The sequence below is a fragment of the Lottia gigantea genome (assembly GCF_000327385.1).
Source record: "Lottia gigantea unplaced genomic scaffold LOTGIsca_62, whole genome shotgun sequence".
In the NCBI taxonomy this organism is placed as follows: Eukaryota; Metazoa; Mollusca; class Gastropoda; family Lottiidae; genus Lottia; species Lottia gigantea.
Window position 1 is genome coordinate 49,161 of NW_008710115.1, and position 72,089 is coordinate 121,249.

Consider the following 72,089-nt stretch of genomic DNA (forward strand, 5'->3'; position numbering starts at 1 on the left):
TATTAATAGGCTTACATATTATATTGTATTTATTGAAATTGAAATTGTAAACATTATTCTAAGAAATTTCAGACTACTTTAATACTTAGGGAATAACATGAAAATTTTTCAGTTTATCAATGTATAAACAGAAAAAACATTTCTAATCAACAAATTACAAACGATGCATCCCTTTGGACTGAATATTCAGTTAGATTTTCAAATTGTTCCCTTCGTTTTCAATTCAACAGCACAGCCCCACAAACTCCTAGATTGTCTCAGGATTACTACAAGGATCTACATGAAAACTTTCTTACTGTTTTCAAGAATGATTTAGTCATTGCCTACAACAGAAATAAGAATTTGAATGACCTCCTTGTCCATGGTAGATTGCCTCTTCGTCTTATTTCCCATTGTTTTCTTTCTTTTTTCAAACATTTTTTTCATTGTTTTTCATTTTTTTTTATTTTTACCTAAAGATCCTACGGGTATTTCAGGGTATCTTAGTGTACAGAACCCGGTTTTACGAATTTTGAATTTTGCCACACATTTTGTTTATTCAAGTTAAAGAACTTAAAACTATAATAAGTCTTGTGTCCGCGCTTTCGTAACTTTGTATTAGTACAAAGTTACAACCTTTACTCCCTAATTTTAAGCGGCAATAGGTTAAATTTTGGTTTGGGAAAAAAACAAAAGTGCTGTGGAAGGCAGAGTTTGTAAGGTAGGAGCTTGAAATTTTGAACATAACAACTCCAGGCTGTTCAAATTGCAACTTCACATCACCGTAAGCCTTCAAACTGCAGCCTGTCAAAGTTTTGACTGTCTAGGCTGATTGTCGACCCACTATTATTCTCATCTTGAAATGGCCGAGAGATACAATTTTGTGTGACTAATGAAATTTAACATGTCCTGCGTCTGTTTCAGTTGAAATCAGAAAATCTTAACTTTTTGAGAAAAACCTCCTGCATCATTTCTAAATGTCCTTTTATGTCTTGATTCCATTTTCAGCCCATAATCTATCAACTACTCAGGAAAGAGGAACAATAGAAATAAAAAAATCCTGGCTGTAGATTTGGAATTTATTGATGATTCAAGGTCTCATTTCTTATAAAGAGGATCTTAAACGAGTGCTTATGTAAAATGAAATTAATGAAATGATTTGCCAGAACTATTTAATCCGGGAATGATAATCATAAATTAAATAATACATAGGCACGGGTGAAAGATTATTAATATCTAACAACTATCAATAATACACATTAGTACTCCTTGTACTTCTATATATATTCTTCTATATAGGGTCTTCATTTTGAGGTCAGCTTTTTATACACCTTTCTTCAAAATTCCATGCCCTTTACCTTCCATTTTATGAGTCTTCAACTTCAAAGAATGCCTTGTCGTTCTGTTTACATGGATACTCAACCTAATCTGCTTAGTTATCAACCTGTGGTAGGAGTTCATATCGTTTTCATGAACCTGTCTTATGTACCAGAGAATAGAACTGTTGTGTGATAATACAAAATACAACATTACAGAGATAAAAATTTATTTTAGCACATAAATTCAAAACTAAAGTGAATTAAGTGATAATAAATAAAATAAAGACTTTACAAAAACTTACCTAGCAATAAATTTTAATACCAAAAGTTAAAAAGATAATTTGCAGCGAACGTCTCAAATGGGAAAAGTCATCCGAAAAACTCAATCTGATTAAAATTAGATCACAATTTCGTATCATTATTGTTTTTTTTTAGTCTACATTGTAATCAAAATAGATTTCTACCAGGCCAGTCCCAATTATGTTATTCTTATCCAATCAAACCCGTATCTTGATAAAATAAGGAATTGTAGGATAGCGAAAATCAAACCCAAGAAATGTGAACGGACGGACAGGGACGACGGCAATATACGTCCACATTTACAGGTGGGCGTATAAAACTGTAGTCCTTATTGCGAACACACCAAAGGTTGACGAACCCCATGATACAAAATATATTTTACACCAATTTCAATAATAAATATTTTCCATGTTAAAATACACCAATTATATTGATTTGAAAATAACAATAAAAGCGATTATATCATATTAAAAGGATATGGTCCACTATAATAAAAAAAGATATAAACCAATATAATATAAAAAAAAAAACAATACGATCATTAACAATATATTATAAGGAATATAGTTACAGCTTAATTACTTTTTTGCCGATTTATATCGACCAATAATAGGAATTGCCGCACGAGGCGGAGCAGACGAAGGAATGTTATTTGCGTCTTGAATACAGCCTTGCTTCTCATAATGTAGTAACAAGGCTCGCCAAGTTGTATCACATTTCAACACATTCTTATTACCTGCAAAATAAAACATTGGGTGTATAATGATAATTGCTTATTAGCTCTCAAAAAAGCTTGGCTCAATGATCATAGTCTTCTAGGGTGGGTTAACCGGAAAACATCTTCTTCGGGTCCCTAAAAACCTGATGTCAAACCTTATATTTGCCTCACTCAGATGTTGAGCTCAAAACTGTAGCTTCAAGGTAACGTCCAAAAAGCTACATAATGTGAATATTAAGAACGTGACAAGATTCACGGATGGAAATAACAGATATGTTGATATAATATCACCATTTCATCAGAGCCTTACCTATAATCAATAATCCCTTCCTCGCTCTTGTAAGAGCAACATTGGTCTGATTTTCATCAGCTAAAAATCCGAGATTTTCTGTTCTCCATCCTCGAGTAGGAAAAGGTTCAATTTTATACAAAGGTAGAGAACGTACGGTACTTAAAATAACATAATCCCATTCACCACCTGGAATAAAGATAGGTAGATAGAGAAGTTCAGACTAATCTATTTCTGATAATAATTAGGTTCTGGGGACTAGAAAATCTAAATTCGGTTTGGACTGCGATGATCTAACTAGTAACATATAACCATATCGGTAATATCGACCAAGTTTGAAAATTTGGAGTGTTCAATCTTTCGCTGGTTAAAGCAACTCTTTTGTAGACAAACCAGACATTGACTTTGTACAATAAGAGTGAACAGAATAAGTTTCATCGACTGAAAAATTAATTGAGTACTATGTTCCTCTGATATTTTGAGTTTGGTTGATATTATGGAAGTCAATTTGACCAAATGTAGGTTGTAGAAATATATGCATGTACAAATGTATCTGTTATCAGGGAGCCACACAATAAGCAATTTCATACATATTTACAAGAAATTAATAAAATAATTGATAACAATTCTACATGAAGTATTCTAAAGCAGCAAAAACATCTTCTAACCTTGGCTGGCTACAACTGTATTTACAGTGTTGTCGAAGTTATATTCCTTTATTTTCTTCTGAATCAAAGACATCTGTGATTTGTATTGTGTCATGATATTGATACTTCTTGGATTGATATCTTCATTCCTTACCATGTGTCGAAATAAATCCACCTAAAATACAATGGAAAGCAAAACTGACGATTATCACCATGAAGATATGCATTAATCATTTCCAATAGAGTTGACTATAGTAAGAAAAAAGTCATGGAAACATCATGAGAGATAGAACGTTAACGATGAAAGACTCCTGAATTTTGGGATCAATCTGAAGATCTTACAGATTCGCAAAGCCGTTAGTCCGTGCAGCACACACCAGAAATGAAATGAAATGAATGGAGTTTGACGTCCTACTTTTCTGCACCATGTGGGCTAATGAAGACGAGCAACGCCATGCTGGGTGCAATGAGCGAACTTTTTCTAGGACAGCAACATTAGCCTCCTCTTTTTCGATTTCCAACTGTCGAGGAATCTTTAACGTGCACAGTCTGTAGCACATGGGGCTTCAGTTTATTGTCCCATCTGAACGACTAGACGCTTTATCCATGTCAACCCCTCTTTCTAGTACCTCTAATTTGCATCACTGACAGGGGAAAAATCCGAAGGTATAATCTCTACCTATGCCAGATTGAACCATGGACATTCAGGGTAGCACATGGGGCTTCGGTTTATTGTCCCATCTGAACGACTAGACGCTTTATCCATGTCAACCCCTCTTTCTAGTACCTCTTATCTGCATCACTGAGAGGGGAAAAATCCGAAGGTATAATCTCTACCTATGCCAGATTGAACCATGGACTTTCAGGTTAGCGAGCAAGCGTCTAACTTACTGAGCCGCCGCGACTGAGCCGCCGCGGCTCCCAGCACTCACCAGAGGTAATGCTTGATAATCATATAGCTTCCTCTGAGATAACATCTAAAATTGACATCATCATAGGCCCTTCGTTAGTCAAATGAGTTTCGATGGACATAGATGTGGGCAACTGCTAAAAAAGGTTTGTGATGATTAACGGCATTTAACAGACGTAGCGTACAATCAAACACAAAAAAACACAATGTAAATTCAAGTTTGTGTCAAACTAAAAGACTGCTGTCGATCTTAACAGAATTGTAAAATAGAGGTAGATTAAACAAATATTCAAAGGTGATCATTAAACAAAGGTTCTGAGCAATGTAAGTTAATTCTAATATTGACTGACATGTTTTTAAAAAATGATTAAATAAAAAAACGAAACCAAAATGGCCATACAATTGTTTGTCTAATAAAACCAAAATTATATTTCGATTGTAATTGTGAAAATATTATAACAGTGTTGAGTCTTCGATGTCAGGAAAGAGTTAAACTAAATATTTGTCAAGTGAAGGCTAATTATGTACATAACTTGTCCCAGCAGCAAAAAAACATAAGGGTTAATTGAGAAGAATCTCAATGAAAGCACTGGCCTAGGTCACATTGACAGTGTTAATGTTACTTACAACTTTATCAACTTCCTGAATATTGGACTTTGATCGTTCGTGACCATCATCAGTGTGTACTGTTAGTGCTTCTTCTTCTCCTTCTATATGGAAAAACATAATCTTTTTTCCACCAATTATCCTTAAAGGCTGTTTAATCTCCCATAATGTAGATGGTCCTGTTTCTAGTTTACCTTCATAAAATTGCTTGGATGGAAATGCACATATATCAGGGTGCTGAAAAAGGTTCAACTGAAGTCTTAACTTATAAATAATTAATAAGATCAAATTATTATGTAAAGGAGAAATGTTCCAAATTTTATGAAGAGAGTTAATCAAATGCGCGAACTTCAGGACGAAAATATATTTTTAAGACATTGACCAATTTAACCGATTGAATCAGCGACTTCTACATAAATAATATGATAAAAACAACCCTTACGTACCATTCTGTATTGGATATTAAGAAAAATGGCCTTTTCAGCATATCTCTCAAACAATGACTTTTCTAGACCAAGTTTAGCGGCTTTAGAGCACATCAATATTGGTCGAAGTTGTTTATGGTCACCAATTAAAACAAGCTGGTTGGGTTTGGCAACAAGAATTGGTAATAAAGTCTCTGGTTCAGTACACATGCCACATTCATCAATTATACATTGGAATACTTTAAGATTTTTCATCGTTCTCTTGTTACCCCCAACACCAGTTGTACACAAAATTGCTTCATATAATGGCAACTCTTCTTCCTCAGCTTGACGGACAAGTTTATGGTATGTCTTTATCATCATTTTGGTTATTCCCTGTGATTCTGGGAATTGAATTTCCTTTTTAAACTTCTTGTCAAATTCACAAATTTTATCTGCATACGGTTTACCTTTCTGTCTAATGATATGGTGAAGAGCAACATTATGTAAGTCTTCAGGGCATTGTCCTTCTCTCCTTGCAGCTCTTGATGGTGAAGCTCTGCCAGGCACAGGGAAATCGCAAAAAACTACAGTCCTGCCATAAACTCGAACTATTTTTGGGCATCTATTTCCCAACTTCTTTATAAGATTACCTGAAAAGAATATTTGACAACTTCGTAATCACTCAGGAGACAACTTTTTACATATTATCGCATAATATACTAATCTAAATTTGTATAATTTCGCCATGGCTGATAACCATTTATCCGAGATTTTATGTCACAAATAATCCTTGGATTTTCTTATTTTCATGAACCCCGAAGACATTATCTTAATACATGATTCATATTTGGATAATTTTTGGATAATCTACTACTTGAGTAATGGCATTTCAGATTTATAACTTAAAACTGTACGCAATATTGCTTCCTTTTTTACGTCCATAATTACAAAACGATTTAAATGAGCCTTGCTTATAAATGTCATAGAATGAGTTGGATAATCTTGAGCTGTATTTAATTCAGATTACTTTAACACATTTACTAGAAATTTTTCACCATTGTTATTATAGTTTTTATTATTATTTACTATTACTAAACTTACGTGCTACAACGTCAACTGATTTGTTAGAAGGACCACAATACAAAACTTGGTTTTTACCATCGATTGTTTTGTCTCCCTTTTTGGCTGGTTCTTCTAGCTTAATGATCTTATTAATCTTAGTGAAGAGATATACTAATTTAATACCAGTATACGTTTTCCCAGTTCCTGTTTATAAAATCATTCACATCAATTTATATAATAGGTAAAACACGAATCAGAGTTTAGATTAAATATGTCATGCCTTTGCAAAGGATAAAAGGCATGGTTCGCCACTTTCTGGATTTGATTTGGTTCGTGAATACATGTATGTATACGTTATTAGTCTTCAAAATTACTAGAACTGCACGGAAATCTCTTCAAATATGCCTCAAACTAGAATTTTACTGTTTATTTCTATATCTTTTCTATATAGATGGAGTCTCAAGAAAGGACGAGTAGTCATTTTAACTTTCAAACGCAGATAATTCTGGACCGATTCTTTAAAGGTTCGAATTTCGCTGGTAAGCTGTGAACACTATCACTGATTCCTGTTTCTGAGATTAAGGTACGATTGGTCAAACGGTGATGTGCAATTCTGGAAACTTTGCACAAACTGGATCAGAGAGGTGGACTAAAATCAGTATAAAAATGAAGTTATGAATTATGAATTACCAACCTGGAGGACCTTGTATCAATGTGAATGCTGATGTTAATGATTTCTCGATAGCCTCGTGTTGTTTTATATTGTTACCAGGTAATTTGAGGATCTGCAGTTCCTCTTTAGGTAAATCTTTTTCGATCTTCTTTCCCAAATCAAGGTGATCACGGTCTATGAAAATACATAATATACATGTACAAATTTTTTTTCTTTTAGATCCCAACAAACACATGGATGTCCGTCCGTCGATCTGTCCCTAAATGCTCGTAAACACTATCGAAGTCACAATTCCTGACAGATTTTTGACGAAACTAGTGTTTATAATCACTCAAGGTAGAATCCTAATGAAAAATCAAAAAATATTTGCTCTTGTTCTTGAAAACGCATTCAATTTTTAGCTCGTAAACACTCAAGCGGGCACAATTTTCACTGATTTTGACAAAACTTGGTGTGAGTGTTTAAAATTCCAAAGGAATTGAACGGTATTGAAAATCAGAAAAAAAGAAAAATATTTGATATAACATATTGCTCTTGTTCTTGAAAACGCGTTTAATTTTTTTAGCTTTAAACACTCTAAAAGGCACAATTCTTGCTGGATTTTGGCAAAACGTAGTAATATTGTTCATTATCACCCCAACCTGGATGTAATAAAAGTTTACCTAACACTGGTATTGAGCTGTTTAAAACTATTGCTTTCACTAAAGGGTTACTCTCGATGACTTTCTTTTTTAGAACATCTTTAAGTCTCCTGGAAAAGAAACTTCAATGTCATTACATAGTCAGGGCCCTGCTTTTAATTGTTCATCTACATGCTATTTTTATTGGTGTTATTACTTTTAAATATCACACGATGGCTAAATCACTTCTTTTAATACTGAAATATACAAAATAAAAATATAACCAACGAACCTGTCTGTTTCTGATCTTGGTATTATCTCGAGAGTGAAAACATCCTGTGTTCCTATATTTATTACATCTCTCATTTTTGAACTAGATGTTTCTGTGCCATGAAGTTCGAAATAAACCTCCAATTCATTTGATTCCATGTAATCTTCGCTTTTACAACAATATACCATTTGCCCATGACCTACCCAGATAAAGGGATTGTCAGAGTCTTGAGCTACTTCTTTACGGATACAGACAAAATCAGTTATAGGCTTTTCTTTTTCATCTTTACTAATGTGAATACTACCTAATACGTCCCTGTCTGAACAAAATGAATGGTTAAAAGTGAAGCTACCAGAATCTTGTGTTGTAAAACGCACTGGGACGTGTTCAATGAAAAATGTGTCACCGCCTTGAACACTTTGAACTGCGGCTTCCATTTCCACTAGGGCTGACCATGCCTTCACATATTCTGATATTTGTATCCACTTTCTTCCTTTTGTCGACTCAAAAGACTCCTTAGTAAGGCAGGTCACAGGATCATCTTTATGTTCCAAACAAAATATCAAATTATCAGCTAGTTTGACCATAGTAAACTTAGGTTTTGGAAGTCCCTTTTCGAAAACAGTTGATAGCTGAGTGCACAGAACTCGACCAGGAGCAAACTTGAAACTGAACCTGAAAAACAAGAAAGAAAATACTGAAATTACAACGTACACTAATTGGGTTCTTACGAAGTTGTGTCTCTGAAGATAAGATAAGATCAATCTTTATTACCAATTTGGGTAAAAAAAATCGAGAAAGTAGTTAATCAACCAGTTAATTTTGAATTAAAAAACTGGAATATTAATTTTCACCAGGCTGAAAATACAAGTTTTTAATTCAAAATTATGTTTTATAATTGTATTCCAGTTTTTTAATTCAAAATTAAACAAAATAAATAATGTCGTATATGAACCATCGTAGAAATAAGATTAAATAATAAATGATAAATGATGGAATTTGACCAACTTGACATGAGTAAAACTCGATGAAAACTTACCTACACATATCCGTTAGTGATGAAATATTACTTCGACCACCTTCACAGGTAACTTTATCTACAGTTCCATATAATGTCCCTATGGGATTTATTCCCTCCATACCAATTTGATCAATTATTTTTTCGACTTCCTTTTTACACCGCTTACTGCGTTGTTTGTCCTCAGATTCAGTCGATGATATAAGATTGGTGAGAAGGTCCGCCCACATTTTTAACGGTATGTTTAGGCAATGTTTGATAGGGTTCAGTTGTAGTTTTTCTCGCCTTTTCATTTCAGGGCGGACATGGCCAACTGCTCCTAGAGTGTGGAAGCTTCTCTTTCTCCAAGAGGTTTCTGTAAGTGTATCTTTTACAGTTGGTCTTTCGCAAACGTCCAGTAAATGAAATGGTATATCATTATTCGCTTTCAAAAATGGCCATTGAGGTATTTCAATTTCCACCCCGTCATTATCTGCTTGACTGATAAATCCCATAATCTGGGCCGGTTGTTTTGTTAACTCATATGCTAATTTTAGAGTTTTACTGTGCTTTCCATACAATTTCTGTTGTTTTGCTCGTCTACCAAGATGTAGGCTTATCATCTGCAGCTCGTGGGTAGTATATGGTGCTTTCTTTTTATCCAAATAGGCGTGGATAAAGCGATGATTGATTAAATCAACAAACCGTCTCAGCGGCGAAGTGAAATGTGTGTAAAGATTGAAGTTTAATGTAAAATGATGGGAACCTGTTGCCCGTGCTCCAGAGCATAACTTATACTCCGCTGATTCCATTATCCCATTCCAACGTGTCCGAGCAATAAAATGGCTTGGGTGTATATCATCCATACAGAGAATACTTTGCAACTTTTTCCAATCTTTTGCTTCCTTTGCTCTCAGGACTTCTGTCCAAACTGATTTCTGAACTGTCAGATGTCCGTCGGAATGATTATTGTCCAGGGATAGTGATAAATTTCCATTGCTGCTTTGACAAGAATAACCTTGTAAGTAAAGAATCAAATTACCAACCGGTTGATTTTGACCAAACCATTGAACAAGTTTTTTGTCGTCTGGTGGTTGTTGAACTCTTAGCAGTATTCCTCTTGGGAATTGTTCTGTAATTATTTGGCCAATATGACAATTTGTCATTATCATATATTCTTCCACTAAATCGTGAGCTTCTGTTTCATTCGTTTCATTTTCACCACGAAGAAAGCCATCACTATACTGAACATGATAGAGTCTTTTCTTTAAACGAGAACGTCTGATAGATTTAGACAGCCTGTACAAATCAGTTATCATACCATTAATCGTATCGGAAAATCCATCTCGGTGGCCATTGATAATTAGTTGTGCTTCATGATATGTCAACTGTTGCATGGAGCGAACAAAAGATCGTTGAATTACTGGTTCGTTAAGCTGTTCACCGTTGGCATCCAGTTTAAATATCACAGAAATCGTACGACGAACCTCTCTCTCTCGAAGGCTACACCTATCTTCGCTCAATGGTTCAGGGAGCATATGAATGGATCTGGAATCTTCTGGATAAAAGCTTGTCGCTCTTCTTTCAGCCTCCTTATCAATCTCAGAGCCTTTTACTACAAAATGGGCAACGTCTGCAATATGAACGCCGACCTCGAAAATGTTTTCAGATAGCCTTGTTATATGAAGTGCGTCATCTAGATCCTTTGATCCCTTTGGGTCAATGGTCAATACATCAAAGTCATAGCTCGGTACAGAGTCATCTTTCTTCATACCCACAATTTCCTGGATTACTTCTGATGGGTAAATAGGGTCAATAGCAAATTGATTTCCAAGTATCTTAAGACTTGCTTGATAATCCTTATAGTTTTGAATTACGTCTATAACCATTCCTTTAGGATAGGCAAATTTGGGACTCCAGTTCAAATACACAACAACAAAAATATATTGTTGTCTTTTAGCAGGATTTATGGTAAAGAAATGAGAAAATTTGAATGATTTTTTCTTATCCATCTTGTATACTTCTATCTTGGAATTGGGAATGTTGGAAAATCTCTTTAATACTTGATTATGGAAAATGCTTATTTTGGGGACAGTCTTGCAGATAGGTCCCATCAAATGGGCTTCTTCTCCAGTTATTGTACATAAAAAGACAGGATTTTTTGTATCAGACCTATTTCTTTTGAAAATCCCAACAACTTTACCACAGTCTTTATCGTTTGCTTTACCAATAATTTCTACACAGACCTCATCACCAGAAAATGTTTGTCCGCATTTAGATCTACCATTTATCACTATCTGCTCACCAATTGGATTTTCTGTCGTAGTACATGTAGCTGATTGTGATGAATCCACATTAATGATACATTTCTTATATTTCACAGGATTTGCTTGAATATTCTGTTCCATTTCAACTCTGGTCATCATTGCAGGATAAAATATTTCCCACTTTGGCAAATTTTCTTGAAAATCGAAGCGTTCCCTTAAATCTACATCATACTGAAGACAATGTTCTGTTTTCTTTTCATGTCCTTCCATTACCTTGATACTAGTTTCATACCAGGTTTCTTGTGGAACAGAAACTTCCTCATCTGATATTGATTCATCCTGATCCACGTCTGACTGAGAATAAGAGAACAGTGATAGATTATCTGTGCTGGGGGCTGTGGTTAAACTGTAAGTTTCACTATCAATATAATCATCCGACAAATCACTTTCTGTATCTACAATAAATAAACACATGTGCTATCAATCGGGATCAAAATTTAAAATACTTCTATATCTTATATATTCAAGATACAGGGGAATATAGCATAAATTGACACAGAAATATTGCAATCTCCATGCAGTCACTCTGAGTAAAGGAGAGAATATATTTTCTTCATCTACTAAGATATCGTCAATTTCGATTCAATTGGATAAAATATATTATTACCACTTATCGGTGTGACTGTTGACAATTCTACATTTTGTACTTTATTTTCAGATTTGTTTTGGAAATTCGCGTCATCTTCTGGTGTCACCATTTCTTGTTTCTTATCTATTAATATACATACAAAAAAAACAACAAACAATATCGTGATGTTCTTTTTCATATTAGCAGTACCTAATAAGATATAAATAAGTTGATTCTTATACAAGATCTTGTCAAATTGAAACTCCGGGCGATTAATCTTCTCTGATCTGCCGCAGTTGACAGAAGCGAAAAGCACATAACCTAAAATTCTAAAATCCTAGACTCACACAGTTCCGGTCGACAAAAAATAAAAATGATGCATCTGGAGGCAAATGCTATTTTTACATCAACGGTGCGCATGGGTGTACTAATTTCTATGAATCTATAACTTGACCAACTAGTATAAGTTGCGATGAATCATTAGTGATCTGTGATTAGGGTTAGGTCTATTAGAGGGAAGTCGGCAATATGATCAATGGTTGGGCATGGGAATAAATGGTACTCTCAGACACACAATAAAAAAAATCTTACATCTTCTTCTTTTCTTCTTGTGATGACGGGACTGAATTTTATTTTGACGTTCTCTGTCTTTCCTTATGTTATCATCAACTAAGTAAGAAGCCCCAACTGACTCTCGAGTTTGGATAGTTCGTTGAAATTTTGTCTTTAAGCTCTGAAGCTCTGATTTCTTGTCTGTATTCTGTGGGAAGTAACATGTATTACATACAAGATAAAACATTTCTTAAGGCTTGAAAACGAGTTATGGAAATACATTTATTGAAATGACGTGTGCACAAAAAATTCGAAAACAGTAAAGCTATGTATGGTAATATACGGTTTAACGGTTCCCGACAATGGGATCAAATATTCGGTTTTCACTTCCACTTTTATGCTAATGTGTTTCTTCGAAGGTCTAAAGCTGCGATTATGCCTACATGGGTACGCAAACTCAAACGCAAGCTGAATAAAAGATAGCTTGTCAGGCCACTACAAACAAAGTCTTTAGTGGCTTCATAATGATTTAATAATAATCTTTAAAATGTTTAAAAGTCAAAGCAAAATCTCAAACACAGTTCATCAAATTATCATCAAATTCAAACATGAACAAGGTCTCAACGAACACACAAGGGCAAAAACACTCAACTCATCAGTATATGCACAAAAACGAAGTTTCATCAAAATCAAATAAAAGATGTAGTCAGTCAAATATGGTACGTTTTTAATAAGTCGGTGGCGATAACTCCGAAACCGTTCATCCGATTGGTTCCGCTTTCGTAATCGATTGAGATCTCATCAGTATATATGCATACCAAGTTTCATCAAGATTGTATAAAAACTGTAGTCTATATCTGCCTACAAACCAGTTTTGAAGTGTTTAACTAAGTCAAAGACGATAACTCTGAAACCGTTCATCTCATTGTTACCAAATTCAAACTTGACTTAGAACTTAAGTTGCGGGCTCACGAACAGTATTGGTCGGAGATTGTTATCGCCGATTACAGTCTTGAGTATCTCGCGTGTGCCCCCGCTTCCTCGACAGGATTATTGCGTCCCAAGTTTGATAATAGTCTCCGATAGTTTTATCGTCTGCAAGACAAACCGTCATTATCCAATCAGATTCACTTTCCTTTCAATTGCATGCTCCGCACTTAATTATCGACGGGGTGATAAACGACCTACGGGAGATTTTTGTCTCCCTCGTGTGCCCGTGCCAGTCGGACTCGAGTCAATCTATACATGCATGCCAAGATCCATCAAGATCGGATAAAAACTGTAGCCTCTGTCTTGGATACAAGTCAAATTTGACGCGATTGTACTAAGGGCAATGACCCCAACACCGTTCTTCCGATAATTTCGAATTTCACCGAGATCTCATCAATCTATATATATATACCAAGTGTCATCAAGATCGGATATAAACTGTAGCCTGTATTGTGGCTACAAGCCAAATTTGACGCGCTTTTCTTACGTCAAGGGCAATAATTCAAAACCCGTTCGGCCGATTATTATTAAATTCGAACATGACCAAGATCTCGTCAATAGATACATGCATGTAACAGAAGTGCGGACAGGGGCGATGGCAATATACGTCCACATTTCCATTTGAGTTTGAGCTTGAGTTACGCTTACGTACACATGTAATCAACCTGTAGCGTGTTTATAGCTTAAGTTCAACAATTTTCATTGGTTAGTAGTGCTCGTGTCTTGCAAGTTGCAACACGTTCAGTTCTAGAAGGGATTCTGAAATCTTATTTAACATTAATCTAACAATAAATTGAATGAAAACATTTGTAGTCTGTACCTGGCATATTTCAATAGCTTCATCAATCCTAGCTATAGCAGCTTCTCTTCTGTTTAATTTTTCAAAAGCCCTAGCCATTGTTTCTAGTGCTTTAATCTTCTGATCTGTATGTTCCATATCAAATTCAGTAGCTAATTTTAAAACTGTAGAGAAGAGAAATAAATAAGCCTTACTGAATTTTTCCGTCTTTTAATCGAGTAAACTCTGTTATTTACGAAATTCTTCTTTTCAGATTTATATCTTGTTAGCTGAATGGCATATATATATAGTAGGATCACAATATTTTGCTCTATTAAACAGACGGGACTGATGAATTTGATTTATTAAGCATACAAACCTGCTTTGCAACCAGCAACTGCTCTGTCATAATCACCCTTAAATTCAAAGATAGCCTGCCAGGCAAGGTAATATACGCCTACTGGCAGCTTTGATTTTAAATAAAAATATTTGGCAGTACTGTAACAATTACCAGTATGAAATATTCAACCTTCAGCCATACACTTCTTTTGAACTTTATATTGAATAATATTACTAAGTTTCATCACAAGCTGTCAAGAATTGGGCCTTCTAAAGTGTTTACAGACTAAAACTTGAATGCGGTTTTAAGAACAAGAGCAATAACTCATACTAAATATTTTTCGTTTTTTCTCATTTTCGATAGGGTTCATCCTTGGGTGTTTACGAACACTCACACCAAGTTTCGTCAAAATCTATCAAGAATTGTGCCTTCTAGAATGTTTACGTGCTAAAAATTGAATACATTTTCAAGAACACGGACAATAACTCATACTAATTATTTTTCGATTTTTCTGATTCTTAATAGGGTTCATCCTTGGGTGATAACAAACACTCACACAAGTTTCATCAAACTTTTTTTCTGCGCCTTTTAGAGTGTTTACGAGCGTTTCAAGCAATAACTCATCATAAATATTTTTCAATTTTTCTGATTTTCAATAGGCTTGATATTCGGGTTATAACAAGCAACCATACCAAATTTCGTCGAAATCAGTCAAAAATGTAAAGTGTAGACGGACCGACAGATGGGTGGCGGCGATATACACCCCCTATTTCATGTAGCGTATAAATAAGGTAATTGGAGGTATATAATTACATGTATATTATGATGGCATAGCGTCAATGCTAAGATATGCATGCGTCAATGAACATAACGCCCTTATTTTGAAAAGTGATCCGAATAGTTGTTGATATTTCGAAGCATTGGACAGGATTGTAGTAGACAAATATATATGGGTAAAGCAACATCTTGATTGATATAACCAACCCAAATGATTTGATGCAAAAAATATAAAATTCATGTCCTATATTCACGCAATTTTGAGAAATGTTGAGGGTGCACTACTTACAAATTTGAACATAGATTGTCCCATATTGTTATATATTTGACCGAACATCTTGGATAGAACAAAAGGGTGAATATTATATACTCCAGTTACATGAAGTGCTTCTAGTATAGTCTTTAATTCGTTACTTATACCAATACAGGTTGCGACATCGTCATCGTCGTGAGATTCTAACAAAACGTTGGTTATAGAAAGCATTTCTTGGCAGAACTTTATCGTACTCTTAATTAGTAAATAAAAAAAGAAACATTTTGACTAGCTAATTGTATAAAGATAAATGCTTGTATCTACTTATCGTTATCATGAACCTATCTAAGAAGTAACTTACTACATCTGATTGCATATAGCCTGATCGGAATATCCTGAGGATCTTGATATAGTTTTCAAAGAAAGTTATATAGAAATAGTGGATTCAAGAATAAACTTGGACATAACTCTCAACACATAAAAAATAGAGTGTCTGATGCATTTTGGTCGAAGGTAGCTTTACTACATAGACAGGGCGATTGTCCATGCTAACAATATTTGTTAAGTCATACCTTTGCTAGTGTCTTAGAACTTTGTATTTCATCCTGAAAGAAAACAACATTCAAGTCTAACTTGTTTGTCAAACGTTAGAGGTTTCAATATTAATTTGTTTTCTGTCAGAAGTCTAAAATAAAAGTATGTGACAGATCTGATTTTCAAAAAGTGAACATAAAGGATATTGGAATGCATCTCCATGTAATTAATGTTATATATTATTTTTCAATTCTTGGTGTATTTGAAATTTTCTTGACCACTTTAAGAAATAAACTCACGTGCTTTACTTTCTGAACCAGGAGGCCATTAACTGCAAATTGAAATAACTCATAAGCATGAGCGCTCACTTGAGCAGTTTTCCCTTCTTTTGGGTTCGAAAAGAATACACCTATTCCATTCATCCCTGAAATTTACAACATCTTTTTTCCCTTGACTTTTAGCCGTGTAACACATTCCTGTGGCCATATAATACTCCAAAGTAAAATTTCAATTTGCCCGTGGCTGTGCCAAGTTCATTTCACTAAAATTTAAATTTGGGATTCCTTACTTGGGTGCACAAGAAAAATTATTGCAGACATTACATAATATCTTATTCAGCTCTGAAGAATAGCCATCTTACCCTCCGGTCAGCCTTCAAAGCAATTATGACAAATGACAGCCTACTTTCACTTAACATTCTGTTTTGGAGGGTTGTGTTTTTTGGCGGCCATATATGGTTTCGTTTGATAATATATTGCCTCATTGAAGATCGATTATACTCACCATAGAATAAATATCTTAAACAAGATATGAAAACATTGTCACTGAACTCACACTGAAATTCATAAAACAAAGATTGCCAAACAAGGTCACTTACACAATACAGAATTGTAATGAAACATGAGCCATTTTCAAGTTCTGTAAAAGAACTACGTCAACACAGTAGAAAATAGTTGTATATTGTATTGGAATGCTACATACCTTTTCTATGACATCTCCTATACCATTTGTTATCCTCAACATGCAATGAACTTGTTCTGTTCTTTTGTTAATGTAGCCTATAAATCCACTTGCAGCCTGTCTACGGAATTCTTCGGCATATTTTTCATCAAATTCACCACAAATAATTTTATTTTCAGCCATATTGAACATATCGCAATCGTCACCATCGACCACTTCATCGTCCTCCACAAAAAAATCCTACAAGAAATCAAAGACATTGTCCGTATGCATCAAATAGAATCATATTAAGAAGATTAGAATTTATATTATATTCAGGCCCCTAAATCAAATCTTGCTTTTTATTTTTGCAAAATACCATGCAGGGTAATGTCATGAAATTCATCTTAATCGACAAAAAAGTGGTCCATTTTTAACCCTTAAGACCGATAAGGGTAACTTTAAGTTGAGCATTAAATTGGCCAATTTTTAAATATATATAATTCTATGTGGTGCATACAGCACATGAAATTAAATCAAAAGTTAATGATATTCGGGCAGAATAGTATTATATTAGGCTTAATTTTGTTAGGTACATACGGGCTGATGAAATGAAATCTTCACCCAACTACCTGTCACTGTTACAAATACAATCATGACAGTGACTCCGTGACTTATACATAACCGTGATTTTGTGACAAATATATGACATTGACTCCGTGACGTATACATGACAGTCACTTTGTCACTACTACGTGCTAGTGAATCTGTAACAAATACGTGACGGTGTAAGTGTGACAACTGCATGGAAGAAGTTTAATTAGCAATGGTTTTGATGAAAAAAATGCATACAGTCAAGTCATCTAGTTTCGTGCTAACCTATTTTTGGGCATCTCCGAAAATGATTAATAATTGACATGTGCGATCTCGCGTGACCTCCGCATTTGCTTGTTTTGATAAACATGGGTTATGTCTACAATGTCAACAGGTAGAATGAATCCAGTAGTTTCAAGCAAGGTAAAATATATTAACGTATACTTTGACAAATACAAAATGGCGGATTTCAGTTATTACCAAATGTCACAATTTTTTATCGGCCGAATTTCCTTATAATCCACAGCTGTAATCGGAATTCCAAGTGTCGTCTGCTAGAATGTAGTCTAATGAACGAAGTCACGTGATAAAATGCGGATTCCGTGTCAGCAGAAAAATTCTATGGGTGGGCCATATTCTTATCTTGTTTCAGTGACTTATAGCAATAAATCACTCTTACGTTTTACATATTATCTTATTTTGTCAGTCACTATTTTTTTTTAAATCGTGGTTCTTTGAAGGAATTGTCATTAGTTATGATAACTTGACATTAAAGATAAATACTAAGAGAAGACAATTATACCAATGGGTATGCATACAACGTGTTCTTCTCGACTTATTTATAGATCAAACATTGTACACGAAAATGCAGTGACGCATTTAGATGCCATCGTCGAGTTGGTTACTCATGAAATATGGGTCAAGGTGGGGGGATTCATAAAGAAAATCGAAACAAACCAATTTTAATTATTGTGTAGTATATCTGGGGAAACTTCTAAGACATTTTTGACGAAATGCGATGTTGAATCCTTATATGCACGAGTATAGGTTACACCATTATAATATTAGCACCGATTATATATACAAGATTATACAAGTCAAGTAACCTAATTTCGTGGAAACCTTTATTCGTGGATTTCCGGAAAGGATTAATAATTTACATGAGCGACCTTGCGCGACCTCCGCAATAGTTTGTTTTGATAAACATGGGTTTTCTCTACAATATCAGCTAGTAAAATGAATCCAGTAGTTTCAAGCAAGGTAAAATGTATTAATGTATACTTTGACAAATACAAAATGGCGGATTTCATTTATTACCAAACGTCACCATTTTTTATCGGCCGAATTTCCTTATAATCCCAAGCGGTAATCGGAATTCCAAGTGTCGTCTGCTAGAATGTAGTCCAACGAATGAAGTCACGTGATCAACTAGCGGATTCCGTGTCAGCAGAAAATTTCTATGGAACAAAAAGTGGACCATATTCTTATGTTATTTCAGTGACTTTTAGCAATAAATCACTCTACGTATCTTATTTTGTCAGTCACTATTTTTTTTTAAAATCGTGGCTCTTTCAAGGAATTGTCACTAGTTATAATGAATTGATATCAAAGATAAATACTAAGAGAAGTTAATTATACCACCCGGTATCCACACAGACTTATTTATAGATCAAACATTGTACACGAAAATAGGTGACGCATTCTGCTGCCGTTACCGAGTTGGTTGCTCATGAAATATGGGTCAAAGTGAAGGATTAATAAAGAAAATCGAAACAAACCAGTTTTAATTATTTTGTAGAATATCAGAGGAAACATCTAAGACATAAAAAAAAAATTTCGTTTTTGTAACTTTGACGAAATTCGGTGTTGAATCCTTATATCCACGAAAATAGGTTACACCACTGTATATACATGTATGCCTACATAAAATGTAATTAATATATCTGGGATCACAACGATAGGCAAAGGTATTGACTTACCTAATTGATTTTTATTTTTTATCTTAATATATGTTTTAAAAACGTATGTAATAACACTTTAATCTTTTTTTTTATAGATTGCAAACAATAGATTACTAAAAAATTTTTGTTGGGGAAGTCAAACCCCACCGGAGATAAGATATTTTGAAAATTTAACCATAAAATGATGTTTTCTGAAGTATATTTGAAACGGTATGTAACGGTTATTTTGTTAAGAATTTTAAGTATTCAGAAAACCCAATTGAGAAATAGTGCGGACGCCCACCATCGCACATTTCATAGTATGAATTCATGAATTTCAATCCGTAGTTTCTTTCTTTGATTTAACGGAGCATTCTGTCATTTTTGTAGGCCGGAAATTGTTTTGCTAAAATTTATGAAAAATATACACCAGAACCTAGAGAAATACTTCCCTGAACTTATCTGAAAGTTTTAACTCAAAAGGTCTCTCGCCGTTGATTTTATAACATCAAAACTATTTAAAACGTTTATGTAAACTTTTTAAGTTCGTTATGCTTTTTTGTAGGGGTAAGAAAACTACCGAGATGATTTAAGCAAATTAAACGCTTAGTATATCTCCTTCGTATTCTGAAGGTTTCAACTAAATATCGAGTCTTTACGAAGCCAATCACCAAAACTAGTTCAAGTTGCTTACATAAAACGTATATTATATATATATATATATATGGTTCTGCATACTACCCCATTAAATATCAGTATAGTATATTAAGTATAAACATGTATAAGCAATTACCAGAGAATCAAAATACTCCTCTTCAGCTTCTTCATTGTAAGGTATTCTCGATTCTTCTAACCTCAACAGTTCTTGCCTTCTCTCTTTTTCCCTTTGTAGTGATTGCAAGTAATCAATGTGTTGTAATAATCGTTTCTTATCTTCCTCATCCTGAACAAGTTTTGATTAGAGTTAAATTTAGATTGAAATATTTGATCAGAAATTTAGAACACGGAATTTCAATTTTGTATTATCAAGTTAAATTTTTGATTATCATTTCAAAAAATAACTTGGGAGCAATTCAAAATGTTTAAGTTGCAGACATCATATTGATCTTGATCTGTTCAGAGTTGCCGTATATTTCTAGATTTGGTTTTATACAAAAATCATTCTACATAACAGTATGTTGTCTTGGGTGATAGTAATGTTATGTGTTGATACAGATCTTAAACTAAGTTACCATAAGATGTGGTCTGTTTCAATTTGACACACATTAAGAGCGAACTGAATAAATTTGTAAATAAATTATTGCAGCCTTACCGTATAAGCTTCTTGAGCTTCTTTAGCGTTTTTTATAGCTAGACTGTATATCTCTTTATATTGATATGCTTTGGATTTTAGTTCTAATAACACTGCTCTGTGTGTCTCCTTTCGACAACATGATAAAGCTACATTTAATAAAAATACAAAATATATATATATGAATACAACAGTTAAAAAACTTTCAAATCCAAAGCACGGGAGATAAAATTGTGCATGAAAGGGATTGTGGTGAACTTTATTTGCACTAATCCAATTTACAATTAGACGTATGTGGTTAATATACGCGTTTTATGACATCACTAAAGGGCCTAACACGCATACTTTTAATGGAATTGCAAGAGCAACAGACGTATGACTGAAAATTTGAATGGTGCAAGTTGGTGTTATCAGTGTCCCCGATACACATAAAAAGTTTTAAAAACCTCTTTATAATCTCTTTAAATGATGACAATTCATTGACTTGTTTATCTTCCCACTTGGGTTCTAATGTTTTGAAACTTCCAAAATATATCTCAGGCGTGGATAAACAGGTATCATTATTCTATACTTATAGTGTGATATCCTGAAGAAATTAACTTACAATCTTTAGTTAGTTCCAGTATTTGGTCATGATATTTCTGAAACAGAACAGCAAAGCTGACACATCAGACAATACCGCTTAAGTAAATACGTCATGTACTACTTAATTTTTGTAGGTCGACAATTTCTTTTTTCAAATTTGTGAAAACTATACACCAAAACCTAGATAATTGTGTATCTGAAGGTCTGAACTTAAAAAATCCACCTGTTAATTTTTTAACGCCAAAACTTTTTAAAAAGTTAACTTAAGTTTACGTAAACTTTTAAAGTTCATTATGCTTTTTGGAAGCTGTTAGAAAACTACTATACGGATTTGAGTAAAGTAATCTAATTGTAGAGAAATATGTCACCTACATATTCTAACCAAATATTTCGACTTTTTTGGATATGATTGATACTATTTATAGCAACTTTCAAAACTTTATTTATGAAATAATTTGGTATATTTCAGGATAGATAAATCCCAATTTCTAACAGACAGAAAACTCACTAATGAAATCTAGAAGGTAGTTTGCCAGGCAAGGTGATAATGAACAACATTACAAAGTTTTGTCAAAAATCTGGCAAGAATTGTGCCTTTTAGAGTGTTTACTAGTTAAAAATTGAAAGCGTTTTCAAGAACGAGTACAATTGCTCATATAAAATATTTTTTGATTTTCAATGGCGTTCATCTATGGTCATGTCACAGTCACAGTCACGTCCGGACATGGTTGACGCCGATATACGACCCGCATTTCATGTGGGCGTATGAAAATTAAGTTTCGAAAAGGCGGGGTATGACAAAGAAAAGGCTGATTTCAGCTATGCTCCTTTTGTTTTCAGGAAGCATGCAAATTTTCATTTTCAAAAACGTCGTAAATTATACCTGAAATATTTTTGCTATTTGCATTTATGTATCTACTTGGTCAAACTGAATTTGTCTAAACGGATAGTACTAAATTGTAGTTAGATCTAGTTTTGGTGTTGGATTTATAAGTTGAAACCTTTAGAATACATAGGAGGCATATTTCTCTATCATCAGGCCGCTTTTTTTTTTACTTAAATCCGTACAGTAGTTTCCAAAAAGCATAACCTAAAATGTTTACGAAATTGTTTTAAATAGTTTTGGCGTTATAAAGATACATTAAAAAATTCTTCCGCCTATAAACCACTCGTCCTACAATAAAATGTGTGTTTGATTGTGATCACTGGTTAAATAAACATGCATTCTACACTTAATTATTTTTGAAAGAGTTGCAATAGAAGTATATTTTGATTTTGAAAAACTGTGAGCCACCATAAAATATGTATATAAACTACACAAATAAATACTACCTGAATATCAATACACTTCATCATATCAATTGAATTTTCAACTGCCTGATCTATATTATCGTCATTGACAGGCAATTTTTGAAGAGGCGTGTTAATCCATTTAGCTATGATATAACATGCTGGGAAATGATTTATTTGATATGCTCTGCTCCTAAACTTTGCGATATCTTTAATCATCTGAAATATAAGAACTATACTTACGAAAGATAGCTTGCAATCATCTCTTTACTGAAGACCTTATCAATTCCAATGAAGTTTCAAATCAAATGAAAAATGGATTTTTTTGAGCTCATGAAGAAATTTGATATGTTTTAAGTCAAGGACAATAAGTCAATTTCCGTTCATCGAAAGAGCGTCAAATTAGAGATCAGGGGCGACGACAATAAAAAGGGCAATAATTGTGCATTTTTCATAATCTGAGAAACATCAATGTCAGGAAGATGTTTAGCCTATTACCAGCTGGTAGACAGGATTTTCTAGTAAACCTTAGCTGTTGTTTTTATTTATTTCAAACCGCCCAAATTCCAACATAGACTTCAATTTTGGATTTCCCCTATGAACATAGGTATATATTTCAAGCTTGGGTATTCCTGTTTACCACTAAATCAATGTTACTTTGTTGTATGACAGTAATGTTCAAGTTATCAACAATTATCATTTACCTGAGATGAGATATTACTTCTACCGAATAGTCCGTAGAACTTTTCGAGAATATTAAACAAATTAGTTAAAACATTGACATATGGCTTCTCATAGTCTTCAACATCCATTACACATGATGTATCAATCACAACCAACACTGAAATAATTATCAAAGTCGTTTACAGGTGCATCGCTTTATTTAGAAAACAATTGAATTGAATTCGTAAACGTCTATAAAACAAAGGTCAAAAATCGATCTATCTGCATTTTAGCAAAGTGGACTTGCTGAATTTAAATAAAGCAAGCGAAACGTTATTTCTTTGATGTCAGCAATGTTAGGATTCTTGGACCGTCTTCATGTTGTACCAAGGGATAAATAACAGCTTTCACTTTATTTATAAATCAAGATGAACCAACTGAAACAGTAGCGTAAGTTAGATAAATATTTTATATCTATAGTATTTTATAGTTTACCTACCATTAGTATAAAATCTGATAACACTCATTATATATTCAATATCATCTTCAGGTATATTCTGAAAGTGAATGATAAACATAGTATGGAAGGGTAAAAATCGAAATTGAAATCCGTCAGCAAATATACCGTATGAGCTGAGGATCCACTACAACTATAATAGGCCTATTATATCAGAAATATGCTGTTACTCAGAGTTTTAACCTGTACAATCTCAAGACAACCTACTATACAATTTGGAATTTCAGTTAACAATGGTGTCATTAATATCATTGAGATTAACTTACCTTTAAGTTGATAAACATACATAGCCTATGGTTCAATTGAAGTTTTAGTTCGTTAAAATTCTCATTTTCTTTTCTTTTATCAAGATAGTCATTTAAGTCTGTGGTCATTTGATTGACTTCTGACATCTGAAAATTCCCGGATTGCAATTGAGCTTCCAACCTCATCAGCAAAGGCTCAATGTAATCATCAAATACCACAAGATATTCCTATAAGAATATGAGAAAGCTTAACAAAAATATTGCAACCTCTGTGTATTCCAAGATTTTCCTGTCTTTCTCTAATCTATAATTCCAGAAGATCAAGCCAAAACTTATCTATATAGTCAGTTCTTTTTCAGAAGTACATGAACAATAGACATTGTATTGAGAATAATAGTGTGCAAATCATTGATCGGGGCTGATGGTGTCTTAAATAATACACAAATAAATCACAAACATAGACTAAAACCACTTTTGTATCTCATCACTTGTGAGGAATTCTCTGGTAGGCCTATTCATTTAAACAGATCCACCTTTTAGTATGCATTGTCATTTTTGATGGTACACATAAACAAAACTTTGCCTCTATATAAAATATACTAATCTAACGTCTGAATCATCAAAAATATTGGGCAACTCTGAAGACTTGAAAGGGATTGAAAAAAATATATGAGTATCGGGGACACTGATAGCATTAATTTGCACCATTCCAATTTTTAGTCAGACGTCTGCGGTTCCTGTAATTCCACCAGAAATAAGTGTTTGATGACGTAAGTAATCGCAAAATATGGTTTATCACATAAGACTCTTAGCGATTGGTGACATCAAACAGTTAGTTTTATTGGAATTGCAGGAACCACAAACGTGTGATTGAAAATTTGATTGTTGTAAATTGATGTTATTAGTGTCCCCGATATAAAGATAAAAGAAAACTTTTTTGCAATCAATTTAATTTATCTCAAATTTCATAAAGAAAATGTCTCAAAAAGATGATCCAATAAAGCTGATTACTGTCACTTCCTATGCCTATGTAAAACATTTAAGGTTTTTTTTAACTAAGTACAAAGTAAAACAATGAAACCATTTATCTTGCCAATAATATATTCGATTTCTAAATGTATACCTTGTTATGCTTTACGATATCTTGGTCTATGTCTGTGTTTTTTTCTACCACAGTTGCGTTATTGCTGGTATTTGATGGTGGCTTCTGAACTGTTTTGGTATTTTTATCCTCCAGATATTTAATATAATCACTCATTTCTTCTTTGTTCTTTTCGCTCTTAAAATCAATTACGAAAAAAATTGAAATGATAGAGTATTTTTGCAAAATATTAATTTTTCCCAATATATCGGGGTTTCGCAGTTAAAAACTACAACAATTGTCAAAATTGCTATCCGAGACTGGAATAGAGAGAGGTATTTAGGTCTATCTTACTTAACAAAAAGGAATGAGAGTACGCCGACCAATATACACTCGCACATCAAAAAATCAATTTTTGCTGAAACCTTAACCTTGTTATTTCTAGGGCGTATAAAATCAAAGTATACCGAATAACATTCTTTTGCGTTTTTCGCCTTTTCAATGGCCAAGGTTAGTATCTTTTTCTCTTCATAAGCTCTGGCTAGTAGTTCAAATACTTCTCCTTTCTTGTCATTACTTAGAATTCCCATATCTAAAATATAATACAGAAGAGATGGTGCGAACTCAAAGTTGTTAGTAGTGAATATGTGAATAAATGGTCAGTGGAGTTCTGAATTGTGTAATAAATTGTTCTTCGAAGCTAACGAGATGACTCGTCGAAATCTGGCAGATCTAAAGTCGTGGAATTTTTAGACAATGAAATTTAAGGAGCTCTTAGTCTTATCTGCCTGTAACGGAAAAATCTAGATAATAACATCTCTTTAATTTTACTAGGTTCATACGTAACTTCAGCATCACCAGTTTTTACAAAATCGTGTTTATATCTCTATCTGTACAGGCCAGATGATATTCCGAAACATTTGCCTCTATAGCTATTTTGACAGTCGTTGGCTAGAGTCAGAAAATAGTCCTGTTTTATGGAGATATTCAAAATATCCGAAGGAACATTTTAAACCACCTTTGTAATGAGTGTCGTTACTTTCGTTTTGTTCGTATCAGGTGGCCCTGGAACCACAGATGGGACATTGGTGTAGGGGGGATAATCATGGTATGACTGAACAACAAAAATATCCATCTCTCCGAAAATCTTTGGTGGATTGTATTTAATTATTAGGTTTAAAACCTCCACACCTTCGGCGGTGCGAAAAAAATTCCCATTTAACAGGGCTTTCTCTTTCTGTCTCGTCAGCCGACAACTGTCAAAATATCTATCAGAGTCTGAAATAAAGGCAGATGTTTTCGGTCTAGCCAGAGGAATTTACTATCGTCAAACTAGTTCATTGTTTTAACTCACCAATTTGTACACCTTCAGCAACAATGTCACCACAGTTATTCTACAAAAGAAAATACATTTAATAATGAAGCTGGAATCAAATGGATATAGTTTAGTCGTCCACATAAATTGAGCAATCTGTAGGAATTTCTCTTCTATGGGTCAACATTAGGAAATAATTGAGTCTTGTCACATAAACATTGCTTTTCCGGAAAAACTCACTTTAAGGAAAAGCGGCTAAACTGCTAAAAGCGAACAATAATAGTTGAATTTCTGTGTACATTATTGAATGTACCGCGGGATGTCATTACCTTTTTAACTAGAATCTTTCTGGATATCAACCAAAAATCCAAATTGAGTGCACAATAGTATTCTGTTTTGCTTGTATTTGGTAAATCTGGTATTAAATCTGGTATTAAATCTGTACATGTATCAGCGATGAAAAAACTTGATGCCTCGTTTTCACTAAGATTGAGTTCAGCCATTCCATAAAATTCTTGAAAAATCTATCAAATAAATTCTAATCTTACATATTATATCATATGACTTCAACATAGAGCAGATATATGAAGGAGTCCAGGTCGGAGCAAATCCTAAGAAAACACCTCTATATCTGCATTTACTGTAGTTATGTGATAAATTAACTCACAAACCCACGACTAAATGCATTTGATTACGGAAATAATACCTACCCTATCGTATTGAGTCTCTGGAGTAAAGCCAGCTTTTATTTTCTTAATCGCATTGGTATGGTAATTTAAGTCAAAATGAACCACCAACTCTCCATTTTGAAATTCACAAAGTGTTGATGGCGTTGAAACAACTGAAATATTTACTTTAATAAGAATTAAAAGCATTAAATTCATTGCAGAAGTCATTACGATGAATCGAAATGGGTTGCCAAGATATGTAAGATTTCTGTGATTCTTGAAATCCTTACCCATATATGATAATTATCGACAAAGTTGATAATAGTAACTATGAAAGGGCCTTTACTTAGTTGTAGTGGAATTACAATCATTTGACGACGTTTGACTGAATATTTGAATGACGCAAATCTACGCTATCAGTCTCCCAAATCTGATTAAAAATCCATTGAAGAATAATATTCATATCTGGGTAAGCCCATTTAGATCTATGGTTCTATGTCCTATACTGTGTATTCGTTTATGCCAATGTAATTCTCATTTTCCACATCCACGTCACTTACTCAACATTATGCTTTGGTGGCGTGAATATGACTATAATCGACACCTTCAAGCAGCGATTTTGCAAAATATTAATCTGAATAACGTTGCTGGACAAAAGAAATCCTTACCATAAAAAATAAAACGAAGAAATCCAAATTGGGCTTGTAATGATTCTTTAATGTCTTCAGGTTTAATCTGAAAAATTAAATACTTATATGTGGATTTTTTGTTTAATTCAAATGTAGCATATAGGCGTTCAATTATTACCGTCATAGAATGTGTGAATACGGAACTATACAGGTGTCGTTCTTACATAGAAATGACATTAGCCCCTTGCTATGCTGAATTCATTTACCATCTCACCAATCTACAAAAGCGTTGACCAGCCTTGCGAGTATAGAGATTTATCAAGCCAAAACTCCAGCGCAAGTCGAGTTGATAAGCTGATGCTATGAAACGATGGTTTAGCTACCAACCTCAATACTTTTACGCAAGCGGTATAGTAATTCTGGTTTAGGATCCAATTCATTGGAAACATTGGTGCTGAAGATCTTTTTTATCAAACCCTTAATATTACCAAACCACTTTCTCCCATACTCTGCAGTAAATTCGCCATCTTTGACTCTCTTTTCTGCTTTATATAATGAATCTTCAATACATATTCGACAAAATTGTAGGCTGATAATATCCATGTTGAACCTTTAAAGACAAATAATATTCAATTGAAAATTTTAGGATGATGTCTTACATAAATGACTGCAAACCGTGACATAGCAAGTTTATTCTTTAAAAAAAGTAGATATATACGGATCTAAGGGGTCGACGTTGTTAATTCTTTAGATTCCGGGGACGCTTTCCGGTTCGGATGGTTAGTACATGGTTTATTTATTCAATACCATCGGGACACAATTATTGTTTTTCCCTCCCTACCTTTAGCAGGTAGGAAGAACATGTCAGCCCCTCCAGTCCAAGGGCATGTGGACCAATGGCATTGTCTTTTCTTCACACCGCTGAAATTTATTGTCAGCGTTTTAATGTTGGAACGCTCCGAAGCTATTCCATTTTGGATCAATGATAGCGCAAATTGTGTTCATTCAAATCGTCTCAAATTGGTGATATATTATTTTAAACCCATAGCAAACATCAAACGTGGTATATAAATTCCCAGCCAATCTACCGCAAGTTAATAATTGGGGTACATATGGTTTTGGCCAATATTTTGGATCAAAGACTTCCATGTACATCACCAAAATTAGAATAGGAATTTTTGCAGAATCAATATATACAGGTCAGAAGACCCAGAATAATATATGGTATATTTTGCTTCTTTCTATTCTTAAAATTTCAGATCCATACTTGCGATATCACCAATTAATTTATTATACGGAAGAGAGTTTTATGATGTTTAATATCCCGCATCCCCAGGGTTTTTCATTTGGAAAAACAATAAATAATATTGAATAAGTGACACAACTTTTGCCTTCAGGACTCATGAACGAGTGAGCTAGACTTACTATATGTTAGACTAGGAAACGTTGGTCCCTATCTGAGTATCAATGAAACTCTCCCCATTAATTCAGGAAACACTACGTCACGTGCTAGTAAGTTCTAAGAGTCAGAAAAATTAAGTATTCAGTAGACAATAGGTTATGTATGTCCCAAGAAATCAAATTTACGGTACATCATAGAATGTAAAACGAAATGAGATTGGTTGAACTCATCTTGGACATGATGATGCGGCATCAGGGAAGAGACGTTTTCTGGCAAAGGGGTGCAACTCTACAAACGTGATCAATTCAGTCCACGACCATTTAGCTAGACTACATATTATTTGATAAGGCCTTTTGGAATCAAACAATGATTAGATAATTACCCACAGAATTACAATAAAATATTCCCGAGATTTTAAATATTATGTTAAAAATCTTGAATTTTAAATATACAATCCCAGAATATTAAATGAAAAGGATTTTGTGAAAAAATAAAATTACACCTGAACAGTGTGATACGTAAAGGGTTTTAAGAAATGTAGTTATCCCCCTTGCCCTGGGAAACCCCCTTCAATGCCTTAAGTGCACTTAAGTATAATTATTGAAATTTTTTTATTAGATAACAGTGTCTATATTGGATTTAGTGCAGAATTTATCTCAACATACATCTTAACAATATTATGTTAAATAACGGACCAATGACGGATAGGCCTATATAATAACATTGAGCAACTTGTTACTATATTTATCTCCGACTAGACCAAAACAAAGACATTTGTAAGTCTATCATAATACGTAACAAGTCTTCAGCTATTAGTTCTAGCATGAATTAAAATCAAAATAAATCGATAAAGCTAACTGAATTCTTAAATCAAAACGTTAATACTTTACCTACCATATTATGTAATACTCAAGTAAAATGTAAAGCCAAAGGGCTGTCGTTTCAGCTTGGTTGACTGATTTAATAATTGATAGCTTATATCCCGTTTCTATTTGTGAATATTGTATCGGTGAATATAGCTGCACGAAGTTGTTGATTATTTCTAGGAAACGTTATTAGAAATCTTATGAATACGACACGAGTCTAACCTAGTTTCGGTTTCCATATGACAATAATTGATTTTCTGAGCAGGCTAATGCCGCTGTCCTGGCAAAATGTCCCTCATTGCACCCTGTATAGCGTTGCCCGTCTTAATTAGCTCACATGGTGCAGAAAAGTAGGAAGTAAAAGTCCATTCATTTCATTTCATTTCCCAGTCAAACTAATGTTACAACCTAGTCATTTCTTTCCTCAACAGTATCTAAATATTTTATTAAGTACCTCACTTAATTTTTAAGAATTTCACTATCACGTGAAATTTTGACTGACAGTTTACCGTTAGGTTTTTAGTGAGATCATAGGCCTACTAAGTAGAATAAAGATATATCGTTACGCATCATGCATTACACTTTTTAAATGAAACGCCTTCTTTACAGGAATAGACTTCGGGTCTTCGGGATTCTTTAAGGACCCAGTAAATTACAATCAAGTTACACATGTATTGAGCAAATAGGTCTGTCATTCCATAAACCTGCGAACATAGATCTGCAGTCATGTTTGAAGTTTGAAGATTATTTACGTATATTTAAGACCCAAATCAACCCAAATGGTGAACTTGTCCCTTTAAAACTTCGAATCACATGAATGATAATAACAACCACAATCAACATGATATGATATGTATTCTCATATTCTTCGTACTGTCCTACCAATGTTATTTCAACAGGGAAATTTAGAAAAACGATGTTTCACACTATTTATCCTCAATTTTCTTTGAAATTGTTATTTGAAGTTATATGGAGGCATGGTTACTATATAGTTGCGTTATATATAGGCTATTGCATGTACATATCCTATACAATCATGTATTATTGTTTTTGATATGAAAGTTTGAAATGTGTTAAAGAGACAGATGTGCCATCTTGGGGAGTTGATTTATGTCTAGAATATACATGTATGAAAATCGCATAATTCCTTCAGAAATATCACAAACTAGGAAATTCTATTCCTTTATTTATATATTTTTTTTCTATATATGGCAATGTCTCAAGAAAAGTCGAAAAGTCTTTTTAACTTTCAAATGCGGATAATTCTGGGACACATATGGATAGAAGGCTCAAATTGTAGCCTATCTATTAACCCTTTATACAATTACCTATCAAACAGTCGGATTTATCGATTTTAAATATATATCTTATGTCATTTATTATGTCTATGTAATACATATTATTATTGTATGTATTGAATTTGAAAGTAAAAGCATGATTCCAGGCAGATTGCCGAATTTCTAACTATATTTAAATCTTCCCTTATATATAGCAATTAAAATATATAAAAGGAATACATTAACCTATACTTTTAATACATAATATACACTCAGATATAGTCTTAAAGGTGTTATTACAATTATTAATAGGAATATATCATACATCATTGGTCTGCATTTAATTTCGTTTTATACAGTTAACACCTTTAAAATTTTAATTTTTCTCAATTTTATATTTGTCTGAAATATATTTACAGTATCTAGAGTTGCCTCCCATTACTTGTATTATTTATGACTGGGATTTAACTCTGTGTAGCATATTACGCAATAAACACCTCCATTTTCCATTGGTCCGATGCCGGTTTGAAGGGGTTTCGAAGTAGTTATCTTGGATTTAAACCATACTCTATGACTAGTTAACAAGATCTCGATAACAATATATAATATTCAAATTTCCAGCGAATTAGGTGAAGATTTAGAGAAAAAACGCCTTTAGGACCTTAAAAATTATGTAAATTGAAGAAAAAAAATCCGCTAAAATAACATTTTATGTCAAAATAATTCGAAATAGAGCGGGCAATGGTTGAGTTGACAAATTTTAGTCGACTGTTCAAATTCTACTTTACTAATGATAAAATACAAGCCACTTGGTATAAAGAGATCAATTTGAGCAGAGAACAGAATCTAGGTGTTAACCTATATTATAATGAATTACAGTGAATTATATTTAAACCTGAATTAAAGTATCGTTTTGATTATGTTTAAAAGGACTCGTGATTTTAATTTAAATGTGTAAAGCTTACCTGATTTTGAGTTCACAAACTGTAATGTAACAAATAGGTAGCCTATAGACTATCTACAAACACTGTAGGTCCTACGCAGCCATTTATATTTTATCAAACAATTCGATTTTAAAATAAATCTTAGCTCACTTATTATAAATTTATTAATAGGCCCTATACCTATTATATTATACTGTATTTATTGAAATTGAAATTAAAAACATAATTCTAAGAAATCTTCTGACTACCTTCTAAAGAAATAAATGTTATACATAATACACACGAAAAGTCTTAAAGAGATTACATGTATTTCAATTGATTTTCAATGTAATTTCGTTTCACACGTTTAACAGTTAATTATTGTCTGAAAATATATACACTTTCTAGAGTTGCCTCCCGTTACTTGTGTTTGTAGGCTACTTTTCGTGAAATAAAACCAAGGACCATAAAACCATGTTCTGTGACTTATTCACAGGTCAAAATGCATACTGAAAGAATTCTGTGAGGACCTTGGAGAAAAACTCTTATAGGATAATATGAAAAGATTAAATAGATCCGTGATTAGAGAAAATTGAAAATAACAAAAATAACAACTTGTCCATATGACATATAAACTTCGAAAATTGCGGGAAATGGTTGAGTTGGCATACGTCAAGTTGAAATTCTACTTTTAATGATAAAATACGAGACAATTAAACACGGTATAAAGAAATCAAACAATTTAAAAATTATTGACTAGAAATTAAACCTGAGGATTTTATTGTGAATGGTATCCTATTTAAAACCTGAATTAAAGGGGCGACATGCAAATTTTGTATTATTAAAAACATTGTAAATTATTCACGAAAAGATTTCTAAGATTATGCTATTTACATTGATGTATACACTGTCTTGATCCACCTCGGTTTGTTTAAGATGGGTGATTTAAAACAGGGATTACATAATAGTTTTCCAACATCAACCTAAAACATTGGGACCCTAACGTTTAAGTAAACCTTTTAACCAGTTCAAGTAAAATTAACAACGGCAAGATACTTTCAGATAGGCTAATTGATATTTTTTACTTTGATCTACTAAAAACATCAAACTGCCCCTTTAAATCTAAATTCTTTTGGACTTTTGATTAATCATTCAATTCTTAGATATTTAAATGTGTTTAACTTACCTAATTTTGAGTTCACAAATAACATATATATATCTTTATTTCCTCCAAATTGAAGATTCATAATACAAGTACATAAATAAATTATAATGAATATTTACAATAATTATTGGCCTAAGCAATTTTACCAATATTATTAGGTAGCGTAATAGACTATCTACTACGTAGCCTACTAGCCTAGCCTAACACTGTAGACTGTAGGTCCAATTTAACCCAGCCTTTTATCAAACAGTTCGATTTTAAAAAAAAATCTTAGCTCACTTATGATAAAATACGTAATAAGAATCTATTGTATGCATTATATAGGCTAATAAAAACGAAAATCTAAGAAGTCTTCTTTAACTCTTTTTATTTTGAAATTTTCACAGAAATATCTAAATGTAATACATGATATACACAGGAATAGTCTAATTAAAGGGGTTATTACAATAAATATATAATAAAAATATACACGTAGACCGTAGAGTACATTAGTCTGAATTTATTTCGTTTAATTAACATCTTTTGTACAATTTTACTATTGTCTGAAATATACATACAGTATCAAGAGTTGCCTCCCGTTACTAGTGTTTGTTGTTTTCTCGAGAAAAGTAGTATTTTCTGGAGTGATGCATTAAAAAGTTCTGCCGAAAAATATTTGACAACAACCCGAAAACAAAGAAAAATACAGGTAAAATTCGTGGGAAAATTGGGGTCAGGCTCAGGCTGAATTTTCGCAGAAAAAAGGGCCTAATAAAGATATGGAAATGTAACGATAATAATTATGTTGACTATAGTCTATAGAACTGTGTATCCAAGTTGGCCTATGAGCCCGACGTTTCTATGAATCATTAGGTGCAATAGTCGAGAGGGGCAGAGGATTGTCAATGGGGGATCATATAGAATTTTCATTCCACATCTCTGCTCCCACCGCCACTGTGCTGCGAGTCGTTTCCACAACAATTTTGCTAGCGCCTGTGAGTTTTCGGTCACGTGATGTATACAACAAAATCGGCAAGATCGGGGGCAAGGTGGCACTATGTGACTGTTGTTTACGAACAAAATACAAATTAATTTTGTATATTATATTTGATTGATTTCTATTCAAAGTCACAGATTCCATGTAGCATTTCAGCTTGTCTCAGGCAGACCCTATATCAAGATTATTGGAAATAGAATGTAAGTGTACCATTGGCAGTGATTTACATGATTGTAATTTCTCGTTGCATGCTGCAAAGAACATTTATTACAGTACCATTGCAATTTAATCATTATTACTCAAATTGATAATACCCCAAATTTCAGAGAGAAGATAAGCTTAGATTTAAGTTAAATTTCTAGTTTGAGATCTATTTGAAGGAATTATGCGATTATCATACAATTTCAGTAGTCCTGAAGACTATTTACATATGTTCAAGGTCCAAATAAACCCCCTGTTAATGCTGCACTTTTCCCTTTAAAAACTATCTAGTTCTAAACTGAACATTAATATGAGTAATGTATTCTAAATAAGGATCAAATCATCTTAGGAGATAATTGATCAAATGTTGTATAGTATACCGTGGCTTTATATGTATTTCATTGTTTTTACCTTTAAAAACAGGAAATTAGAGGAAGATCTTGAGAATAAAAGAAGTAATTTTGCGTAAGGAATTTAGACGATGCTTCATTTGGTCTACACTTATTGAAAGTGAGAGGATGGAAAAATCTTACTCGACAATAGGACGACAATGTAGCAAACGTTATTGATCAGTTTACATTTCTAGATCCTTGACTGATGAAAAGATCTTTCTCATGGCTTCATCCTGCAAATTTCGATTTTAAACATTTGAGTCCAAATTGATAGACTTTCTTTTATCCCTGCTAATCACTGTGAAGTATTTGTTGAATGGTTTTTCTCAGCAACTTGTTGGTGGAAATATTTTATCAATTTTTGAATTTTGTATTTTTAAGGAGTGAATTGAGAACAATCATTTAAAACAGAATTACATAGGTCAATCCATGTATATCTTCACATAATTTGTAAGTATTATTTAAGTTTTATTGAGTAACATTACATGAATATGGGGTTTACATAAACCTTGTAGATAATTTGAGCATTCTAACTATTGGCGGCAGGATTATTTAAGTTAAAACTTTCAGATAAGGTAAGGGACACATATTTCTAGATTTTGTTTTAGTTTTCTTTAACTTTCCCAACATTTAAAAAACATCAAACTGCCCCTTGCTGATAAAAGCATTTTATTGGCATTGATGATTACTATCAAGTTATTCTGTAAATAATTCAATTTTAAGTAGCTATGTTGGGGTATGTTATTTTGACTGGCACTTTGTAGAAAGACCCTGATCACTAGAAAGACATTATTAAATTATTTGTTATGTTTATATTCACCACCATGTAATGATTATCAGTCTTAAAATTCTTTATTTCTGGGTGAAAAATCCAAGTAAATTTCAATAGAGACATTAAAATTTTATTTAAGTAATCAATTGAGTAATCTTATTGAATTTAATTCAATCTAATTCCTGCATAAATTCTTCCCTTGCTCAATAGGATGTGAACAATTACCCACATGTAGAAAAAGCTGATTGTGGAAAATGGAAAATGTTTTAATATATTTAGCAATGATCTAAAAATATCTACATTACATCATTGGAAAAATTTCTGGAAGGAACCATTCAAGGAAGAGTCCAAGAAAATTTACCAATTATGTAAGATAGGAACTAATAACCAGGCGAGATCATAATTTGTTTTTGTGAACCATTGAAAATTTTATATCAATGTAAAGAAATTTACAAATCCACATTTATATTGTCCAGTCTTCACAAATTTCCATTGTGTACAAGTATATAGTGGAAATATACAAATATCTCAAATTAAGACTGATGGTATGAATACTAATTTTTGAAAAGATAAACTCCCTCATATTTTATGAGTTTTTTAAGCTTTTAGAATAAAATCATGTGTGAAAAAGGCTTTTAGTCTTGCATTTAAACGATACTAAAATTGTCTTTAAGGTTATGTATATTGAATGAGAGTTAGTAAGACACTAGTATTTAGTCCAATGGTAATTTGATTGATAAAATGACTAGTTGAAGAAATGAGTATTTTACCAAGATTATCACGTACAGTTCTGTTATATCTGATTGGAAGAGAAATTGATTAAATGCTGCCGATCAATATTTTGTGTATCTATTCACACTAGAAGAAGATTACTACGTGTGAGGTTATTTGCCAGAGAGAAAAAGTGTGCAATCTATAACTAGCGTGGGGCGCGATGTGATTTATTGACAAATAAAATTGACTTTCACTGACTATTGGATCAAAATGAAGTAAATGGTGATGAATGTAGAATTTTATTGCTCTTACTTTCTGATTTTATTAGATATATTTTAAGTTGATCTGAATCATAGTCTTTGGCTTCTGGAAACATACAAAACCTAAATTCCCAATACACCAAAATATAATTACTTAAGTATCCAGTCCAATTGAATTGGTACTGTGGAAAAATATATATATCATGGTATTATTATTTATAATGATACTTCAAACAAAGGACTGGACTTGCTATTGATGACTGATACTTTTCGTAAAAGTATTCTACCTATTTTGGAAAATAAAAAATCATTTTAAGAAAACAGACCTTTTGACAGTAAGCTTGAAAAGTTTATTTTGCTTTATCTTAAGAACAAGAAAAAAAATCTTCTTGATTCCCAATGTATAATTTCTTAAATTTTCAGAGGTTTACCTTGAGTTATTGTTTTTATAATGGTAGTTTTTATGGGCTAAGAATATTCCAGACTATTTCAAATTCACATGAAAGAATCATCTTTTTTACAGGTTTTTGGTCTGGTTTACACCAATCTGCTATAAATTGTCCGAACCAGGCTTCACTAAAAATTTGTCTAATTACATACTAGTAACAGTCAAATCAAATGGTCAAAGAACAACTCCTCTATTGAACTCTTCCTGAAAAAGTTAAATTAAGTCCTTGTAGTCACCCAGATGTAAACAACAATTGCACTGAATAATGACAAGATTCCACAGTAACTGCTTCTAGGGCATGTGTTAAACAGTAACCGCTGTTATTGAGTTTGTTCTGAGAACCATTTGGAGAGGTACTCATCTAAGTGGGCCAGAATTGGAACAGTTCTTGGGATGCCTGACTGTTTATATTTCACTAAATTCATGCACAACATTCTGAGGAGAGTTCTGAGAACAGTTCAAGCACAGATAATTTTTGTTATGTATAAGGGGTTCTAGACACCAGCAACATGGTACTGACATGGCATTGTTAATGATAAAGAAACCTGCAGTCTTCCATGTAAAACTGCTAGTTATGAAAAGAGTTAAAGAAAGATTTTGTTGAGTATTTCAAAGAGTTATGAATGATAAGTGAAAATAAACACTATAAGGACATCAATATGAAAAGATACATTCTGACCATCTATTCTTATAGACACTAGGATATTAACATTTACTTCACCAATTATTCAAATGATCTTCAATGAGGCTTGAGATGAGTTGAACACCTCTTATTTAGTTTTATTATCTTCTACCTCGTTGCCTTTCAATTCCTCATAAATCTCTCTACTGCTTCTTGAGACTACCACCAACTCCTGGCAGAATGTAAATATATCCACTTCTGTATGCCTGATGAACATGCTCTTGCATGGAGAAAATAGTTTAAATCTTCAGTCTACTTCATTTTACTCGTTTGTTTTAAGTCATTTCAAGTGCAAATTACTATCGTTGGCCAAGTTAATCTGTTAAGATGCACTTCAGAAGTTTTTAATCCAAGATTGAAACTGTCTCGTGAATGCACATTTCTTTACTAAAATGGGTCGGAGTATTGGTTTATTGAAAGTGCCTATAAAATCCATCACATTTCGTTATACTAGTATTGAATTTTTTATATGTCCACCTCATGTTTTAACACTCTAGAAGGTACTGAATAGAAATATATGAAATTACATTAAAAATCACAAAAAGTTTTTGCCCACATGATTCTTAACAAGTTCAATTTTTTGGGTATAAATTCTCTTGAAGGCACTTATTGACAGAACTAGAGGAATCTTGGTAAAATTGTTTATTATCACCCGTCCAATTCTATTAAACATGGAAATAAAATATTAATAGTTAAAGGTTATTGCCCTTGTTCTTTGAAAGACATTTGATTTTTAAGAGAACTGTAGATTGACAACTAGTTGAATATTATGTACTGGTGATAGGTGCAATTCTGCCAAATGTCCCAATATGAACAAAGCTGCCAGTTATCTTATGCTACCTTGCGTTGCATGCTATCTTCTTGTTTGTAAGTCATTGATTTGCTTCATTATTTGAAATGACTTCTGATTTATGGAAATAATTGTCAATTAAAGAAATGGTCCTAGTTGCTCTGATGTTATTTATTTAAAGATGACATTTTTCATGACATTTGGCAATAGTTCTGGACTAAATGCCACATAATAATACAAGGTTACAATGTTACATGTTGATAGAAGGACAAACCATACTGTTGAACTTGAAGGTGTCAAATAGTAGAAATGTCCTGCCCGACATCACCAGCGTCTCCAGCCAAATTATATATTATAGTGGAGCTCAAACTTAATAATATCAATCAGATATTTTACTGAAGACATCTTTAAAGTTTTGATGTTTCTATCAAAACAACCCAGGTGTTTATACTTGAGCTGTGTTTTATGAATGAAAATAAATTCCACACCTGAGCTGGCCTATCAAAACTGGACTAATTGAGCATGGCTAATCTACAATATATTAGATTCCTATTTCTAACACTGATAGCAAAAACATGGAGTACAACTCTTCATAGATAAACTGATGCATTCACTGAACATTCATAAATAAATCAACATTCTTGAAAGAAGCCAAAATGCTAAGTAGATAGTAATTGCTATGGCTTTATGGAGTTTTGACCATTTGATCAAGGGGGGTTGATATAATGTTCTGTACGGGTGTATAAATAATTGGACTAAAGTTCATGTCTGCTTAAGATATTCATTCTAGCAGACTTGATAATTTAGTTCTTTTAAAGGTATCATTGATTTTGAAAAAGACCAATTGTACCTTAAACCCCTTTTAAATTATAAAATTTATCCGAGTACAAAACAGATTAATTATGTGTAATGTAAACAGGTTACAAGGATTAATGTTAACTTCTTCAAAGAAAGTTCCACAAATAACTGTACAAAAAACGCTTTTCATTTCCACTGAGTTCTTGAATTTTCTGTAAAGTAAATGGGCACACTTTATCGCAGCCTGGTCTGGAAAAAAAGAAACGCTTTATAGTGGCTTTAGTCTCAGAAACAGGAATTTTGTAGCTAGGCTAATCCGTTACAGTGATCATAGTTCACCATCAAAATTTTAACCATAAAAATCATGTGTGTCCAGAATTATCAGCGTTTGAAAGTTAAAATAACAACTCATTTTTGCAACTTGTGAAATTCCAGGTTTGAGGTATTTTGAAGGATTTGTGTGATTTATGTACATTTCTAGTACTTCTGAAGACTATTTACATATATTCAAGACCCAAATCAACCTTAAAATGGCACTGCCTCTAAATTTCCTTATTAGATTTATTATGAAAGTATTTGATTTAATGTCTAGTGGTCACTCCCTGTGGTCATCCTGCCAGAATGAATAATTACTGCTTTCAGCTTTGTATTATGATATTAAGGTTTGTTCTTATCTAATATTTCCTTTATTCAGAATCTGTTATATATTTATATCTGTACATAATAAAAAATAAAGTATTTCACTGTAAAAATAGTGATCAATACATCAATTGTAGTTTATATAATTTTCACTGTTTAACAAAAGGAAATATTCTGTTAAAACTGTTGAAGTTTGGTTCCTGTAAATTCAAATCTGTCCCTAGAGACGTACCACGCTCAACATCTTCTCGGCATATTATTGATTTGGATGGAAGTGAGAAAAATGCAGGGTGAAGTAGACATGTACGATAAATATAGGTCCCAAGAGAAGATGACTGGCAATTTACACTTTTTCATAATATCACAGTCGAATGCAGACATTTTATTATATCAGCCATTTTACCCACTAAATCTAAGTCATTTTCTAGTAAAAACAGTTTATATTTTGATCTTTGTAAGTCCTCTATCTCATAATTTCTCAAAATAGTCTTATTTAGTTTCACCTTTTTTTTCTATTCAGTTTGAAGAAATAAAAATATTTGGGCTTATAGATCAAGTTAAGAAATACCTAAAAAAATTGATGAATTGACAAATTATGGCCATGAATTATTTCTTAAAGCAATTCATAAGGTGTTATCTATAACTTCTTGCAATTTATAGCATTGGTGATAGAAACACAATAATCTGGTCAATTTTGGGGAAATTTAAGATGATGGACTTGATATCAGAAGGGTACAAATAGAAGCTATAAGTCTGCCCGAAATCTTCTTTGAATATCACTATAGATTTTAATCTGGAATGTGCTTTTAGAGGGTATTCCATTAAAAATGACAGAATTTGTAGAACATTTAACTCAAAAATTATTTTTTATCCACTGAATTTTCAGGATTGTGTTATCTCTATAGTATGTTTCTTTGTGTAAAATATGACGCAGATTGGATGTGACTCATATGATCTGTAGTTTATACCAATTCTTACTGATCATATACCAGTTTTGACCAAAACTTTATCTTTCTTTAATCAAGAAGACAAGGAAACATACTGTATATAAATTATATAAATTCTATATTCCAAGAGAATAAATGAGAAGTGGAAATTACACTTGATGAAATATAACTTTAGTCATGTTGGAAGAAAAGAGCGGGAAATGGTGGGGTGTTAGAGATGTAGATTTCTATCTCTTGCTAGCAATGTTAGAATATAGATCAATATTTATAGAGCTAGTTTCAGACACAGTTTAAGATAGTGGTAAATTAAAGAATATAAAATTGATCCGCCTTTTCTCACCAATATCCTTCCTCCTCCTAACTACCAATGATCTAATAGGTCACATGGTCATTTCTGTTTTTTAATCAGCTTCAATTTCTTATTGATTTTTACATCATTTATTCTAATGGCTTTTTTTCAACTACAGTTCCTGCAATGGTGTAAATATCGTGGATTATTTCTGTTTTGTTTCTGCTCAAGCATCGAGTAAAAGCATGATGGTTTTACCAACATAATCGATGAAATGAGTGTTGCATCTTACAATTTTACTCTAATTTGAGCTAAAAAAAAAAAATTGGTAATGCCAACCAGTGTGCAATGAGTTCCGTTGCGAAATTCTGCCTTTTTTCCATGGGATTTTTGATGTGCACAGTTTTATGGTCCCATTAGAATGACTTTTCCATGTCAACCCCTCTGACATGTATCATTGAATAAAGGAAACTGGGTTGTAAAATCTTAAGACATCTTTGTATTGTAGAATCTGTTCCTATTTAAGGATAGAATACCAGACCTTTAGATTAGCAAGCAAGCTGATATAGACTCTCCATAGCTGTAAAAGATCAACATGTATTGAAATTCATTGAAATGAGGTATATAAAAACAGTGATTATTGCAAGCAAATGTAAACCTAATCAGACATAACAAGCAAATAGAGTCTATTCACTCATTTGTCCAATTTTAGAGCATAGTGGTGTTATGGTAATCTCAAATTTATTATAGGGTCTACTGTAAGTGGTTGTATGAAGAAATATCAGTGACAAACTAAGCCCAGCTGAACTATATCAGTAGAAATCACTAATTTAATAGTCTGGAGTTATAGGTCACTTAACATGACTTCCGTCATTAGTTGACTAATTTTCTAATTGCTAAGGTCATTGGAGAATTTATTGTTTCACTGGTAGTCAGTCATCTGTAGTCTCTGTGTATTTTAATCATTATCTCCTTCTCTCATCATTTCTATCTATTAGCACACTGGGCAAATAATCAGTGTTCTCCTTAACTCTGATTCATTTGGGGTCCCATGATGACCACTTGGTATTATTATTACTGTCTACCAATAAAGAAATGTGAGAGTTAGTAGTTTATTGGTAGATTGGTTGCAAACATGCAATCTGGGCTTAATGGGTATTGGTCATCATGCTACTCAGTCCATTTCCATCTTTTGTTAATTCTTGACCAATTCATTATTTTGTTTATTTATCATTAGTTATTCTGACCATTGGCTGATTTCTCTGGATTAATCCCATTTCAAACAAGTGCAAACTCTAGAAACATGGTTATAGAACATTTTGGACCTATTGTATTTGAAGACCTTTTGTTAAAAAGGAATATACAAGCCTATATTTAAAATCATTTATACTATCTGAGGTCTTTAGATAGCTGGAATTGACTCTTTTTGCTGGTAAAGCAAATATCTACACATCTGTAACCCTGTAAGATATATAAGAGCAGTTTCACATCATAAAAACTATTTATCTAGAAACTTTTCTGCAGGAGTTTTTCGTTCTATTCTTGATACATAAAATAAAACCTAGGCATCATTGAAATTTTTACATGTATACATTTTACATTCCTTGCCTTTACTGATTATTGTAATAAAAAACAGCACATACTGAAAACCTTGGCATTGCCTCATTTTTTTTCTCTGCATCTTTGATGCTATGAACTTTAAGAAGATTATTGAGCTTATTTTTTGTTATGCACATTTGATATCTTCTTTAGTTTCCTTTGATCATTCTGTAATCTGTACAAGATGGAAATATTACACAGGCAATTGATAGAGACTTTGTTGCTATTTGGTTTTCACAAATAGACTACAATCAAAATAAGATTCTTGGTGGCATTAAGTCAATCAAATCACTTCATTCTAACCCACCGATCTGATAAACTTGTGTATTGCAAATTGTAAGAGAGCAAAAGAATCCAAATGGTTTCTTGCTGGGATGAAGTTCATCAAATGACTGTTATATATGGGATTGAGGATTTGATCAGCTGATATATTCTAATAGTAATAAGGTCCTGAGGATGCCTTTAAAGTGACATTCTCTTTTTCCCACAGAATTACTTCATTATTATTTACTTCTTGGTTTACAAGAACTTATTTCATCTTCTTTAAAAAGAGCATGTCAAAAATAGTTTCAATTTACATTGTACAAAAAAATAATAATTCAGACAAATTTTTCTAGATTTCTAGTTTGTATCTGAAAGGGTGAAAAGGGGACTTCAATGTCACTACATGATACATACACTTGGTATTAAGATCCTGAATTTCAGATTCTAACTTTATAAGTGTCTGTAGATGGATTACTTGCCTTTACTTATTCATAACAATCAGGTACATAATTGAAGTTTTTACACTGTTATTGTGTCAGGTGTAACCTTAAGAAGTTTTAAGTTTCAGAATAACTTGTTGAGCATACCAAAATGTAAATCAGTGTAAATCAATTTGGTTCATGTATATATTGGTAAGTAAGTAATATTTTTCTGAAGTTTAAAAATGGCATGAGGTATCAGTGAAAGCCAACAGGTAAATGTTAGAATAAACAGTGATATTTATAGTGATAGACAAGGTAGCAGTAGAGATGGTTAATTCTGATGCCATTTGATAACAAATCTCCACTTTTTGGTAAATTACAAAGACATTTAACCTGTGAGTAAAACAGACACGGCTATCAGTCTACAGTTATATAAACAAGATAGGAAACATATACAATACTGGTATATTTATCATTTCAATATATGGCATTTTTAATTATCCATCTATTTATCACTTTAAAACATTTCTTTCATTGGTGATAAATTTTAAACAAATTATTCTTCTCAATTTAATTAGGTGCTAAAATATAATAGCACAAATTTAAAAAATTTAAAAGTTAAAAATTTTTTTGGATCATTTTCTCACCTTAATTTTGCTGTTATCATTTGACAGATTGTGCACTCAATTGTTTTGTAGGTTTGGAACTAATTGTATATCCTATGTCAGGTTTCAATTTAGATTGAAAAATTTTATTAGCAACGTATCCCACTAAATTTCCGTTTTGACTAATCGAGTTACATTTGCAGCTGAATGAAATGAGCAAGTTTTTAAAGGATACAATACTCTTGAGGATTTGAATAGAATCTTCTGACTAAATATTGAAATAAAACATATGTATTTGTTGACAATAAATGTATACAGTATACCTGTGTTGTAACATTTTACTGTTATATAGTATACTCTGGTAGGTACAAGATAGTTCCAACTTGATGTTTATAAATAAATACCATGTCTTACCCATCAATCAGATTCTCTTACCTTCTCTTGACCTAACTTCACTGATGTCTTACTTGTATCTCAGTTCCATCTTTTTCTTCTTGGGCTCTCATTCTTACTTACTAACTAAAGGTAAACTTACCATAAGATTATTCCACATCAAGGCCTAGACTCTCATTTCCTCGGGTAAACTTACCATCAGATTATTTACCAACTGGGCACTGGGCTCTTAATTCCTCCAATAAACTTAATCATCAGATTATTTAACAACTAGGCTCTCATTTCCTCAGGTAAACTTACCATCAGATTATTTACCAACTGAGCTCTCATTTCCTCCAATAAACTTAACCATTAGATTATTTAACCACCAGGCTCTCATTTCCTCAGGTAAACTTACCATCAGATTATTTACCAACTGAGCTCTCATTTCTTCCAATAAACTTACCATCACATTATTTACCAACTGGGCTCTCATTTCCTCCAATAAACTTAACCATTAGATTATTTAACCACCAGGCTCTCATTTCCTCAGGTAAACTTACCATCAGATTATTTACCAACTGGGCACTGGGCTCTTAATTCCTCCAATAAACTTAACCATTAGATTATTTAACCACCAGGCTCTCATTTCCTCAGGTAAACTTACCATCAGATTATTTACCAACTGGGCTCTCATTTCCTCCAATAAACGCACCATCAGATTATTTAACCAACAGGCTCTCATTTCCTTAGGTAAACTTACCATCAGATTATTTACCAACTGAGCTCTTTTTTCTTCCAATAAACTTAACCATTAGATTATTTAACAACCAGGCTCTCATTTCCTCAGGCAAACTTACCATCAGATTATTTACCAACTGAGCTCTCATTTCTTCCAATAAACTTAACCATTAGATTATTTAACAACTAGGCTCTCATTTCCTCAGGCAAACTTACCATCAGATTATTTACCAACTGGGCTCTCATTTCTTCCAATAAACTTAACCATTAGATTATTTAACCACCAGGCTCTCATTTCCTCAGGTAAACTTACCATCAGATTATTTACCAACTGAGCTCTCATTTCTTCCAATAAACTTACCATCACATTATTTACCAACTGGGCTCTCATTTCCTCCAATAAACTTAACCATTAGATTATTTAACCACCAGGCTCTCATTTCCTCAGGTAAACTTACCATCAGATTATTTACCAACTGAGCTCTCATTTCTTCCAATAAACTTAACCATTAGATTATTTAACCACCAGGCTCTCATTTCCTCAGGTAAACTTACCATCAGATTATTTACCAACTGAGCTCTCATTTCTTCCAATAAACTTACCATCACATTATTTACCAACTGAGCTCTCATTTCTTCCAATAAACTTAACCATTAGATTATTTAACCACCAGGCTCTCATTTCCTCAGGCAAACTTACCATCAGATTATTTACAAACTGAGCTCTCATTTCTTCCAATAAACTTACCATCACATTATTTACCAACTGGGCTCTCATTTCCTCAGGTAAACTTACCATCAGATTATTTACCAACTGAGCTCTCATTTCTTCCAATAAACTTACCATCACATTATTTACCAACTGGGCTCTCATTTCCTCAGGTAAACTTACCATCACATTATTTACCAACTGGGCTCTCATTTCCTCCAATAAACTTAACCATTAGATTATTTAACCACCAGGCTCTCATTTCCTCAGGTAAACTTATCAGATTATTTAACAGCTGAGCTGTCATTTCCTCAGGTAAACTTACCATCAGACTATTTAGCCACTTGACTGTCTTTGTCACACACTCCTTACTTTATGTGTATATGAAAGGAAAGTTTTGACCAACCTATTGAGTTTTAGCACTTATATACTTAGGTTTATAGTTGTTGAATTGTTTTCTTCACTTTTCAGATTAGTCATCTAGTTCTCATGCAACTGAAAAAATGTACAGTTTGGACTGACGTCTCTTTCTAGACATTTTGCATTGATATTTTCATGTACAGTGAACCTAGTGTCAGATTTTAATTTTGCAAAATGCAACTGCAATTCAGCCTCAGGATAAAAGAAATATTTAGAAAACTATCTCCCTTTCAAAGACATGTGGCATTGATTTCTTAAATGAAAAATGTATAGAAAAACAAAATATTGAATAATGAATGAATATTAGATCATTTGTCACACCCCTGTGTGTGGTCATATAAACCCTCCCAAGATACACCATTAAAACTACCTATCCATCTTGCTCACATGTAAAGAAAGATCTCTATGAGAAAATTGAAAGTGTTACAGAAGTGATATTTAAGTGAGAAAGAAGCTGTGGCAGGTATTGATACTTAGTATTACATGTTTTTTATTTGAAATCCTAGCCAAACAGATTCCATACATTACCAACATTCCTACCAACATCTTCCACATGTCTCTCTAGTAGTAGCTCTTAGCTTCTCTGTCATTGTTTTTCTTAAAAGATACATGAAGATGTTTGTTTGATCCACAGAGATTGTCCATCAAAGATTGGAATCATAATATTCATTGTTACATGATAGCCTCAGACTATGTTTTTGTTGCATATTTTGTAGATTCACACATTACTTATTATAGATATTATAGTTTTCTGAATAGATGTTTTCTCAGTTGATTGAGTACATTTTAAAAAAAAAAACGAACATCTGGTAAATCTGCAATGTAAGAAAAAACATAAAGAAGAGATGTTGGAAATGGTCAAAAGATGAACCTTTTTGTAACATTTTCCTTTTGAAAAGTTCAAATGTTAACTCAAGAGACCAATATATTTCTTTGAGAAGGTGCACAATTGATAAGATTAAGAAATACGCAATTGCATATTAATATCCTCACATCGAAATATCTTTAAAAATATTTTTGTCAAATGTATATACTACACCCATATATTTAAATTCAAAGAGGGTTGAAGTTCATTTCTATCTTGGCAGAACCTTGAATAGAAATATACAATGATACTTAGAATAGCATGGCTTGTGGAAGATATACCATGTGTTAAGAGAAATTCACATGTATCCAAAAAAAATCTATAGGCCTACTTATATTTCTGATGAAAACATCCTGGTTAGGAGGCCAATGCAATATTCAGTGCTTAGTTTTGTCTTTCTGCCAAGTAAAAATGTTTATTCATATGATGTATTATATTGAATAGATTTGAATAAGGAAACATGAAACATATTGATGATAAAAACCACTACTTTGCTCAGTTCAATATGCTATTTTGTGCTGTATATTTACTTAAATATGTTATGAGATTAGAAAACAATGTTTATTCTGTCAACAATCTCTGTTTATATTTGATACAAATATTCATAAATAATAACAGATTGTGGAAGGGAGATATGTAAAAACATGTATTTATCATATTAAAGAAGGTTGAAATACTACTATTGCTATCAGTAGAATAACTCCACCTTTCTACAGATGGTTGGCACTCACCAGGTTGTGTGGTTTAAACTTCACTACTCAGCAACATTTTCACAGTTAGTCTGACATTACCTTTACTTACCATACTACAGGATTATAATTGGATCTTAAAAACTCTGTGTGTTTTGATTTAGATTTTGAACATTGTTGGTGATATGACATTAAATGGTAAAATAATGGTGTGATAGTGTTGTATTTTAAAATTGACTATTACTAGTGTTTGAGACCATATGTTAATAGACTGTTTTTACTCTATTGTTTGTCTGTTGTGGAATTATAAGACAATGTGCTAAAAGTTTCTATCAGGTAATTTCAACTCTTTTATTCTTAGTACAGTAAGCTGTTAATTTGAGGTTTTTCATTTAATTTGTAATTACAGGTAAAATATATTTTTTTATGTTATTTCATTTTTGTTATTTCTCTTTTGTATATTATTAAGTTTTGTAAAGAATTTTTTTTTAAATTACCCAGCAGCAGATTTTTTTAAAGGTAGAAAAAGAAATTAATCATATTTGCTTCTGTATAGCTTCAGGTGTTGCTCTGTCATGAAAAATAAAGCATTTATTTTCTTAAAGATGGGTTCCCTTATTTTCATTTATGAAAATGGAAATTTTAATACTTCTATGAAAGAAAGTAAAAGTGTTTTTAAAAAAACACTTGGAAAAATACCAGTTTGTCTCACATGTCCATAATTAATATATGAGTTGCTAAATTAGAAGAAAATTACCAGCAGAATTCCAATGAGTGACCCATCCATAAAGGTCAAAAAGTCTTTTTTTGTTTATATAGACTGTACATACATGGATATTTATGATTGGTTCAAACTCTTAATTATATGCAATAAGAACATAAATTATATGATTGAGAATACATAATAATTCATTAGAAACACCACTTAATCAAATAGTTTGCTTAATTTGACACTAAAAAATAAGAACACCCATCTTTAAGGAATTAACTAAACTAAATGACTCATGTTTGATTCAATCAAAGTAATTTGTGTCAAATTTTTTCAAAAAATAAATAAGAAGCAAAATTCATTAACACAATTTTTAAGAAACAGATTAGATTTCAACAGGCAAATTTGACCCAGACATAAAAATAGTTTTATTTTCCCTCAAAAAGTAACTACAAAGTTGGATAGTTTAAAATTCTAGTATTTTCTTTGTTTAATAAAATTTGACATTTAAAAAGCCTTGTTGAGTTCAGACATTTAAATAATATTTTATGTGATGTTTAACAATGTTAAATTGTCTCATTTACATAGAATAGATATTTAGAGAGTAAAGGATATGAAATGTTTGCTAATGGAAATATATTACGAAATGTTATGTCCTGTGTTCGCATGTTTGGAAAAAATTGAAAGGGTATACTTTTGAAGAGATATGAACATCAATGCTATTATATTTAATCATCTCAGTCAAAATTCTGTAGGAATAGTGAAATGGCACTAATTTATAAGATTTGCGAACCCATTTTGGGGTTTGATTTGAGTCTTGAATATATGTAAATAATCTTTAAAAGTACTAGAAATGTACGGAAAATTGCATAAATATCACAAACTAGAAATTGATTTCCCTATGTCTATAGATGTCTTTTCTATTTATGACAGTCTTTGAATGACATTTAGCAATTGTGAGTACGATATATAGACACAGCTTTATGGGAAGGAAAACAGGACATAAAGTCAACTTTGACAACACCAACATACTGACAATCAATAAGCACATAGATAAAACCAGGAGACTTCATGAAGCTATCCACATCAGAAGATATCAGCCTGACCTTAACAGAGATGAAGGTGTTCGTTTATCGCATGCATATGATAAAATTATCAACTTGTAATTATTCATATTCATAAATGTATTTAATAAACAATTTCCAACTTTAAGCATAGTTAGTTATATGAACAATGTAATTTTTATTAATAAAAGACTCCAATACCAGCAATAGTTGTTTATTTAATCTTCAATTAATCTTTTTTAATTCATTTACTTTATTTCAATTATTTTACTTAATCAGCCTGTATGTTATTTTAAGAATTATGTACCTCTTATTGTACCTGTTAAAATTTAATGTAATGTATCAATAAACCATTTATCTCTTGTGTGTTCTTAATAATAAGCATTAATGTATATATAGTTTGCCCATCACTTCTTCTCATTATGTGCCTGAGGACAACAGGGGAAACACGTCGAAACATTGCATAAAACTTTAACCAGTGATTGTTGTTCCATAAAGCTGTGTCTATATATTTATGACAGTGTCTCAAGAAAAGATGCCTGTCTCTTTAAATTTTGTCAGTGATTTGTGAGTTTGTGAACACTATTGCTGATAGGCTTAGCTAAAAAACTTCCGTTTCTGAGACTAAAGTATGATTGGTCAAAAATGGTACATCTGTCCCTTTAATTAATATAAGCCATTATTATGTTTTGTAGTAATGTATAGAAATTAGAATTCTATCAAGTAACTTATAAGAATATAACCTTATTCATCTAAATATCTAACTTCCATTTCAATTTCCATTCAACAAAAACATACATTGCATGTTTGGTCTACTTGCATAGATTAACAGATGACTTTATTATGGAACTAAAGATAAAGAAACTTTAATAACAGCTTAAAAGGCAGATAATTAAATAAATATTACGTGAACATTTCTTGAATTAGATATAATATATCTCCTTTTTTTCATTTTGGCTGATTTGTTAAGTCAGACATGAATTAATCTGGTTGTGTCTCACGGTTTTGATCATTGTGGTAGTGGTGGGTGTCCGGCGCGAACCAGACCATGCTTACTCTTTCTGAAACACCTGATGGTACTTTTCTTTAGAAGAGTCCAAAAAACGTTACGCCAGATGTTGCTTATTTGGACAAGATTTTTGATTGATGGAAATGACTAATTCCCCTCAAGATCTGTGACCTTATTGTTACTTAAGATGATAACTGTATTTCTTAAAAAAATCTGTATTTTTCTAAGTATAAGGTCCTTTTTATAACATACTGTTGAAATAAATGATACCTTATTTCCTATGATGAAAAAATATTAGCAGGATAGAAAATTGGTAAGGATACACAAGGCAGAGATATAATTCTGATGTTACTATTTTCATGATGCATAATAATTACAGAAGAAGTTTGAAATTCTAAACTGATGTATTTTTTGTTAATAATACAGGTAGGTTTGTAGTAATTATCAACGTTAGTAAACACTCACATTTTCTTTAATTACTTTCACTGTAAGTTAAGGAAGAAGATATCTATTGTTAGTTCAATGAGAACTAGGTGATACCTGATGTTGTTACATGTTGAAAGGCAGATTTAAGAGTATTTTAACAGTTTTATTTAGAGATTCTAAGGACAGTGCCAAAATATTTTTTTGTCCTATTTCAATTTCTTCAGAAGTCAATATAAAGTCTACCATGCGTTCAGTTTGCAAACTGTTATCAAGTGCTTTGCTTTTTATACAGTATAAAATTTGTCATACCAATAAATAACTCAGACCAAAAGGGAACTTTCCTGAAAACATTTTGTCAACTGAAAGCAGGACTGATCTCATGTTAAGAATGATTGTGCTGTAATTCCAGCTGATAACAGCAAGGCTTAAGCTTATCCATATTGAAAACTCAAAATGTTTTTTTCCTAGGTCTTGTTTCATACCATCAAAACTATTTAAATTTTTGAATAATTCAGTACATTTAATTCTGAATTGATTGAGTAGCTTGGGCATTTTTCAGTATTGTTTCCATGTTACAATATAAGGCAACATGAAGATTGTTGCTGTGTTGACAACCACTTGTTACAAATATGGCACATGAGTTATTGATGCACAAGAATGTTCTACAATGCCCTCTCAACTCATGTAATGATTTTACCAAATAATCTCCCAACAAGGTGTAAAATAAATATTTATTTTTAAAAACTTTTAAAACCATTTAGATAATTTTCAATCTGTTTTTTTCCACTTTTGTAAAATTAAATAGCAATTTAAACCACACACATTTCTACATGTAATTTTATGTCAGAACCTCAATTTTTTGGTGCCAGTGGTGGTCTTAGATATTTTTTTTCAGCATTTTATTGGAGGAATATGAGCCTGCAGTAACATTTTCTATTCCAAATAATGTCAGTGGGACAAACTGATGTGTTGCTTTAAGAATTGTCATCATATGCTGAAGAAATGACCATTTTTCTGGTACTGTTGCAAGTTAGGACAATGTGATGTGGATTATTTTAGTGTTGTCAGGTTTAAATATAATCTAATAGAAAAGTTTTTGGGTGTTTGAGATTCAAGTAAATGTTAGTAAAATCAAGATGATATTATACTACTGGCTATTCTACCTATCAAATATCAGCAACAGATGGAGGATTCCCATGTGTCCTGCTCTCTACCAGTTCAGTATTTGATAATACAATGTTTATACTAAACCTTGGTGATCTGTTTCTAGTACTTCACAAATACCATAGTCCATTTCTACTGTTGTTTATAATGTTAAAAATCTTCTACGATGTTTGTTCTTCTTTTATCTCTTGATGAGTATCTATGTGAATTGTGAATACAGTCCTATTTCAACTTCTATAAATCCTTAGCTCTGCTTGTATCTTATTGTGTCTCAGAAAGTTGTAAAGTTTTTGTGTGATTGTCCATGAATGTTATCTGCCCTTTGTTATTCTGAAATTTATGAAGCTTTCATTCCAAACAGCAATGTCAGATGGATATGAATATGTAAGTTTTTTAGAATATAAATAGTGTAGATCTCCTCATGAACTTCTTTTTGTCAAGTTGTTTTTACTTTTCTTTTCGCAGTCATTTCAACCACTGGGAGCAGCAGTGGGTCAGTGAGTTGCTAACTAAATCCAGTGTTCAATCCTGGTATATCTTTGGATTTTTCAGCCTGGTTCCTACCTATCATGAAGCAAGTCCAAAAGTGCTAAAATAAAACAGCTTCCATAAGTTGGTACAATAAACAGCGTCCCTGTATGGTGAATGTCATGATCCGGCAATATTTGGAAATTGAAAAAAGTAGGCTTTTGCAAGTGTCTTGGCAAAATTTCTCACTGCATGGCATGGCCTGTCTTTAAGCCCACTTAAGTGCAGAAAAGTTAGATTTTCAACCGCTGATTCCAAATCATCTTATGGATTTACTGTTACTGAAAACATTTTGTTAACAGTAGTAAGATTTAGTTTGAAACAATTTGGTTCTATCAGAATCTTGTTATACATCCTGTTTGAATATAATATAAACACTCTATTGATGAAAACTTAAAACAGAGGTGGAGGAAGAACTTTATCATGGTTTATTGGAAGGTGTTTCATGACTTATCATGTTCTTCTTATCAATATAACTTCATTTCCTCCTCAAGTTTTTATATATGATAAATATTAGTTTAATATATGATACTATATATCAAAACATGTCTTTATACAGACATCTTCCATATAGCACCACCACCACCTTTCTTAATTCATATAGGGTTGGTTCTGTTATTATTTTACATCACTAAACAACCAGCACATCCAATTAGCTGGCGGCACAAATTGTTAGCTTTGGATCATCTTTTTTGTGTGTGGTCAACCTATGAGTACAATGTTAGACCATGATTTTATTGGGCATGTTCTTGTGCCCTGTTGAAGTGTAAAGTGTTAATTGTTTGAAAAGTTGGCAGAGGACTCATTGCTTCCACATTAAAAGGCAATGGAATAGGTTATAATGAGTGTAAGCTTATTTGAAAAATTTGTTCATTAAATTTCAACTACTTGTATTCAACTGGGAAAACTTTGATTTTTACTTCAGTTTTTATCAGTATACTTTTTGTTGGTTTTAAATATGGAAATTAACAAGTTAACTTTCATACCCCCTAGAGATTAGGATTATTAAATCTGTAAAAATACAGAGAAAAACAGATAGAAGTAATAAATTGACAGTACTGAATGATGTAGGTAGTTTCAAACTGAACATGTGTTATTTTCATCAGAAGATTTTTAACTAATAAATGAAGTGTTGACAAAATAAATGGAAAATATTATGAAGCGATATTTGATATGATCATTTTAAATTCATTTTGAATTGCTTCTTACTAATTGAACTAATCATCTGTTAAAAACACATTTCATACCGGAACCTATTTTTGTATTTTAATAGATTTTTCTACTTTCAGCTATATTTCCTTCTAGATCTTGTGATCAACTTCTTTGTTGAAATATTTACTTTAAAGGTGGAGGAACTGGTATTTTCTGGCTGATTTCAATTGTGGATAAAATACTTGGAATGCATCTACTGTTAGGCATCTTCATATTGAAGGAAATATTGCATATTTGTTTTATAACCTGCTCTGAATTGTTTGTTGAAAACTGAAGCACTGCATTATTTTTTCCAATATGGAAATTTTATTGTTCTGTCTAAATGCAAATTGTTCTGAAAGCGTGGTGTCCGTTGCGATGCAAGGTGCAGGATTATCAATACGGTAGTAAAATGGAAGAAGCAAAAACCCTTCAGCAAGGTGCAAGTTTCAAGACAGAAGGTGCACTGGACACCATACATTATCTTTTCCCACCTTAAAAACAGGTGCATCATTTTGGGGGGTTGATTTGAGTCCTGAATAAAAGTAAATAGTCTTCAGAAGTACTAGAAATATAAGAAAATCGCATCGAATTTCTTTTCCTATTTCTATAGGTATCATTTCTATATAATATATGGCGGTGTCTCATAAAAAGACAAGTCGTCATTTTAACATTCAAACGCAGATAATTCTAGACACACGTGGATTTGACAGTTCAAATTTTAACAGTGACCTTTGAACACTATTACTGATAGGCTAGCTAAAAAATTGCCCTTTCTGATACTAACGTATGATTGGTTAAAAAAAATTGTGCCTCTGTCCCTTTAAGAGTATTTGTTGATTTAAAAGAAAAAGAATTGTACATATTGAAACTTGTCTTTCTCACATATTTTAATGTTATTCCAGTTTTTGCTAACCTCATTAGCTTGTGATAGATATTATGTAAACAATATAGACAGACAAAGAGTGGTTGTAAAACAGAATATTTAATGCATTCTAATGGAAATTCCACATTTTACTAAACGTGTCAAATATGTTTCATAGAATTTATATTCATATATATATATATATGTAAGAGAATGAGGCTGCAACCTTGAAAGACTGTTTGAATCATACTACATCACGACATATGTTCATGAAAACTTTATAATGGTTCATTCTCCATTTCTTCATAATTTCTTAACTTGTATCTAGTTGTTTCATTTAAATTTAAAACGAAATACTGATTTAAAAAAAGCAACATCTGTTTATATCTGGCCCTTTTTGTTTGAAACAATCAGTCTGAATGAATTGTGCCATATTTTTTTTAAAAATGAGTAAAGCACCAGTACAGATGTTAGGTTGATTTAAATATATTTAAAAAGATTTTGACCTGGATTCAAACTTAACTTTGATGATGAGATAAACTCAGATTTAACTTTCTCTTTTGTAGGACTAACTTCCGTGACTGTGAGTTAAAAGAAAAGATTTAACACAGTATTGAGGTAAGCTTATTTAAATCTTGAAAATGAACTCCAGATGATCAAACTAGTTACACATTGACTTGAATATTTTAACCCTGGAGTTCTTTATAGTTTGATTACCAGTAACAAAACACTATTTAAAAGTAGCCTGTGGACCAGAACTAGAGAGAAATTGCGTGGGATAATCAGGCTATTAGTGTTCCATTTTCAAATCCTTGGAACTACTAAAGAAGATCATATAAGATCATTAGTAGCTGAAGATAAAAAGCATAAGTTAATAGAATGGTTGTATTTTCCCAGGGTTATTGGTAATATGAGTTTCCTAGAAACATTACAATATTTAGACTAGTTATTGGTCAAGATTGTCAGTTTTCATTATCTGGAATATTTAAACCAGGATTTAAAATGGCATTTCATTTCATTTTAATTCCCATGAATTAAGTTTGATTGGCTGAACTGATAAGGAGAAAAGAAAAATTCATACACAACTGAAGTTAAGATTGAAAGAACCTTGTTAACTTTGAAGTAATGTTAATCTTGCTACAAATTGATATTAGCCATCTGGTTTGAACATTTTACGTGTAATTTATGTATTTTACATAGTTTTGTTTAGATGTAATTTTAACACATTCCCATTTCTATTTATTTTACTATAAATTAGGAGAAGATTGGACACAAATTTTATATCTGTTTTCTTTCATTTGCGATAATTGATTTACTTTTATTCTTTTTATTCAACCTTCAACTAAAGAAAAGGTTACCATACTGCTGCCCTAGTTCAAAACTGACAACCTCTGATAGTCCTAATTCTATATAATTGGAGCGCTATTAGAATAAATGCTGTAGGGAGTGTTTTAAACGATATCAAGCATGGAACACCTGATGCCACTGTGTAGACTTGGGTTGTCTACTAGGCATTCATAAAGCTAATAATATTGTCTTTTAGGCTACTTTCAGTGAACGTCAAGGCCTAAATAATCTTCTCTTGTGACAGACTATATGAATATCTCCTTGAAAGGGTTAACAACTTTCGAACTATTAATGTCAATACTTGCCTCTAATGCTGGGTTGGAACACTGTCCCTTTTTGTCACAGTGGAATAGCTACGTCAGTAGGGAATTGCATTGTCGTCTGCTAGGCGATTAGGTTCTGTGGGTTATAATCACTTTCAAGGTAATGCAAATTTTAATGTCGGTGCCAGTGCTTCAGTGAGTCAGCTCTAAAAAATAAATGAATTTGAAAGATTTTCTAGTAAGTGACATTGATGTAAACATATTATTGTTAATCTATAAAGTTTAATATTGTCGACATTAAATGTAATACAGAAGTCATAATGTCAAAGGGTGAATCAATGAAAATCATATCACTTTTAACGTATTGTAAAACTTGTTATACTAGTGGAATAAATATCAAATGCCTATTTGGAATCCCTTTGAATTATTTTCGCTCTTCTGCTGTTGATTTCAGGATTTGGTTAGCAATAGTTTTCAGAACCAGCTTATTAGTCAGTATTAAATGATTAATGTTATCTGTGTTTTCAGCATTTAATGGCTACAAACATGATGTTCAAATTTCACTATGAAAAGTGATATGGGTTACTAGAACTGAGTTCTACAAGATGAAAAAAGGATATATCAAAAACATTTCTGTGCTTTGCTCAGTATTACATTTCAAAAGCTATTTTTATAATGCTAATGATAAGACTTGAAAATACTGCAATGCTAGATTGAATGTTGTCCTTTTGTGGTCCCCAATTTAACCACAGTAGATTCCAGATTTGTTCAAAACCACAAAAGTCCCTTTTAAGACATTGTTGTATCAAGACCTGTCACTGGCATAGGAACAAAGCATTAGTTATTCTTTATGTCAATAAAAAATGGCAGTCACATATTTTTGAGCTGATAATTTGAAGCCTTAATTATTCAATGATGGCAACCAAATGAACATCTTGGAATGTACGTAGAATTTCAAGTCTTAGCAAAACATCTTGTAGGTATTGTGTGAACACCTCACATTTCAACAATTATCATACCTCCATTAACCTGAATCTTACCCCAGAAGACCTAGACAAGAGTCTTTTTATATACTGACTACTTGATCTTACATCTTAATATCTCCAGTATGTCTCTTCATCTTCACCAAAAAATAAATAAAAAGCATCTGTCTTGTCTAGTCGCACTATATACCATCTAGACATACCTTAATAATGGTGTTTTTATCTTCCAATTACTGTTAGTGATAGCTCTTATTGTCAAATTAACACACCCTCCCCTACTGAGATCTCTACTATTCACTAGTTTATAATGAGACTTGTGTACAGAATGATAATATGGAATAATCATTAATGCATACATTCAGTGTTTATAGTCTTGAAGGCATAACAACCTGAATTCTGTAAACTTTTTTGACTCTCAAAATAATTTTATATTGCTTATGATCTGTCAGAAACAAATTGTTGAATTTTGTGGAAGCAGGGTGGAATAAGTAAGCCTACTGGTAAGCGTTTAAATTATACTTGAAAGGAATTTGATAACTTTAGGTATTGAAAATAAGTTTGTCTTGTCTGTTGGCAAGGTTTAAAACATTTATTGGAAAGTAATGTAAATATACATGTAATATTGTTCATAATTTGTATGAGATTTACACAAGAGTTCATTGTAAATAAAGCTAAGCATCAAAGAACTTGTTACAATAAGATTATTTATATCACAATGTTATTAACTCAAGGTTGATGAAATTCATTGTTCAGTTTGAATGTAAAAATCAAATTGAACTAATTTGCTTGTATTGTATTAGGGACACTGATAGCATGAATTCGCACCATTCCAATTTTCAATCAGACGTCTGCAATTCCACTAAAGCTAAGCTTTTGATGACATCACTAATCATGGGCCTTATTTGATAAAGAATATTTTGCGATTAGTTGTCATCATTCACGTCATCAAACGCTTCTTTTTTGTGGAATTGTGGAAACCACATACGACTGACTTAAATTTGAAATGGTGCAAATTGATTCAAAAGAAAACCTCTTTACAATCCCTTTACCTCAGATTTACCTTATTGTAGTGATGGTAGAATTTTCAGATCAACTTGTCTGTAATTAAGTTAATTTAGAGAGACTATGAGTACTAATTGTTAGTAATGACTGTCGATCTGTCATTCTATAGTTTATCAACCTGTTTGATATCTTATATATTTCATGTTTTTATGTGAGAATGTTATTAAGGTAAATTGGAGATGATTTTAACTTGTTTTGTCTGTCTTCTACCTCACAGACTATAATAATTACCATATGTCTATTAAAAATATTTTTACCTCTATGTGATATCACCTGAAATTTGCAGCAGATTTTATACCGAGTTGATGATTAAGGTCTTTGGAATTGCTATTTTCACACCACAATCTCATGAATGTTCTAGAGAGCTTCTGAATTATTGCTGGAAAAACAGCATTTTCTAGTAGCAACTGGATGTGTGCTATCATGAGCTCCTCTCAAAGCAGCTGGATTGTTACTGAATATTGCTATCAGGAGTAACTTTCCAACATAAATATCATTATCACAAGCTCCACTTATAGTATCTGACACTGACTCAGATGTGTTGCATCTTGAGCAACTCTCATAGCATCTGAATTATTGATGGAACAAGAGTAACTCTCATAGCATCTGAATATTTGCTGGTACATGACCATTTCGGAGCATCTGAATTATTGCTGGTAAATGGTCAACTCTCATAGCATCTGAATTATTGTTGGAACATGAGCTACTCTCATAGAATCAGAATTATTGCTGGAACAAGAGCAACTCTCGATTCATCTGGATTATTGCTGGAACATGGTCAACTCTCATAGCATCTGAATTATTGTTGGAACATGAGCTACTCTCATAGAATCAGAATTATTGCTGGAACAAGAGCAACTCTTGATTCATCTGTATTATTGCTGGAACATGGTCAACTCTCATAGCATTAGAATTATTGCTGGGAAATGGTCAACTCTCATAGGATCTGAATTATTTCTGGTAAATGGTCAACTCTCATAGCATCTGAATTATTGCTGGGAAATGAGCTACCCTCAAAGCATCAGAATTATTGCTGGAACAAGAGCAACTCTCGATTCATCTGAATTATTGCTGGAAATGGTCAACTCTCATAGCATCAGAATTATTGCTGGAACATGAGCAACTCTTGATTCATCTGTATTATTGCTGGAACATGGTCAACTCTCATAGCATTAGAATTATTGCTGGGAAATGGTCAACTCTCATAGGATCTGAATTATTTCTGGGAAATGGTCAACTCTCATAGCATCTGAATAATTGCTGGGAAATGAGCTACCCTCAAAGCATCAGAATAATTTCTTGGACATAAGCAATATGAATTATTGCTGGCTGGACTGCAGTATGAGCAAGTCTTACAAGAGCTACTCTAGTTTCACTGAGAGTTTAATTGGATCATTGTTTCATTTTAATGAGAAATAATTAAGTTAAAATGTAATAAATGAGATATATTAATCAATTAATGTAAGAATTTTTGTATAAGGATGATTTAGAATAGATAGGGTATAAAACTGTCTATGTAGGAAGCAATACATCTCTATGCTTACATGACGTTTGGCATCAGTTGGCGTCTTGCCGTTATTTTCAACAATATCATTTAACATTCCTTCTTACTATACAATTTCTACTTACTTCCTTTTAACTGAACTGATCATCTGTTGCCCATTACTCTTTTTTATACAGAATATCTCCACATATCAAATCTTTCAAATACAGAGTCATCATAAAATTTGAAAGTATCTGGTAATATTCTGGTGTCTATATCTATATAAAACTGATGATAGAGATATTTTAGAAGGGTGGTTTGTTTATAATAAATACCGATATATAATTTTATGTTTCACATTTTCAACTGTCAATCTAATTAATGGGAGTTGCCTTATAATGATTAAGATTTTTGTATCCTTTCAACATTATTAGTAGATTACGATATATGTAGTGAGTTTAGTGTAAATGAATTTTTACTTCCATTAAATTTCAAGGTTACCATTCCAGTTCATATTTATGTACATGTATATTAAACAATATTTTGTTTGCCCCCTTCTTCCAATGAATTCACTTCTCCAGTGATTACTTTCAAATGTGGTTGTCAGCATTATGAATAGTTATGTGACAATAAGACAATAAAAAGAAAGTTAATAATGGAAATAACAAAGAAAGTTAATAATAGAAATAACAAATAACAAAGTTAATAATAGAAGTAACAAAGAACAAAGTTAATAATAGAAATAACAAAAAATGTTAATAATAGAAATAACAAAGAACAAAGTTAAAAATAGAAATAACAAAGAAAGTTAATAATGGAAATAACAAAGAATTGAAATATCAAAAAGAATATATTTTTCATAATTAGGTACTGAGGATGATTTGGACCATAAAATAAAATAATTATTAGATTTTTTATAAAATGTAGGATCCAGTCCTTCAAAAGATAAATGGACATTTCTGAAACAGGTCAAACTTTGCCTGGTAAATGTTGTCTATGTATTAAGACAGTGTTTATGCAGCCAATCTAATTGTGTAAATATGATACTCTGAGTGTAGACATTGATAATGAATTGGTAGTATTAGTTCGACTCTTGGAATCCAATAAATTAAATACAATAATCCTGCTACAGACTGGACATTAACTGACCACTGACTAGAATATTTGATCATCTATCAATGACCATTGTGGTGGTCAGTTAGAATTAATCTCACTCTTCAGCCTGTTATTGATTTTATCAGTCTAGGGTTCTGGAATGAATTATGGATTCCTTTATGAATGCTTTCATTATAAACATCTTTTCCAAATTTAAATTCTGCATCATTATTGATTAATGATTAAATCATAAAAATTAGGTGTGGCATTCTTTGAAACTTCGATTAGAATTTTTTTTGATTAGCTATACAGAACTAATAGAACAAGCTGAAACTCTGGAGTTGATTTCTTGGATTAATGTGTGAATCTTGTAAGCAATCCACTATGAACATCATCTCAGCATTTTATCTTGGAGCTGCGGTGGCTCAGCTTGCTCGATAGTCCAAGGTTCAATCCCGGCATAGGTCGAGATAATACCTTCAGATTTTCATTGATGCAGGTAAGAGGGGCTGACATACTAAAGGTGTCTAGTTGTTCTAGCCCATATACTACAGGCTGTGCATGTGAAAGATCCCTCGACAGTTAGAAATCGAAAAAGAGCAGGCTAATGCTGCTGTCTTGGCAAAATTTCCCTCATTGTACCCTACATGGCATTGCCTTATTCATAAGCCCACATGGTGCAGAAAAGTAGGACACAAAACATTCATTTCATTTTTTTCAGTATTTCATATCCTTTTGAAATAGGAAAGTGTCCTACATTTGTGTAAACCTATCTGGCATCATACTTTCGTGAAAAAAATTCTGAGGATTTGTCATTTTGAACATTTATTTTAAGGTAGATGAATGTACAATCTAATCTACTAAACTCTTGTCTAATTCACAATTTTACTGAAGGGTATGATACTTTTGAAATAGTACATTTCTAAATCAGCTCAAAATATCTGAGATAGTATGTTTATTGATATTGACCAGTTTCTGTCTTAATTTACTCAAGAAACAGTGCCAATAATTATTCTCTATTCTTTGACCTTTTGTTCCAGTATCAAAGTATGGGAAAACCTGCTATTACCAGACAAATCTTTGGCTAGAATCCATGTGTTGTAAATATATCTGTACTGTTAGTTATTTCTAGTATTGCTTTACACTTATTTACACCTTACTTAATATATAAATAAATACTCATTAAACTAGCAATATGTTGTCTTTATTTCATCAACAATTAGTTTTATGTCTAGGTTAGTGAATATCTTGTTAGACCTTTCAACCCTCTTATTTCCTGTTACCCCTTTCAGGATCCTTGATCTATTACCCCCCTTCCCCCTACAGCTATTTCTCGACTTAGTTCCATCAAGGTTTTTATTTTGACCAACACTCAAAGTCCAAACTATACTTTATGTTCCATAGAACCTTGTCAAAAATGGGCTTTAATAAGTTGGTTTGTTGCTCATGTTTGGAAAATAGTCAAATCAACAGCCCTGAAAAGGTTGTCCAGTACTATTGAATTCTGTCTTTTCAACTTCTTGGTTCAGTATATGGCATTTATAAAACTGTTCTTCAAAAACATTCTGTCACTCTTCACATATCCATTAATATGCTAAGCCAAGTATTGGAACTGCAGAGTGACTCTATTCTGAAGACAAATCCATAAAAACTCTACAAAAACATAAAGTAACAAAAACTGTTAATCCTATGGATTAAGTTTTTGTGAAGGTGAGCTACAGATGACATTGCTAAAATATAATATGTAGAAGGTAGAAAATGGTGCTCTGTAGCTCACATATTTACACTGTACCTCATCTGGAATAACAAGCTCTTATCTGTGACAATATTTTGATATAATTAATGTTTATCAAGATGACATGCAGTGTCCAATTTCTGGGAGTTGTACTTTGTGTTTAGTTATCTTTTGAAGGTTAGGCTACACTTGATGTTGAAAAAATATGTTCACTGAGTGAAATATCATCTCTTGTTTATTATTTTTGAGTATAATTTTAAGTACATGTTAGACTATAGTTGAAATGATAAATGGCAATAATTTGACAATATTTTGACAGTTTTGACAACCTTTGACCTTTGTTGAACTAAATGGTTCTATTATCATCATTATCTCATCATTAAAATATACAATTAATGAAGTGATAATTGGTATCAGCTAAATGATAAAGGGAGATGGTTATTATTTTGATTTCAACATTATGTCATATCCTGTTTATGGTAAATTTTGTATTGTTAGTTTTTATCTGACATAAAGCATGATGACCTCACCTGCAGTGGAATATTTGAAATATTATAAAAAAAATATTTAAACAATGTTTGTCATATTGATAGCATATAATAAAGCATAAAATATTTCAAATAATATTACATAAGAAGCCATTTTAACAACATGTTTAGCATATCAAGAATGGTATTTAAAATTTTGATGAAATATTTTACGGATCAAATTTATTTCGCTTTGTCCACTGAACATTTCTCTTGATACCTTTCAAAATATTTTGCCTTTAAAATTCACTCAGAACCTTCAAAATGAAGTGGATAAATGATGAAACATAGTTCTGTTTTTCTTGCTCTATTTCACTGCATATATCTCAAATATTGTATAGATTTGTACCGGTGATATTTAGAGATATGAGTTGAATAATAAAACCAGAATATAATGATAGATTATGATGTATTGGCTATAAATCAATGGGTTTATAAAGCTGACATACTGTACCATTCCCACTGTTTCTACAAATATTCCTGATTATATAGTCTCCTACTGTGAAGACTCCTACTATGTGCAGGAGTGGCAGTAGTTCAAGTTAAGACACTAAAGGCATACTTACAAATCTGGGGTCTAATTCCAATAGGTAGAAGTAGTATCTGTTGGCCCCTACTCAGTGATGCAGGTTTGAGGAGTTGATATGGTAAAAATGTCATTGTATGGATGGGATTAAAAAAAACATGGCTGGGTTTCTTCTTGTATAAACGACTGTGCTCGTTGAAAGATCCCTAATACAGTTAAAATTGGGAGATAAGTGTTGGTGCAATTTTTCATTGTCTTTGGCTTGATTATGAGTATTATTAAGAGTCCACTAAATATCATTTCTTACTGTGACAGTAACTGTCCTAATGCCATGACTATTATAATATTAATAAGGAGAGAAATATGTGTTTGAACACAACCAATCTACAATACAGACTTTAAATGCTGTGTTTTGTATTAATCTGTTAATATAGCTTGCATATTTCATTGTTTCCCTTTAATGTAGGGCTTGTACTTAGTGGAACTGGTTTAAATGGGTTTAACTGTCCATTGTGTTGGAATCAACGGTAATGATGTTTGTTTTAAAATTTGTTCACGATTTGTAGGTGAATATTGACCGTCATATAAAATGAGTCATGGTATCTATTTATAAACTACTGACATTCCTATATGATAGATATATAAAACGAATAACGATTGTCTTTTTACTTCTGCTCACTAGTTTGTCCTTAATCAACTCATCAATACACTAAGATTTTTCTAGACAATAGAAAGACGTAAAGGGGGTTTGGGAGAAAATCAATTTTAACATACTAGTTATCTAGTGCACAACTTCCATCAATTACATGTTTACCTTCTAGTCAATCCTTTAATGGATTCTTTCAATGAATATTTTTATTGTACTTGTTGATGCTTTAGCTGGTTTAAAATATTTATTGTTAACAGACACTTAAAGAAGTAAGATATCAAACAAAAATCTGAAAATTCTTCAGGAATTTTACCTTGAAACGGTGAGTATTAAGCCTTATAACTGCTAGTAAAAGTCTGATGACCTTGGTGATGTTGATTTCACCTTTTCTCTAGCTGTGTCTGTCTACAGATATTCTGATACAGGCAATGTTAAAAGAGACCATTGGAAAAAATGAAGGGTAGTATCTTTGAATGCACAAGAATCAGAGCTAGTTTGGTATACCAGAAAGCTGTTTGCCAAGAAATCCGGGATAGATTTGTTTGAGAGATACCATTGTCATTAGATATTATAATTGATCAGTTTGTAGTCTTAGAAAGAAACAACCAAACATCCAATCTACCAACTGGTCCTTGACCAAGCTTCTTGGCATCTTTGACCTCTCCATATTATCCATACCAGTCTAGAGCTGAGAAAACTGGATCCATGGAACTAATAATTTTCTACTGTTCAGAAGGTAGTCTTTATGAGGAACATAATTTAAAATGAATTCTAAGAAATTGAGAAGTGATGTAGGATTATTTGAAGATTTGTGTAGTGTCTTGATGTTAATCTACTGTCGTTGATTGTGAGAAGATAGAATCTATTGACTGAGACACTTGTTAAATAATATTCTAGAATACTTTCAATTGATCACAAACCTTCCACTGTCTTCATTATATCTTTTTAATTCTGTCTGTCTGAACGCTTCACCTCATTACCATATTCTACCATCAATTGTCATTTCTTTACGCATATTTAATCACCCTGTAGAATGTGGCTATTATAGACGCACTTCTATTTGAAACTCGGGAATATTTAAATACATCTATATAATAGATATTATTCATTTCTGATAATTAACTACATTATATACATCATTTATATCTCCTATCTACGTCTTTTACGGCTATTATTAACTCTGCTTCATCAGTTCAATGTTCTTTCACAATGACCTCAATATCTGAATCATCTTTCCTTCAACCTTTTTTACTGCTTGTAGTCAAACTTTTTTGATTAGAAGAAGTCCAGGTGAAATTGTTTCTAAAAATATAATTTTAATATATGTCAATATGATTTTTAATTATAAAATTGAAATAAAACTCATTGCCGAAAATGACAGCAAAAGTTTTTAAAAGTATGCAGCAATAGATCAAGTTTTTTGAATTAAAAATCAAATTAAATGAATTCCAACAGAAAAGCAGAAATTGAAAACTTATTATTAATACCATTGAAAATTATGAAGAAATATAAAATGTTTAAATGAAATTTGTTTGAAGTAAATTAAAGTGATAGTTAGGCCATTTTTTTTACCAATCATTCATTAGTTTCAGAAACTAGAAATTTTTAGCTGAGCTAATCAGTAATAGTGTTCCCAGCTCAACTTTGAAATTTGAGCGTTCAAATATATGTGTGTCCAGAATTATCTTAGTTTAAATGTTAAAATGAAGACTTGTCATTTTAAGATACTCTGTGATATATAGAAAAGACAGAAGCTTATGTAGAAGTATTTTTAATGGAATTATGTATTTTTTGTACATTTCTAGTACTTTTGAAGACTATTTTCATATAATCAAGACTAAAATCAACCCCCCCAAAATGGCACACTTGTCCCTTTAAGACCCTATTCTTTTGCAATGACAGTGCACAATTTGTAGTATTTATTGAGAGTTTGTACAATTTAAGACCATTAGTTTTAATAAGATAGCAATGAAACCTTGTTACTGCAAATACATGTATATATACATAGAAAATGAATTAGACTTCGATTTCATATATTGATTAGTAAAATAGCTAGAAACAAAACAGAATGTAATTTCAATAGTAAAACTCAAAAGAAGCATTTACTACTTATTACTAAAACATTCTGTGACTAATTACAGGAAGGATTCCACAACAAGGTACAGACTTTCTTTTTTATTATTAAGAATGGACTTGAAAATATACAATAAGTAATGATGTTTATTTTTAGAGACTATAAAGTGTAATTTCATGTTTGTTATAATGTAATTAGTGTAGTGGTTAATCCTGATGTTTCTAGGTCATCTGTGTATCCATTGACGACCTTTTCGTTCTAAAGAAGCTCTTTATTTTACATGTCATTCATGATACGTGATACACAATTTATTCAAGTATCAATAAATTTTATAAAATGTTTTTCATTCTGCATGAGAGAAAATTAAAAGAGCCAGTCTTTTGTAACAGACTGTCATATTGCAGAAATCTTCACTTCTTAAAGGGATTGTACAGAGCTTTTCTAAAAAAAATTATGTGTATCTTGGACACTGATAGCATCAATCCGATTTACTGTGGTTCAATTGACTTGACTAAAACTAAGTGTTTAATGACATTGCTAATCACGAAGGGCCTTATGTGATAAAGAATATTTTGCAATTAGGGACATCATCAAACACTTAGTTTCAGTGGAATTGCAGGAACCAATTCAAATGATGCTAATCATTGCTATCAGTGTCCACAATACACTTTAGAAAACCTCTTTACAATCCCTTAAGTGGCATTTAGTAATTGAGGTATGAATATATGAACACAATTTTATGGATAACAATTACTTTAATAAATAACTTGAGACGTTTCGACGATGATACTTTCGTCTTTCATTGCTTGATAAAGACGAAAGTATCATTGTCGAAACGTCGCAATTTATTTATTAAAGTAATTGTGATCTGTAAAATTGTGTTCATATACTCTTTACAATCTCTTTAATGCTTAGATTTTCATTAAAATGCAAATCTTTAGTCACTATAAGATAGTTCAAGACAGACCTCACATAAGATCTACAAAAAAAAGAAACAGGACATTTAAAATTATGTGAATTCAAACTTCTGTTGATATCTGGAATGTTTTAAACAGTCAAATTTCTCAGAAATATTGAATTCCAAACACTAATTTGAAGGATTGAAGTATAAAATATTGTTGATATTAAATAACAGTTATACTACTAGATGTATCTATGTCATTTCACCCCAATCCATATTGATTGCTGCTTAATTTAATTTGGAAAGGAAAAAGTGTTGCCATGGTTATATGATGTTATTAATGACCAATTCTTCATCTAAACAAGATGAACAGACGTCACATGTCTTAAGAGAATCCAGATCTCTCATACAAAATTTATTATCATTGGCCAAATATATTCCAACAGTGATTTCTGTATGTCCAATTATTCCTGAAAATTTGGCACATTAAAGAATTCATCAGGGTTTAGGAGATCTCTATTGAATTTTTAGAGAAGCGATTCCAACTCCTTTTAGATCCATTTTGGCTTTAAATAGAAATTTTAACATTATTCATATATTTTATAAAAGAATTATGAAAAAACCAATTGAACTCGATCAGTTTTGTAGATGATTCAGAAAGAAAGCTGGATTGATAGATCCAGTGGTCAAGTGGCATCAGGTGTCCAAAAAGAGGAAGTAGTATGTTTTGCCTTGCTAGTGACATCCATCATATGACAGATATGGAAGACCATGCTAAATATGTTAAATGTTGACTATAGTATCAGTACCTTGTGGATCTCTCAAAAGGAATTAAGCTTGTTTGACAAATGTAAAGGAAAGTGGCATCAGGTGTTCCAGAAGATTGAGTATGTCTTGCCTTGCTAGTGACGCCGTTCATATGTAACATATATTGAAAACCATGATAGATATGTTGGAGGTTGACCACCAGTACCTTGATCTGTCAGTACAAATGGTAGATGAGTTTTACTTTACCTCATTATTATCTTATTAACTTCAATCTCTCTTTCTTAATCAATAGTAAATCTTCTAGTATCTTATAATTATATACAACAACATCTAGTGTCCACTTTTAATCCATCATTCTCTCTTCCTACTCTCATGTCAATTGTCAATATATAGCTTCTAATGTGGCTGTTGGCTTGGAAATTATCATTTTATCTTCCTAGAATGCTACAAGTTTATTTCTTTATCTAAACATCTTCTAATACAACTGGTTGCTGCTAAAAGGCTTATGATAAGAACAGTTAGAAAAGGGGCCTTTGCAAAAAATATTATATAACAGCGACCAAATTATGGTATTCTGAAAATGCTTAGTAATCAAGGTATCTTAGGCGTCAATTAAAGCTATAAATAAATTGTAGGGAAGTATGTTATTGGAGTATGTCTACTGAAAACGCTTGTGGTATTCTGAACAGTCTCTATAAAATCCTGAAATCCTTGACAGCTGAGGGTCAAGATTTAACTTGATTTAAACCTCTAGCTATGTACCAGGCATCTATAATACATTCTATCAAACCTTCTTGTCATTTCTAGTACCTATAGTTAACTAGCTTGTTTATCAAGAACTGGATAGCTATAATACATTCTATCAAACCTTTCTGTTTTTACCAGTACCTCTAGCTAACCAGCTTGTTTATCAAGAACCGGATAGCTATAATACATTCTATCAAACCTTCCTGTCATTACCAGTACCTATAGTTAACCAGCTTGTTTATCAAGTACTGGGTAGCTATAATACATTCTATCAAACCTTCCTGTCATTACCAGTACCTATAGCTAACCAGCTTATTTATCAAGTATCGGATAACTATAATACATTCTATCAAACCTTCCTGTCATTACCAGTACCTATAGTTAACCAGTTTTTTTATCAAGTACTGGGTAGCTATAATACATTCTATCAAACCTTCCTGTCATTACCAGTACCTCTAGCTAACCAGCTTATTTATCAAGTACTGGGTAGCTATAATACATTCTATCAAACCTTCCTGTCATTACCAGTACCTCTAGTTAACCAGCTTATTTATCAAGTACTGGGTAGCTATAATACATTCTATCAAACCTTCCTATCATTACCACTACCTATAGTTAACCAGCTTGTTTATCAAGTACTGGGTAGCTATAACACATTCTATCAAACCTTCCTATCATTACCAGTACCTATAGTTAACCAGCTTGTTTATCAAGTACTCGGTAGCTATAATACATTCTATCAAACCTTCCTGTCATTACCAGTACCTATAGTTAACCAGCTTGTTTATCAAGTACCGGGTAACTATGATACATTCTATCAAACCTTCCTGTCATTACCAGTACCTATAGTTAACCAGCTTGTTTATCAAGTACCAGGTAACTATAATACATTCTATCAAACTTTCCTGTCATTACCAGTACCTATAGTTAACCAGCTTGTTTATCAAGTAGCAGGTAACTATAATACATTCTATCAAACTTTCCTGTCATTACCAGTACCTATAGTTAACCAGCTTGTTTATCAAGTACCGGGTAACTATAATACATTCTATCAAACTTTCCTGTCATTACCAGTACCTATAGTTAACCAGCTTGTTTATCAAGTACCGGGTAACTATAATACATTCTATGAACTTTCCTGTCATTACCAGTACCTATAGCTAACCAGCTTATTTATCAAGTATCGGATAACTATAATACATTCTATCAAACCTTCCTGTCATTTCCAGTACCTATAGTTAACTAGCTTGTTTATCAAGAACTGGATAGCTATAATACATTCTATCAAACCTTCCTGTCATTACCAGTACCTCTAGCTAACCAGCTTGTTTATCAAGTACCAGGTAACTATAATACATTCTATCAAACCTTCCCGTCATTTCCAGTACCTATAGTTAACCAGCTTGTTTATCAAGTAGCAGGTAACTATAATACATTCTATCAAACCTTCCTGTCATTACCAGTACCTATAGTTAACCAGCTTGTTTATCAAGTACCGGGTAACTATAATTCATTCTATCAAACCTTTCTGATTTTACCAGTACCTATAGTTAACCAGCTTGTTTATCAAGTACCGGGTAACTATAATACATTCTATCAAACCTTCCTGTCATTACCAGTACCTCTAGCTAACCAGCTTGTTTATCAAGTACCAGGTAACTATAATACATTCTATCAAACCTTCCTGTCATTGCCAATACCTCTAGCTAACCAGCTTGTTTATCAAGTACCGGGTAGCTATAACACATTCTATCAAAACCATCTCTACTTCTATCACTCTAACTCATTATATTAATATGGTTGTCACAAGACTATAAAAGAGTATTAACAGGGTACTAAACTATCCACATGAATAACTCACAGATTTATAATCTTCTTGCTTGTCTCCTTGTGCTACAAAATAGCTGGCTGTGTAATGAATTCACACAAAATATAAGACGAATGTTCTAGAATTATTCAATGAGACCTTTTGTAGAAGAAATTAATTAAGTTTTTAAGTCCCTAAACTTGCAAAATTGATGTTTGTCCTTGAAAAGTCCTTGAACTTTCAAATATTTTAATATGGACTGTAGGTCATGATTAACGTTTTACGATTACCTAAATTGTACTGATCGATAAAGTTTGAACAATACTTTACAATACACTATTTTAACTGGGACTGATTTCATCAGCGTGCCTGGCAGTAAAAAATGTAATGAGGAACACGAGAAAAATGAACATGTTTGAGTTGTAGAAATTTGATTTTTGTTTGCTATTTTTAAAGTCCTAAATCAATATATTAGTTTGAATGGGATGTTAGCCATTTTTGGAAAGATACTTCAACTGCTCACAGAGAGACAATGTAAAAGTTTGTACTGAGTATTTGATTGTGGTAGAAGGTATTAAAAGTTTGAGTAAGCTAGTTGCCATGGATAATTTGTAATTTTATTGATTAAATGGTATTTTTTTTATATAAGATACATGTTCTGTACTGTTCCCAATAGACTTTGTTATAAATCATGGAATGTTGTCTATTAGCTCATATTATGACCATTCACTTTGTTGACTATACAAATGTCTTGGTTTCTATTTGAGTATGAAATATGCTGATAAGCAATCTTGAAAGGGATATAAAGGAAGGCAGTCACGTTTTGAAGCAATCGTTAAATTTTGCATTCACAGAATCAATTTATGGGGGTGAAAATCTTTTATAAAAACGATTCTTTAATTTTGTACTCACAGAATAAATTTTGGGGTGAAAATCACCTTTCATAAAATAACCTTTCAATTTTGCTAACATGGAATAATATTTTGGGTGAAAATCTCTTTAAAAAAACTATTTATTGGGGCTGTGTTTGGCGTATTTTATCATTATTGTGTTTAGCCCAACAGGAATATGAGCATTATTAGATATTTGAGTTGTTTTATGAAGTGTAAGTTTTACACCAATATTTTATGTTTCTCATATTCTTGTGGTCATGCAAAATAAATGACATTTCACACCATCAAATTGTTCTGATATGTTTGACGGATGTGGGGAGTTGGGTGGAGGACACAAAAACTATTTATGTTTCAGTTTTGTACCCACAGAAT

At 32.2% G+C, this 72,089-nt stretch overlaps 3 protein-coding genes across 3 annotated transcripts in view; 1 reads left to right on the top strand and 2 right to left on the bottom strand.

The window, feature by feature from the left end:
• Window positions 1-1,508: 1,508 nt before the first annotated feature.
• On the bottom strand, window positions 1,509-28,277 carry LOTGIDRAFT_235246 (hypothetical protein; the record flags this gene model as incomplete). Its single annotated transcript, XM_009064351.1, has 34 exons — window positions 1,509-2,083; window positions 2,181-2,334; window positions 2,627-2,794; window positions 3,274-3,427; window positions 4,185-4,229; window positions 4,790-5,005; window positions 5,215-5,825; window positions 6,277-6,441; window positions 6,932-7,084; window positions 7,573-7,661; window positions 7,823-8,476; window positions 8,841-11,520; window positions 11,733-11,837; window positions 12,285-12,453; window positions 14,056-14,198; window positions 14,393-14,447; window positions 15,956-15,988; window positions 16,217-16,341; window positions 16,701-16,752; window positions 16,899-17,117; window positions 20,184-20,333; window positions 20,703-20,830; window positions 21,286-21,322; window positions 22,599-22,775; window positions 23,261-23,397; window positions 23,719-23,776; window positions 24,003-24,209; window positions 25,105-25,260; window positions 25,494-25,654; window positions 26,417-26,456; window positions 26,707-26,901; window positions 27,088-27,218; window positions 27,714-27,780; window positions 28,062-28,277. 34 exons carry the CDS (start codon window positions 28,275-28,277, stop codon window positions 2,056-2,058), a joined length of 7,878 nt encoding a protein of 2,625 aa, XP_009062599.1. The 3' UTR covers window positions 1,509-2,055.
• Window positions 28,278-42,604: 14,327 nt separating this feature from the next.
• Window positions 42,605-46,140, bottom strand: LOTGIDRAFT_166882 (hypothetical protein; the record flags this gene model as incomplete). The annotated part of the gene is made up of 5 exons (XM_009064352.1): window positions 42,605-42,676; window positions 44,896-44,976; window positions 45,145-45,177; window positions 45,532-45,612; window positions 45,919-46,140. 5 exons carry the CDS (start codon window positions 46,138-46,140, stop codon window positions 42,605-42,607), a joined length of 489 nt encoding a protein of 162 aa, XP_009062600.1.
• A 22,710-nt stretch (window positions 46,141-68,850) lies between these two features.
• Window positions 68,851-72,089, top strand: part of LOTGIDRAFT_166883 (hypothetical protein) — a gene marked incomplete at both ends in the record, with an annotated part of 3,458 nt that continues 219 nt past the window's right edge. The window contains 3 exons of the mRNA XM_009064353.1: window positions 68,851-68,866; window positions 69,156-70,127; window positions 70,403-70,672. Of these exons, the coding sequence (XP_009062601.1) occupies window positions 68,851-68,866; window positions 69,156-70,127; window positions 70,403-70,672 (1,258 nt within the window). The remainder of the gene's footprint in view (window positions 68,867-69,155; window positions 70,128-70,402; window positions 70,673-72,089) is intronic.